The sequence below is a fragment of the Nicotiana sylvestris genome, chromosome 6 (assembly GCF_000393655.2).
Source record: "Nicotiana sylvestris chromosome 6, ASM39365v2, whole genome shotgun sequence".
Lineage (NCBI taxonomy): Eukaryota > Viridiplantae > Streptophyta > Magnoliopsida > Solanales > Solanaceae > Nicotiana > Nicotiana sylvestris.
Window position 1 is genome coordinate 145,179,760 of NC_091062.1, and position 72,089 is coordinate 145,251,848.

At 37.8% G+C, this 72,089-nt stretch overlaps 4 protein-coding genes across 7 annotated transcripts; 2 read left to right on the forward strand and 2 right to left on the reverse strand.

Annotated features, from left to right (window-relative positions):
- Nucleotides 1–29,268: 29,268 nt before the first annotated feature.
- LOC104246002 (chlorophyllase-2) lies at nt 29,269–31,423 on the forward strand. Its single transcript, XM_009801724.2, has 2 exons — nt 29,269–29,629; nt 30,569–31,423. Exons 1-2 carry the CDS (start codon nt 29,354–29,356, stop codon nt 31,250–31,252), a joined length of 960 nt encoding a protein of 319 aa, XP_009800026.1. The 5' UTR covers nt 29,269–29,353; the 3' UTR covers nt 31,253–31,423.
- A 325-nt stretch (nt 31,424–31,748) lies between these two features.
- On the reverse strand, nt 31,749–37,877 carry LOC104246000 (ribonucleases P/MRP protein subunit POP1). Of its 2 annotated transcripts, none has more exons than XM_009801722.2 (10): nt 37,230–37,877; nt 36,919–37,015; nt 36,520–36,627; nt 36,213–36,437; nt 35,875–35,993; nt 35,325–35,795; nt 33,871–33,979; nt 33,186–33,787; nt 32,316–32,483; nt 31,749–32,180 (listed from the first exon to the last, which is right to left on the reverse strand). In XM_009801722.2, exons 1-10 carry the CDS (start codon nt 37,667–37,669, stop codon nt 31,982–31,984), a joined length of 2,538 nt encoding a protein of 845 aa, XP_009800024.1. In that variant the 5' UTR covers nt 37,670–37,877; the 3' UTR covers nt 31,749–31,981. The 2 variants fall into 2 exon arrangements, with proteins under 2 accessions (XP_009800024.1, XP_009800025.1); XM_009801723.2 differs by having other exon boundaries at nt 36,915–37,015; nt 37,230–37,345.
- Nucleotides 37,878–38,057: 180 nt separating this feature from the next.
- Nucleotides 38,058–42,650, forward strand: LOC104245999 (uncharacterized). 3 transcript variants are annotated; one of them, XM_009801720.1, is made up of 5 exons: nt 38,058–38,140; nt 41,058–41,145; nt 41,256–41,373; nt 41,454–41,606; nt 42,272–42,650. In XM_009801720.1, the coding sequence occupies exons 2-5, from the start codon at nt 41,138–41,140 to the stop codon at nt 42,440–42,442; spliced, it is 450 nt and encodes a 149-aa protein (XP_009800022.1). In that variant the 5' UTR covers nt 38,058–38,140; nt 41,058–41,137; the 3' UTR covers nt 42,443–42,650. The 3 variants fall into 3 exon arrangements, with proteins under 3 accessions (XP_009800022.1, XP_009800023.1, XP_009800021.1); XM_009801721.2 differs by having other exon boundaries at nt 38,073–38,126; XM_009801719.2 differs by lacking the exon at nt 38,058–38,140 and adding an exon at nt 38,242–38,322.
- On the reverse strand, nt 39,485–40,756 carry LOC104245998 (transcription factor bHLH91-like). Its single transcript, XM_009801718.2, has one exon. The coding sequence runs from the start codon at nt 40,665–40,667 to the stop codon at nt 39,576–39,578; it is 1,092 nt and encodes a 363-aa protein (XP_009800020.1). The 5' UTR covers nt 40,668–40,756; the 3' UTR covers nt 39,485–39,575.
- Nucleotides 42,651–72,089: the final 29,439 nt, after the last annotated feature.

Here is a 72,089-nt window from a genome sequence, read left to right on the forward strand (position 1 = left end):
TCTTCCTACTTTTTAGTAGTGTGGAGTAGGTTGCGATCACATATCGAACAACCTTCAGAACTGCTACACAAGCAACTCCTTACTTTTTAGTGTATGGCGTAGAAGCAGTCCTGCCGTTGGAGGAACAAATTCCATCATTGTGGATAGCAATCCAAGAAGGACTCACGTCCGAAGAGAATGCTCAACTTCGCCTAGCAGAGTTAGAGGCACTGGATGAGAAAAGATTGGAAGCGCAACAAAAATTGGAACGCTATCAAGCTCGACTAGCTAGAGCCTTCAATAAGAAAGTGCAGCCACAATCATTCCAAGTGGGAGACTTAGTCCTAGCTGTTCGACAACCCATAATCCTCAACAAACGCATAGGCGACAAGTTTACCTTAAAATAGGATGGGCCATATGTTGTGAAAGAAACCTATTCAAGTGGCGCATACAAAATTGTCAATAAGAATGGTCTCAGAGTTGGTCCGATCAACGGAAAATTTCTGAAGCAGTACTTCCCATGAAAGTCACCTACGCTCCTCAACGTACAAGCCTAAACAGCAAGTCATGATGCTCCTTGATGCATGAGCTTAACCTGAACGTTGCTACACTTCTGGCCCGCATGAGTGTAAACTGTGTACGGCCAAAACAAAAGTCTGCTAGGTTGAAAACCTCGAAAGAGGCGGCCTAGGCAAAAGTCAAGACCAAAAAAAAACTCATCCCTCTGAACTACGTTAAGACTTGATCCTCTTCACCGAGGTATGTAGGCAGCTTAGAGTTTCAGTCTAAGTTTATTCACATGAGTTTTAAAAAAATAAAAGTTTGGCGTCATCGGATCATTATATTAATTCTTCCAAGTGTAGAGGCACATATCTATGCGGAAAAGAGATGATTTGCTTTGAAGTATAAAAGATGTTTTATTGCTTCAATAGTACAAAAGTTGATACATCAAAAATGTAGAGACAAAAGGAATTAGACGTTTTCCTATACAAAAGCCTAAGTCATGAAAATGATCGTAAACTAGGCTTTGTGGCCGACTCGTCCTGAATGCTTCTTCCAAGTCCATATGACGTCTCCACATTTTAATACACTATCCTCAATGCCTCGTATATAAGAAGTCATCTCTCTTGAAAAACCTTCAATCACCATGGGAGCCGCCATTGATAAACTTCATGACTGTCAACAAATCAAGTGCAACAGTTATGAAGGGGTGACTCCGCATCTTGTATGATATCTCAGACTGATATCTGGACTCATTGAACTTCTTCGCAAGTCTGCAAAAGAAATAAACAAAGAGATAAGATTCGTGATGATAGCTGAATCCATTATAAGGTTGTAGAATCAACTTCAAAAATATTTGTTAGGCTAACTAAGAATGAATGGAGCTTCATCTTCAACAAGATTATAGTTCTCGACGTCCGAATTTCATAGGATCAAACTGTTGGTGATTTTAACGCTCCTAGTTCAAGATACAGTTTTTCTGGCCGAAAGCACGCAAACCTGAAAGTTCCCTACGGTCAGTTTGACTTTCAATATTTTTCTGTTTCTAGCCCGAGAAGAGTTCCGGGATGGAATTTTTATGTTTGTAGCTCTAGGAGTTTTCTTTCCAACGGCACAAACGAATTTAATTCCGATACTCCTAGCTCAAGATACAATTGTTTTCGCTGAAGGTACGCAAATCTGAAAGTTCACTGCAGTTAAGTCGATGTCGCAAATTTTCTATTGATAGCTTGAAAGGAGTTCTTCCATGAAATTTATAGGTATTTCAGGTCTCTGAGTTTTCTTTCTAACGGGGCAAATGGATTGTAATTCCGACACTTGTAGCTCGAGATATGAATTTTTCCACCATAGAGCGCAGAGCTGAAAAGCAATTTCGCGGACATATGGGTCAAGTTCAGAAAGTTGCTGCGGACAATCTGCTAGGAATTCTTCTATGATATCATAAAGATTTCATTATCTATGAGTCTTCTTTCCAATGGCGTAGACGGCTCACGATTTGGACATTCCTAGCTTGAGATATATACATTTTGATGATAGCATAGAGTGCAGCAAAGTCAAAATGTCAGCTATGTATACCGGCTTCAAAAGTCGACTCTGGCTAATCCTCAAGGAATTTATCCGTGAATTCTTTAAAGGATGTAACTTTTCAAGTGTTAATTCTTTAAAATGAAGAAGCTTCAGATTTCATTGCTCCTACATCAAGGAATTAATAATTTTGCAAAGGTTCGCCAAGCACTCGCTCGCCAAGGATGAAATATGGTCGCTCGAGCTCCAAGCCTCTTTCTTGCCAAGTCGCAAGGCTGAGATGCACCATGTTCTTACTCGCATGTTGCAAAGTGGGGATATGGCTCGTCGATCAAGCTCTCTTAGGAATACTCTAAATGTCTCATGTCAAGCTGCAAGAAGGGATGTACCAAGTTGCTGTTGTACTCTCTTGAAAACCTGCAAAAATAAGAAAAGATTTGGGAGCCCTCGGTGCCAACAAGATGACGTTTTTGCAGATACGGTGCGAGTAGCACGACGAGTAGCTCGATTAATGGATATTGGTGCCATATCACGACGTTTCTACTTCTTCTGATACGATTCCAGTAGAACAATGTTTCGATTCGGTATGATGGACATCAAGGATTTTCCAAATCAGCATGGAAAGGGAAGTTAAAATTTGGGAGCCTCGCTAATCTCTGGCCTCGACCATGAGTTAGGTTGTTGAGTATCTGAAACCTGAAGTTCCACCAGCCACGCACAAGCAATAAAGACAACGGCACAAAGCTTTCACTCAGCAACAAGAATCGGTGTCAATGACACGACGCTTCAATGCGGATGGTTAGTATTGTGACGTGCACTTCTCCGTCAAATCTCGATGGATCGTACCCTCAATGAACCTACAAAAAAAGGAGTGGTGATCATCCACTTTTTCTCATGATGTATATGGGAGAACTCGCCATGTATATCATCTCCGAGACTGCAACAAAAGAAAAGGGGAAAAAGAAGTATGCTGCCCGAACAATCCTCTCGATTTCGGCGCTCGATTGATCAAAGATTTGTTGCGTATGGATCAAAAGGGCTGGAGCTTCGACGCTTATTGATATTGTATCTCACCGAGTCTTCTTACCAATGGTGTAAACAGCTCGTAGTTCGAACGCTCCTATCTTGAGATATGCATTTTTTTAGCAAGAGCATGTAAAGCTAAAAAAATCGAGCCAGCATGCAGATTCAGCAAATTATCTGGGAAAACCTAGGGATATCCTGACTGTGATTTCTACATATGTTGTAGCTCCAGGAGTCTAATTTTCAGTGCCACAAATGGCTTGTGATTTGGATGCTCCTATCTCGAGATAGGTTTTTTTCGCCGAGAGTGCGCAGAGCTGTAAGACCAACGGGTCAGACGCATATGCCAAGTTCAAAAATTAATTACAGACAATACAGAAGGGATTTGGCTCTTAATTACTGATATGCTGGATTTGTTTGAGTCTAGAATCAGTAGAATCAAGCGGTTTGCGATTTGGACTCTCTAATCTCAAGATATGAATCTTTTGTCGAGAGCACGCAAAGCTGAAGGAGCTTGTATGTCGAAATTCAGTCACCTAAATCCTAGAATACATCTGGGAAGATATAGGGTCAATCTGATTGTGATATTTACAGAAGTCGTAGTTCGGGGAGTCTAGTTTTTATAGCTGCAAACCTCTGATGATTCCGATATTCCTGCACCAAGATATGAATCTTTCTTTGAAGGCACGCAAAGTTGAGAAATTGAGCGCTGCAGAATTCGAAGCGAAGTTTTAGAAATACTTCTGAGACAGTACATAGCCAATTTGGATTCCAATTTTTGAGATGTTGCAGCACCCCGTGCTAGTGTCAAGGAAATCAAGTGGCCCATGTTTTCAATACTCCTACACCATGATGCGACTTTTTCTCCGAAGGTGCGCAAATCTGCGAGATCAGTAGGCAGATGAGTGCATCAACTTCAATGATTAGTTCCAGATAATCCAGAAGGAGTTTGGCTATGAATTTGTGATATGTAGTAGTCCTCCGAGTCTTAGTTCTAGTAGGATCAAGCGGCTCATGACTTGGATATTCCTACAACAAGATGCGCATTCTTTTGTGCAAGCGCGGAAAACTGGCAGTCCCGGACAGCTACTGCAACAAAGAAGAAAATCGTCAGTTTGAAACATTGTTTTGCAACCATGGCAAGTAATTACACACTCCCCTTCATGAGACTATGGATAGCAGTTATGAGAAGTGCATATCCCTCTTGTACAGTTATTGAAGCCGATGGTTTACAAAAGAGTAGGATAAAGAAACCATTGCAAACGTAGGAAACAAAGATGCCAAAAGTGATCAATAATTTTCTCAAGCTAGGACTCTTGCTCACGAAAAAAAATTGCAGGAAGTTTTGATCAATAATTCTAGGGGAACAACTCTATTTATAGCTTTTTCAAGGAGGTTGTATTTTCTTGACCTACAAGAATTTTTCTTTCAAGGAAAGAGTAATTTCTTGTTGATTTGCAAAGTAATAAAAATAAATCTGAGGCAATTATGAATCGGGAAAGTTAAAAGGAAAGTGATCTTGGTTCAAAAAGTGCAGGAGAATTCCTACCAAATTTGCTAGCCTTTACTTGGTCCTACATAAAATGGGGTTTGACATAATAAATTTAAGTTCATCCCTTCATTTTCATAAAAAGAAAGTCGCCTGAGTTTGTATTGGACTAAAATTACTTACGCGAAAACTGAGTTATTTTAGGAGTTTGGTAATACTATTGCTTAGCTTCACATTGATGGCTAATTCACATCGCAAGTTAGCAGTCAAAATGCAACGTGGTTATTATGGTATTTAGTTACTTACCGACGGAAATTGACGCAACTAAATTCTTCTCTGAAATGGAGAGAAAATCAAGATGGTTCACTTTGGTACATCTGACTTTTTGGTTAAGTGATTCATAAAAGGACATTGTCTTATGTGGTGCTTCAGGTCTTCTCTTTGATTTCGACAAGCCTACATCACGATAAGTCCTGAAGCAAGGGGCATCTGTAGACATATAAAATTTATTGGGTTTAATCCATACAAAATTTGAATTAAATTCAATTGGGTTAAATAATTAATTTGGGTTTTACAAGTTAAATTAGTCCATTTTATTAATATTTTCAGGTCCAAAGTCCATTTATCTTAAGACCCAGACTTATGTCATGTGACATGGCATATCCAGTCAAACTCCAGGCCAATAAGGTGACGCCACGTGTTAAATAATGTGGCAATCCAAGTAAAAAATCAAGAACAAACCACAAGTCACCAAGTGGCTAAAATGACATGGGCCAATCAGAATCAAGCAAGAGAATTCTTATGTAGCTGGACTGTCCATCCTCTACAACTATAAATAGAGGGGTTACATAACTTTTAGGGGACATTCAGAGTTGGAGAAGAACACTCCACAATTGGTGAAGGCATCCACAAACAGAGAGATCAATCAACAAGTGCTTAGTTTTTCGACAAAAGAGTGATCAACGGAGTTCTTCCCGGAGATCAACCCGTAACAACAAAGTGCTGCTCGATGTTTTTGGCGATTAAATACATCACAAGAAGGTCCGCATCATCCTACATTCGAAAAAGACACTTCTCAAGCCGAGAATTTTAGAAAGGAGAATCAAGGGATACATAGAATTGTACTCATAAATATTTATCAATAAAATCTCTTTTTCTTTATATTACTTTTGTTGCAGTTTATTTTTCGTCTTACGAAAATTTGTTGCAGACAAATAAGTATTCGCCCGAGTTTAAGTGTCTAAATGAAAAATGGTACCAACTTTAGGTATCTCCGTACGTATTCCGCCAATAAAAAAACTATAGTTCACGACCTGTTGTTTCGTTTTCCTCCCAGTAGCTACTATGAACAATCACCATTTTTAACGTTTTATATTGTTCTTGGTCATACTATCCTGTAGCCCTCTTCCAATATCCCCAGTTTCACGATACTCTAATTATTGATTATTATGCTAATTACTACGAATTAGAGATTATTATTTTTTTACATTTTCTTTTCTTCAATAATGGTCTTGATCATTTCTTCCAAATTTGGGTTGTAGTAAGGCACGTAACATGAAATGACAGACAGAGAGACTGGCCAATATTCAGTGAATGATTCTTTACACACATAACTAACATTTTTACCGGCCGGTATATGATAGATTATATACTGATTTTTCACAGCTATACATATATTATATGTATAATTTTTTTATATAATATACATCCGCGAATTACTTTTAATTTAAGCAATTGGGTGGAAGATTATTTAGGTTAATTCTTCTTGTTCTTCCTCTTCTTCTTCCTCCTAATTTTAGATGGAATTAATGGACCCGTAAATTAAATTACGAAAAGGGCTCGTCCTTTCTGTATGATCTAATGATCATTCAGATTTCGCAAATATAAGTTGTTAACTCTTATGAAATTCTTGTATTCGTAATCTAATCATGAGGATCATGGAAAAGAAAGACCCTACTAGAAATTCGGCAAAAACCGATCAACTTTGGTCGGTCAAAAAATCGACCAAAAACCAACTAAAGTTGGTCGATTTTTCAAAATATTTTAAGTTTTAATTTTTTTTACGAATCGACCAACTTTGGTCTGTTTTCTTTGGCGCAAAAATGCGGGAAACTATTTTTGAGTCCCGCGAAATTTATTTTTCAAGAAACCGACCAACTTTGGTCGGTTTTTGCAATTAAAATAAATAAAAATTAATATTATTTTTTAACAAAACTGACCAACTTTGGTCGGTTATTTTCGTGCGAAAATACAATTAAAGAGTATAAATAAAAAATAAGACAACCTTAAAACAAAATGCACCAATGGTTTAGTGGTAGAATAGCTCCTGCCACAGTGCATACCTCGGTTCGATTCCTAGATGGTGAATTTTTTGATTACATAATTAAAATACCGACCAACTTTTGTCCGTTTTTTTTTTGTGACCAACCTTGGCCCTTTTACCTTTGCGACCAACCTTGGTCGGTATACTAAAACGACCACCAAAATAGCAACCAAGCGTGTTTGGACGCGTTTTGGTCGGTAATTTGTCAAAACCGGTTTTTGTGGTCGCTAATTACCTGATTTCTAGCGGTGAGAGAAGAATCAAAGAGGTGGAAATATAGTAACAAAAGGTTCAATTTTTCATTATTTTGATATTACATTAATAATTTTTCTTTTCAATTAAAATGTATAAAAGCATCGCCAAAAATATTGCAGGAAAATTAGAAGTGAAATATATCATCACTTCCTTAATCATGTCCTAGGTACGTAGTGAATTCTCGTAGACGATGCTTTTGCATTCTCTTTTGACACTTTCTTCGGTCGCACCAAGTTTGATGCCATTTTCGTAACACTCCTTATATGCAAGATCATCTTCACTGTCTGCCACAACAACGTTTGTAGCAACAAACATTGTAACCATGGCGATGAAAAGCACAGCAATTACCTTGTTTGAAGCCATCTTTAAGTGAATAATAGTTTTTTTGTTTTTGAATTTGTTTGTGCGACAGAATTAAGTGATTATATTGTTTAAATGCAATGTATTAACGTAGTTGGATCGATGTTCATCAATATTTATAGACCTTGTGTCACGGCTAGTTAATTTTGAGGTTTGAATTAATTTTAGGAGGATTTGTGGAGAGGTGAACATATAAAAAGTTGGGAAATATTCATAGGTTTGTCCTTGATAAACGAAGGTTAACCGCCTAGTTAAGACATTGTATATTAACTGAATTTATTTAGACCATTCACGTTGTTGTATTATTTTATGTAACAAGTAAATGTCAAAACAACTCAATTTATTGAAATAACTTTTCACATCATTTAAATCTCAAGGAAGAAATCAAAATATTAGGGCAATTTTGAATTATGAGAACTAATTAATATCATGACACTTCTATTAACCGCGAGAAATTAGACGGCAGGTTATATTTACTACAGACCTTATTTTCTTCACTAAAGATAGTACTTGTAATTAGATTTCCAAATATCTTGTTATAGTCATTGTTAAACATTTTCTTCTTCCTTAAAAATTGTGGATCGAATAATCTAACTAAATGCACATAATTCGAAGGGTCATCACCGTAGTTCTTTCTTGTTCCGCGCTTTCGAGACCTTAAAAACCTCGCTTTTAGTTGTCTCGATTGGCGTGCACAGTTCGGGCGCGTAGCCGGAAAGTTTTTATGTTAGAATATGTGAATTATGTGAAACATTTGATGAATTTTGGTATTAATATGCATAATGTTGACTTCGGTCAACATTTTGGGTAAACGGACCCGGACCTGTGATTCGACGGTCCCGGAGGGTCCGTAGAAAAATATGGGACTTGGGCGTGTGCCCGGAATCAAATTCTGAGGTCCCAAGCCCGAGAAATGAATTTTTGAAAGAAATTGTTTTTCTGAAATTTGATATGAAAATTTGAAATGAAAAGGAGTTAGAAAATATAGGTATCGGGCTCGTATTTTGGTTCCGACGCCCGGTACAAGTCTTAAATATGTGTTAAGCACTATCTGTAAAGTTTGGCTAAAAACGGACGTCATATGACGTGTTTCGGACTAAAAATGGAGAATTTGAGTTATGAAAGTTGAAGAAAGAAAATCATGTGTTTGAGGCTTGATCCTATGTATATGATGTTATTTTGGCGATTTGATCGCACGAGTAAGTCCGTAAGATGTTTTTAAGGTTGTGTGCATGTTTGGTTTGGAGCCCCGAGGGCTCGGGTGAGTTTTGAATGGGGCCCGGGAGGTCTTGGACTTAAGAAAATGCAGGTTCAGGTGTTGCAGACACCAGCGCGGCCGCGGTCATTTCCGCGCGGCCGCGATGCCTTTCTGTGCGGTCCGCGTGGCTGAGTCTGAGGGCTAGGGTTTCAGGTCAACCAGCGCGGCCGCGCACCAAAACAGTGCGGTCCGCGCTGGAAGGGTTCAGAGAAGCCCCAATTTTTCTCCCACTCGGCGCGGCCGCAACACATTTTTGTGCGGTCCGCGCCAGGTCCTCAGAAAGGTATACAAGTTCGGAAAATCTCAGTCATTTTTCACTTTTCAAAAACCCAAAACCTAAGAGGCGATTTTCCAAACAACTTTTTTTCTCCAAAACGATTGGTAAGTGATTTCTAACTTAATTTCTTTATTCCTTAACATCTTTTAACATAATTTCAACTTCAAATCAAAGATTTTCATGGGAAAAATTGGGTGTTTTGGGTAGAACCTAGGTTTTCTACAAATTGAGAAGTTGGACCTCAATTTGGGGTCCGATTTAAAAACAAATCATCTATTGGGATTCATGGGGGAATGGGTAACCGGGTTTTGGTCAGAACCTCGAGTTTCGACCACGTGGGTCCGGGGGTATTTTTGACCTTTTTGGAAAAAACCTTGAAAAATCTATTTTCATGCATTGGGGATGATTCATTTAGTAATTATTAATGTGATTAAGTAACTTATGACTAGATTCGAGCGGATTGGTGGTGGAATCAAGAGGTAAAGCTATACTAGAAGCATGAGTTGAGTTTGGAGCATTCGAGGTAAGTGTTTGTTCTAACTTTGGCTTGAGGGAATAGGATTAGGATGATATTTGCTACTTGCTAATGTGGAGTACGGTGTATAGGCATGGTGACGGTTATCTATGCACCGGAGTCTAGCATGACTGTGAGTCTTGATTGCTTTTAATTCGAATAATGTGACACAAGCTCCTTGTTTATTTGATAAGTTTCATATAATGTGAACGGTTGAGGAAGAATGATTTAAAAGGAGAATGTGTTGTGAATACTCCCTTGTCGGGATGTGTAGACTGATATATATATATTCTCCCTTGTCGGGATATTTTGGGTTGTTAGCTGTACCCCTTGTCGGGTTAAAGGTATTGAGTTGTTATTCTCCCCTGAAGGGGTCTACTATATGAAATCAGATATTATGAACTATATTATGGGATCGTGTGGCACGTCTTCCACTTATATATGATATTATGGGATCGTGTGGCACGACGTCCAATTATATATGATATTATGGGATTGTGTGGCACGCCGTCCACTTATATATGATATTATGGGATCATGTGGCACGACGTCCACTTATAAATGATATTATGGGATCGTGTGGCACGTCGTCCACTTATATATGATATTATGGGATCGTGTGGCACGCCGTCCACTTATATATAATATTATGGGATCGTGTGGCACGCCGTCCACTTATATACTATACTATGGGATTGTGTGGCACGCCGTCCACTTATGTATGATATTATGGGATTGTGTGGCACGCCGTCCACTATGTATGTATATATATATATATATCATGGAAACCGGAGTTTCTTCTGTTTATTTCCGATATTTCATTTTTATCTGTTACTCCCCGATAGCATGTCCCCTCCCTGTTTTACTTTGTATTGTCTTGTTATTTATTTTCTTGCACTTGTTGTATATATATCTGTACAGGTTAATTGTGGTAGGTACTGTCTAGCCTCGTCACTACTTCGCCGGGGTTAGGCCAGGCACTTACCAGCACATGGGGTCGGTTGTGCTGATGCTACACTCTGTGCATTTTTGGTGCACAGATCAGGGAGCAGCTTACGGACCGCAGCAGTAGGACTTCTGGGAGCTATCTTCAGTTCAGGGACTCTCGAGGTAGCCTAGCTGGCGTTCACAGGTCGAAGTCCCTTTTCCATGTGTTTTTTTTGTTTGTTTATCTTGTATCAGACAAACATGATGTATTTTCCCTTCAGACATTGATTGTAGTATTCTGTAGTAGTCCGTGAGCTAGTGACACCAGACTCTGGGTAGCATTTTGGTTCAAACTTCCGCACTTTTGGTTTTCAGTTGCTTTAAATTTAAAGTCTTCCGCTTAGATTTTGTCTCGTTTATTATATTGTTTGGAAGAAAGCAGGAAAAATGTTTTATATATTTGGCTTGCTTAGCTCCGATAGTAGGTGCCATCACGACACCCGATGGTGGGAAATCCGGGTCGTGACAAGTTGGTATCAGAGCCCTAGGTTACTTAGGTCTCAAACCTCACGGACAGGCTCAGTAGAGTCTGAGGGATCGGTACGGAGACGTCTGTATTTATCCCGTAGAGGCTACTGATTTAGGAAAACTTTACCTTGTTCATTCTTGTCGTGCGATTCTGTTTCTCAAGTATTGATTGTCTTTCCACTCTGTTCTTTCGCAGATGGCGAGGACACGTGCTTCCTCTTCTACCGCGCAGTAGCCTGAGCCCCCAGCAGCAGCCCCTATTAGAGGCAGAGGGCGAGGCTGTGCCAGAGGCCGTGGCCGGGACAGAGCTCAATCCCGAGCAGTATTTCCGGCGACGGAGCCTCAGGTCGATTTTGAGGAGGATGTTCCGGCCCCAGCTGTTCTAGTGGGCCCAGCTCTGGTCCCAGAGGGTTTTATAGCCACTCCAGTGCTTCAGGATGCTTTGGTCCGACTGGTAGGCTTTATGGAGGGCATTTCTAGAGCGGGTTTGCTTCCCATAGCTCCAGCCACATCTCAGGCTAGGGGAGGAATTCAGACTCCCGATACTCGTACTCCAGAGCCGGTAGCTCCTCAGGCTCAGGTTCCAGCAGTTCAGCCAGCCATGGCAGTTCAGCCAGCTGTGGCAGCCCAGCCAGGTATTGCGGCTCAGTCCAGCGATGGTGCGGCTATGTCCGCGGATGCTTTGTGGAGGCTTGATCGTTTCACCAAGCTCTTCACAACCACATATAGTGGCACCCCATCAGAGGATGCTCAGGATTTCATATTCAGCTGTCATGAGGTTCTACGGACTATGGGCATTGTAGAGACCAACGGGGTCGACTTCGCCACTTTTCGCCTGGCAGGATCCGCCAAGACTTGGTGAAGGGATTTCTGTTTAGCCAGGCCAACAGGGTCGCCATCATTGACCTGGGATCAGTTTTCAGAGTTATTTCTGGGAAGTTTCTTCCAGTTACTCAGCGAGATGCTCTTCGCATGCAGTTTGAGCGTCTCCAGCAGGGTCCTATGACGGTCACCCAGTATGAGACCCGGTTCATTGATCTTGCTCGTCATGCCATTGTGATACTCCCCACCGATAGAGAGAGGGTGCGGAGGTTTATTGATGGGTTGGCCCAGCCGATCCGTGTTCAGATGGCCATGAGTGCCGGTAGTGAGATTTCATTTCAGGAGGCGGCAGATGGTGACCGCCGGATAGAGATGGCACTTGCTCAGGGAGGTGGTCATGGGTCTTATAAGAGGCCCCGTCATTCGGGTAGATTCAGTGGTACCTCGTCTGGAGGTAGGGATTCTTATGGTAGAGGCCATCCTTCGAGGCCCTTTCAGTCAGCTCTCCAGGCTTCTCATGGTACACCAAGTGGTCGTGGTTCTCAGCCACAGTATTCTGACCAGCAACTCTTCAGTTCACCATCAGCACCTATCAGTGCACCACCACTTCGTTATTCCCAGCAGCCGAGGGCTTGTTATACTTGCGGCGATGTGAGTCACATTGCCAGATATTGCCCTCGAGCTTCCAGTAGCTCGCAGCAGCAGGGTTCTCGCCCAATGATCCAGGCACCAGTTGCCCCACAGCCTGCCCAGCCAACTAGAGGCGGGGGTAGAGGACATAAAGGTGGAGGTAGAGGTCTTAGAGGTGGAGCTCAGACCGCTAGAGGTAAGGGTCAGCCAGCAGCAGATCGTCCCAGGGATATGATTCAAGGAGGTGGGCCCCAGCCCCGTTGTTATGCCTTGCCAGCCAGGCCAGAGGCTGAGTCATCAGATGTTGTGATTACAGGTACTATTCTGGTCTGTGATAGGGATGCTTCTGTGCTATTTGATCCCGGATCTACGAATTCATATGTGTCGTCCTATTTTGCACCCTATTTGGTTATGCCTAGTGAGGCCTTGAGTATTCCTGTATATGTGTCTACGCCAGTGGGGAATTCTATAGTGGTGGACCGGGTTCATCATTCATGTGTTGTGGTATTCAGGGGTCTTAAGACCCATGTTGACTTGTTGCTCTTGGATATGGTGGATTTCGACGTCATATTGGGGATGGATTGGTTATCCCCGTATCATGCGATCTTGGATTGTCATGCCAAGACCGTGACCTTAGCCTTACCGTGTTTACCCCGCTTAGAGTGGAGAGGGACTTCTGGTCATTGTACCCGCAGTGTTATCTCATATGTGAAAGCTCGGCGTATGGTCGAGAAGGGATGTTTGGCTTACTTGGCGTATGTTCGCGATTCTAGCGCGGGGGCCCCTTCTATTGATTTTGTGCCCGTTGTTCGGGAGTTTCCTGAGGTTTTCCCTTCAGACCTGTCGGGTATGCCGCCCGATAGGGATATCGACTTTTGTATTGATTTGGCTCCGGACACTCAACCCATTTCTATCCCGCCATATCGTATGGCCCCGCCGGAGTTGAAAGAGTTAAAGGAACAACTGCAGGATTTGCTTGAGAAAGGTTTCATTAGACCCAGTGTTTCGCCTTGGGGTGCGCCGGTGTTGTTTGTTAAGAAAAAAGATGGTTCGATGAGAATGTGCATCGATTACCGACAATTGAACAAGGTTACAATTAAGAATAAGTATCAACTGCCGAGGATCGACGATTTATTCGACCAGCTTCAGGGTGCGAGGGTGTTTTCAAAGATAGATTTGAGATCGGGCTACCACCAGCTGAGGATTAGGGCGTCTGATGTCCCTAAGACAGCATTTCGCACTCGGTATGGGCACTATGAGTTTTTGGTCATGTCATTTGGATTGACTAATGCCCCAGCAGCGTTCATGGAGTTGATGAACCGAGTGTTCAGACCTTATTTGGACTTGTTCGTGATAGTCTTCATTGACGATATTCTTATATACTCCCGCAGTCAGGAGGAGCATGAGCAGCACCTCAGAGTGGTCCTTCAGACCCTAAAGGATAGTCAGTTGTATGCTAAGTTCTCAAAGTGTGAGTTTTGGTTGAGTTCGGTCGCATTCCTGGGTCATGTCGTATCAGCAGCAGGTATTCAGGTAGACCCGAAGAAGATAGAGGCAGTCAAGAACTAGCCTCGACCAGCTTCAACTACGGATATTCAGAGTTTCCTGGGGTTAGCAGGTTACTACCGTCAGTTCGTGGAGGGGTTTTCATCCATTGCAGCCCCTATGACCAGATTGACCCAGAAGGGTGCCCAGTTCAGGTGGTCGGACGAGTGTGAGGCGAGCTTCCAGAAGCTCAAGATGGCTCTGACTACGGCACCGGTATTGGTTCTGCCCACAGGTTCAGGGCCATATACGGTCTATTGTGATGCGTCTCGTATTGGGCTTGGTGTAGTGTTGATGCAGGAAAGCAAGGTCATTGCTTATGCTTCGAGGCAGTTGAAGATCCACGAGAAGAATTATCCGGTTCATGATATCGAGTTGGCAGCCATTGTTCATGCCCTGAAGATCTGGAGGCATTACTTATATGGCGTGACGTGTGAGGTTTACACTGATCACAAGAGTCTTCAGTATTTGTTCAAGCAGAAAGAGTTGAATTTGATGCAGAGGAGGTGGTTAGAGTTGCTAAAGGATTATGATGTTACTATCTTATACCACCCGGGGAAGGCCAATGTGGTGGCCGATGCATTGAGCAGGAAGTCCGCCAGCATAGGTAGTCTTGCTTATATTCCAGTCAGCCAGAGATCGCTTGCTTTGGATGTTCAGGCCTTGGCCAATCGTCTTGTGAGGTTGGATATTTCTAATCCTAGCAGAGTGTTAGCTTGCACGGTTGCTCGTTCCTCACTATTAGAGCGTATCCGCGAGCGGCAGTTTGAGGACCCCCATTTGTGTGTCTTAAGAGACACGGTGCAGCGTGGAGGTGCCAAGAAAGTAACCTTAGATGATGATGGTGTATTGAGATTGCAGGGGCGAGTTTGTGTGCCCAATGTTGATGGGATTCGAGAGTTGATCTTAGCGGAGGCCCACAGTTCTCGGTATTCTATTCACCCGGGCGCCGCGAAGATGTATCAGGATCTGAGGCAGCACTATTGGTGCCGTAAGATGAAGAAAGACATCGTTGCGCACATGGCTCGGTGTTTGAATTGTTAGCAGGTTAAGTACGAGCATCAAAGACCCGGTGGTCTATTTCAGAGGATTGCACTTCCCGAGTGGAAGTGGGAGAGGATTACGATGGATTTCGTTACTGGACTCCCGATGACTCGGAAAACGTTTAATGCAGTTTGGGTCATTGTTGATAGGCTGACCAAGTCAGCGCATATTGTTCCTGTTGCAGCCACCTATTCGTCCGAAAGGTTAGCCGAGATTTATATCAGGGAGATTGTTTGCCTTCATGGGGTGCCGCTATCTATCATTTCGGATCGGGGTACGCAGTTTACCTCGCATTTCTGGAGAGCGGTTCAGCGAGAGTTGGGCACCCAGGTTGAGTTGAGTACAACATTTCATCCCCAGACGGACGGTCAGTCCGAGAGGACTATTCAGATTCTTGAGGACATGCTCCGAGCCTGTGTCATTGATTTTGGAGGCTCGTGGGACCAGTTTTTGCCTTTAGCAGAGTTCGCCTACAACAACAGCTACCAGTCCAGCATTCAGATGGCTCCGTATGAGGCGTTGTATGGTAGGCGATGTCGGTCTCCAGTTGGATGGTTTGAGCCGGGAGAGGCTCGATTATTGGGTACGGATCTGGTTCAGGAGGCCTTGGACAAGGTCAGGATTATTCAGGATAGACTTCGTACAGCTCAGTCCAGACAGAAGAGTTATGCAGACCGCAAGGTCAGAGATGTTGCTTTCATGGTCGGTGAGCGGGTATTGCTCCGTGTATCGCCTATGAAGGGCGTGATGAGATTTGGGAAGAAGGGCAAGCTCAGCCCTAGGTTCATCGGTCCATTTGAGATTCTTGATCGTGTGGGAGAGGTGACTTATAAACTTGCCTTGCCACCTAGCTTGTCAGTTGTGCATCCCGTGTTTCATGTATCTATGCTCCGGAAGTATCGCGAAGATCCATCGCACGTGTTGGATTTCAGCACTGTTCAATTGGACAAGGATCTGTCATATGAGGAGGAGCCGGTGGCTATTCTAGACCGGCAGGTTCGACAGTTGAGGTCGAAGAGTTTTCCTTCGGTGCGTGTTCAGTGGAGAGGTCAGCCTCCTGAGGCATCGACCTGGGAGTCCGAGTCCGATATGCGGAGCCGTTATCCTCATTTATTTCCCGACTCAGGTACTTCTTTCTTTTGTCCGTTTGAGGACGAACAGTTGTTTTAGAGGTGGAGAATGTGACGACCCGAAGGGTCATCACCATAGTTCTTCATTGTTCCGCGCTTTTGAGGCCTTGAAACCTCAATTTTAGTTGCCTCGATTGGCGTGCGCAGTTCGGGTGCGTAGCCGGAAAGTTTTTATGTTAGAATATGTGAATTATGTGAAACATTTGATGAATTTTAGTATTAATATGCATAATATTGACTTCGGTCAACATTTTGGGTAAACGGACCCGGACCTGTGATTCGACGGTCCCGGAGGGTCTGTAGAAAAATATGGGACTTGGGCGTGTGCCCGGAATCAAATTCTGAGGTCCCAAGCCCGAGAAATGAATTTTTGAAAGAAATTATTTTTCTGAAATTTGATATGAAAATTTGAAATGAAAAAGGGGTTAGAAAATATAGGTATCGGGCTCGTATTTTGGTTCCGACGCCCGGTACAAGTCTTAAATATGTGTTAAGCACTATCTGTAAAGTTTGGCTAAAAACGGACATCATATGACGTGTTTCGGACTAAAAATGGAGAATTTGAGTTATGAAAGTTGAAGAAAGAAAATCATGTGTTTGAGGCTTGATCCTATGTATATGATGTTATTTTGGCGATTTGATCGCACGAGTAAGTCTGTAAGATGTCTTTAAGGTTGTGTGCATGTTTGGTTTGGAGCCCCGAGGGCTCGGGTGAGTTTAGAATGGGGCCCGGGAGGTCTTGGACTTAAGAAAATGCAGGTTCAGGTGTTGCAGACACCAGCGCGGCAGCGGTCATTTCCGCGCGGTCCGCGCTGGAGCCGCGCGACCGCGATGCCTTTCTATGCGGTCTGCGTGGCTGAGTCTGAGGGCTAGGGTTTCAGGTCAACCAGCACGGCCGCACACCAAAATAGTGTGGTCCGCGCTGGAAGGGTTCAGAGAAGCCCAAATTTTTCTCCCACTCGGCGCAACCGCAACACATTTTTGTGCGGTCCGCGCCAGGTCCTCAGAAAGGTATACAAGTTCGGAAAATCTCAGTCATTTTTTTCACTTTTCAAAAACCCAAAACCTAAGAGGCGATTTTCCAAACAACTTTGTTTTCTCCAAAACGATTGGTAAGTGATTTCTAACTTAATTTCTTTATTCCTTAACATCTTTTACCATAATTTCAACTTCAAATCAAAGATTTTCATGGGAAAAATTGGGTGTTTTGGGTAGAACCTAGGTTTTCTACAAATTGAGAAGTTGGACCTCAATTTGGGATCCGATTTAAAAACAAATCATATATTGGGATTCATGGGGGAATGGGTAACCGGGTTTTGGTCCGAACCTCGAGTTTCGACCACGTGGGTCTGGGGGTATTTTTGACCTTTTTGGGAAAAACCTTGAAAAATCTATTTTCATGCATTGGGGATGATTCATTTAGTAATTATTAATGTGATTAAGTAACTTATGACTAGATTCGAGCGGATTGGTGGTGGAATCAAGAGGTAAAGCTATACTAGAAGCGTGAGTTGAGTTTGGAGCATTCGAGGTAAGTGTTTGTTCTAACTTTGGCTTGAGGGAATAGGATTAGGATGATATTTGCTACTTGCTAATGTGGAGTACGGTGTATAGGCATGGTGACGGTTATCTATGCACCGGAGTCTAGCATGACCGTGAGTCTTGATTGCTTTTAATTCGAATAATGTGACACAAGCTCCTTGTTTATTTGATAAGTTTCATATAATGTGAACGGTTGAGGAAGAATGATTTAAAAGGAGAATGTGTTGTGAATACTCCCTTGTCGGGATGTGTAGACTGATATATATATATATTCTCCCTTGTCGGTATATTTTGGGCTGTTAGCTGTACCCCTTGTCGGGTTAAAGGTATTGAGTTATTATTCTCCCCTGAAGGGGTCTACTATATGAAATCAGATATTATGAACTATATTATGGGATCGTGTGGCACACCGTCCACTTATATATGATATTATGGGATCGTGTGGCACGCCGTCCACTTATATATGATATTATGGGATCGTGTGGCACGCCGTCCACTTATATATGATATTATGGGATCGTGTGGCATGCCGTCCACTTATATATAATATTATGGGATCGTGTGGCACGCCGTCCACTTATGTATGATATTATGGAATCGTGTGGCACGCCGTCCACTATGTATATATATATATATATATATATCATGGAAACCGGAGTTTCTTCTGTTTATTTCCGAAATTTTATTTTTATCTGTTACTCCCCGATAGCATGTCCCCTCCCAGTTTTACTTTGTATTGTCTTGTTATTTGTTTTCTTGCACTTGTTGTATATATATCTGTACAGGTTAATTGTGGTAGGTACTGTCCAGCCTCGTCACTACTTCGCCGGGGTTAGGTCAGGCACTTACCAGCACATGTGGTCGGTTGTGTTGATGCTACACTCTGTGCATTTTTGTGCATAGATTAGGGAGCAGCTTACAGACCGCAGCAGTAGGACTTCTGGGAGCTATCTTCAGTCCAGGGACTCTCGAGGTAGTCTAGCTGGCGTCCATGTTTTTTTTTCTTTATCTTGTATCAGACAAACATGATGTATTTTCCCTTCAGACATTGGTTGTAGTATTCTGTAGTAGTCCATGAGCTAGTGACACCAGACTCTGGGTAGCATTTTGGTTCAAACTTCCGCACTTTTGGTTTTCAGTTGCTTTAAATTTAAAGTCTTCCGCTTAGATTTTGTCTCGTTTATTATATTGTTTGGAAGAAAGCAGGAAAAATGTTTTATATATTTGGCTTGCTTAGCTCCGATAGTAGGCGCCATCACGACACCCGATGGTGGGAAATCCGGGTCGTGACAGTTAAACATTTTCTTCTTCCTTAAAAATTGTGGATCGAATAATCTAACTAAATACACATAATTCGAAGATGTTGGAAAAAATTGTTTGCTTTTTCAAAAAAAAAAGATTTAAAACTATTACAGCAGGCGTCCATCTGATATATAACATGAAGAAAAAGTTAATCTCTAAGTTAAATGATATGGGAAGACATGGGATTTTGCCATCAGTTAGAAGTTAGAACTAATCAGGCTAAATTGCTAATACAGAAGGGGCGATTGTAATGTTGATCGACAGGTTCAATTGAACCCATAATTATCGATGCGGAGTACAAATTTATATGTAAAAATGTAATTAAAATTACAAAAAAGTATACACTACTAGAAATCCGGGGAAAAACAACCGCAAAAAGCGACCAGAGTTGGTCGCTATTGGGCTAAAAAGCGACTAAAAAGCGACCACAGGGGCCTGGTAGCTATATTGATGGTCCCTTTTATTTAGGGACCAAAGTTGGTCGCTAATTAGCGACCAACTTTGGTCTCTAAACTAAATGGACCAATTTTTCCGGATATTGACGATAGAGACCAACTTTGGTCGCTTTATTAATTTAATAATATAAATTTGGCAGCCAAAGTTGGTCTCAAAATATAAAATACGTTATTTATTTATTTATTATTAATCATTAAAAAGCGACCAACTTTGGTCTCTAATCCAAATATTATATTTTAAAATCTGGAAATTAGAGACCAATGTTGGTCGCTTTTTTATTCAATTATTTATTTATTTTATTAAACTAGCGACCAACTTTGGTCCCTAAATACATGAATTTAATTTATTTTTTAAATATTAGCGGCCAACTTTGGTCGCTATATCACCAGAATTTTTTTTTTTTTTAATGAAATAGCGACCAAGTTTGGTCGACTTTTGTAGAAATCTGGGTATATAGCGACCAACGTTGGTCGCTATTCTCCAGAAAATTATTTTTTTTAACATGAAAAGCGACCAAATAGAGACCAACTTTGGTCGCTTTTCTGTGTATTATTTTGGCAGAAACTGCCTGTTTTGGCAGCTACACCACCTGCCAGTCATACCAAAACCCTAACAAGCAACAACAACAACAATTCAAACAACAATTCCAATAACAATACCAAACAACAACCCAACAACAACAACAACAACACAAAAACAACATTAAAAGCTACATTAAAACCAAGAAAGTGTAAATTTCAATAGAACTACCAAACTAAGTTAACTCTTATTACAACCCAATGGAAAACAAATTGTATTTGTCTAGTTCAAATTGTCTAAAATTCATTCATTGTTTGGTACATCATTATCATCACCGTCTGATGAAGTTTCATCATCATCACGGTATTGAGAAGGGTCTACTTGTCGATGACGGGAAGAATGATCACCGGGAGGACGGGAGGAACGACCACTTGGAGGACGGGACGAACGAGCACGGGGAAGGGCAGCCTCTGGCGATGATGGCCGAGACCGGGGAATCGAAAAAGATCCAGCTAGGAGATTTTTGATCTGCTCTTGCATGCTCTGGCACTGAGCGACCACGCCAATATACTGAGCATCTCTAAGCTTTTCTCTTTCCTTGGACGCTTCTAGCTCGGATGTGAGCTTTGTCATAGTCTCCCGCATAGCGGAGATGCTCTCCCCATCAAGTTGCTCGGCTTGCGAGGAAGTCCATATTCCTTGCATTCCACACCTATAGCGATGGAATGTCTTAGTAGGAAGGGCGTATACCTTCCCACATTTTGGACCGCCTGCAGCCCGCGTCCATAGTCTTTCAACATCCTCGGCCGAAAGTTGGAATGGCACGCTCGACTCATTAGGTGGCTGGCTGCGTATGAATTCCTCAGCTTCAACTCTGAAGCGATCCTATAAGAAAAAGTAAATTGAATTAGTATTTCAAAATTTACATAAAAGTAAATGAAAATACTTAATGAAAAGTGAAAACTTACATGTACAGTCGAGGCACGTCCCTCGACCCACCTTTCTTGATCTGTCTCTTTCTTCTTCTTCACAATATGAGTCTCCCTGAATAGCTCATCTTGGTTCATCAGACGACCCAACTTCTTTTCCTGAAAACTCATAAATTTTAATTAATAAATAAAATAGATATACTTTGAAAATTAAAATAAATTAAGCAATTACGTACCATTCTTCTTTTTATTGTCCCCTGGCTGACCGCACCTCCAGTGTGCAATTATCCTCCCTTCTCAGATGCGCGAGCTTTATTTCCCTTTTCGCTCATCTGTAAGAACTCTGCAGTAAGCCATTGCCTTTGCAAATCATCCCAAAACTCCTGAAGCAACCAGCCAGGCTTCTGGTTCAGCTGTCTAGCTATGGAGAAAGAATGCGACAACCGCTTGCGAGCTTTGAGATTAAAATTTGCAGCCACGTCCGCGCTATACTGGTGTTCCCATACACATTTGCTCTGTATTTCAAAAGTTAAATATTATATGGAAATATCATAAATATAAATAATTATACTGCTTAAAAGAACATTTATACCTTAAATTCATTGAAAATTGCCTCCTTCAGTGAGAATGGGAATTCACGCCAAGACGCATAAGGGGCATCATAAAGCTTTCTGGTTGCTTTGGTGATTATCCTCGTAGTAATATTACTCGGGAGGAACCTGCAATTTAATAAATAAAACAAATTAATATTTTAGTAAAAACTGTACAAAAAAATAAACATAAAAATAACAAATAACTCTTACCCATCACCCTTAGGGACTATGATGTTCCTGCCATACTGATCATAATGCACCTCCTCATCAGTAGCAGTAGCAGCATCATCGTCCGAAACATGTGTATCAGAGGCATGTGTGGAATGAGTAGGGGGGGCCAGAGCTACTATCCCGCAAGCGAAGGCCTCCAATAGGTGGAGTCGCTGATGACGATAGATGTGATCCCTGTGACTGCGACATAGCTGCACGGATCGCAAGTGGCTGTGATACTGACTGCTGTGACCCAAGTGGCTGTGACCCGACTGGCTGTGACATTGATGACTGTGATCCATGTGGCTGTGACATGGATCGATGCGATCCATGTGATGTTGCTGGGCGGGATCCACGTGGTAGTGAGGCAGGTAGACTGTATGTCGGACGCACAGTCCGATGGCCCTGTGAAGAAACACCCGGGGTCTGCACGAAGGTGTAGGGCTGGTGATGCTGTGGCAACTCAGTATAGCCATGGGGTAGAGGCTGTGGCGTAGTGATAGGCAAATCAGAAGATGGTATCGAAGATTGATGAGTAGTATCTTCTACCCTCCTCTTTTGCTTCATAGCGTTTTCTCGACCCCGAGAATCACTACCTTTATTGTTACCTCGACCCTTGCCTGTCATCTGCATAATATAATACATATTTAGATTGAAACATATAAGGAAACTATCTATAAACGAGAGTTATCGAAGAAACCAACTTTTTAAAGCTCATCAACGTATTCTTCCTCGTTAGAGAATTCTTCTTCCTTGTCAGAGAATTCTTCTTCCTCACTAGTTTGAGCTTCATCAGTTGGTTCTTCTTCCTCGTTTTCTATAATTCTTACTTCATTTATATCAACTTCTTCCAATATGTGTTCAGGATGTTCCAAATCATTTTCTAAAAGTTCGTCCACTATTTGGTGAACACTGGAGATATCGTTTTGATATGCAACATCCAACACATTCTCGACTTCGAACCTACCTACAGGCTTAGTTTTGATTACAACCCACCAATCAGACTTATTCCGCCGAAATGGATAAGGAGCATAATAAACTTGCCTAACATTATGTGCAATTATGAAAGGATCATAGCGATCATACTCCCTCGTATTAACCTCAATTATGTTATATTGATTGTGTACTCTCGTACCTCTTGTTGGATTTGGGTCAAACCACTTGCATCTAAAGAGAATAATTTTCTTAAATGGCCTACCTGAATATTCTAGTTCTATTATTTCTTTGAGCACACCATAATAATCAATATCTCCAACTTGGTTGCCATCACCACCTTGAACCCACACCCCACTGTTGTTGCTTTTTTATTTTTAGAGCAACCCTCTATATGAAACTTATAACCATTCACAACGTACTTGGAATATGTTGTGACCTCAACCCCAGGTCCCCAAGATATATCTTTCAAAAATTGATTTACACCATTATTTGGATCATTTACCTACATATTGTTAACAAAATTCATAAGTTAGCATAACTTCCAAACATTGTTTACCTACATAGTGTTAGAATATTTTAAGGATATACTTACAAATTGTTTGAACCACCTATGAAATGCCGTATATACAGCATCTTGGCCAAATTGACCCACGAAGTGACTGTGACACATCAAATATTTTTAGTAGTTGCATTGAGATGTAATCACAGTAAATTTTATATTTTGATAACTATTAAATCAATACTTACTTGAGAAATGGTACTACTTCGGGACAATTTAGCAACACATGAAGTGTAGCTGACTTGAACTCTATATCACTCAAATTTCTCTTTCTACCATCCTTAGAACATCAGCCTGGTTGATTGAATATGGACATAGGCGGATATAATGGATCATTCGTAAGGTCGACCGTGTGCCTGTTGGGCCTATTCCTACCACATGGCACGTTTCTCTCAAAATAATAAGAACAAAAATGAGCAGTTTCTTTTGCAAGATAAGCTTCGCATATAGATCCTTCAATTCTATTCCTCTACTTAACAAATTATTTGCATTTGCCAATTGTCCTACATAATTTTAGGTTAGCCAAGAACATTCAAATAAAACAGAAAATTATATATGGACTATAATATTACCTCTCAAAGGGATACATCCATCTGCATTGAACAGGCCCTCCAAGTCGTGCCTCGTGTACAAGGTGGATTGGAAGGTGTTCCATCACATCAAAAAACCCACATGGAAATATCTTTTCCATCTTACCCGAAGTTACACGAATGTTCTGATCCATCCGGCGTAGGTTTTCTTCCCTTAATGTGGAAGAACACAAGTCTTTGAAAAACAAACTAATCTCAGTGATGGGTTTCCAGATTCTTTCAGGCAAACCAAAAAATGCAATAGGCACTAAGGTCTCCATGAAAACATGACAGTCATGACTTTTCAAATGGCTCAACTTCCCTACCTCCATATCAACTTTTTTCTCAAAATTTGACGCATAACCCTCAGGCATCTTCAATTTCGTTACCCAATCACAAATATGCCGTCTTTCCTCCAAAGTGAATGTGTAATTTGCTTTGGGCTTGAATAACTTACCATTGTTTGCTGTCTGCAAGTGTAATTCAGGCCACCTGCAATATTCTTGTAAGTCCATTCTAGCCTTCGGGTTATCCTTTGTCTTACCTTTAACATCCATCACTGTGTTGAACAAATTGTCAAAATAATTCTTCTCAATATGCATGACATCAAGGTTGTGACGGAGAAGATTATCCTTCCAATAAGGCAACTCCCAAAATATACTTTGTTTGGTCCAATTATGAGTAACACCGTATCCGGGGAATCTATGTGGTGGAACTTCAGTAACTTTACTGAAGTTCTGGACCCTCTCCCAAATTTCATCACCTGAAAGTATCGGAGGTGGATAATCATATTCCAGTTTATTCTTTTTGAAAGCATTTTTCATCCTTCTAAACTCATGACCCTCAGGCAAGAATTGACGATGACAATCAAACCATGATTGCTTTCGGCCATGTTTCAAAGTGAATGCTTTACTATTTTCCATGCAGTAAGGACAAGCTAGCTTCCCAGCAGTCATCCACCCAGACAACATTCCATATGCAGGAAAATCATTAAATTGTCCACATTAAATTAGCACGCAAATTGAAATTCTGTTTGGTTGATATGTCATATGTTTCAACACCATCGTACCATAATTGTTTTAGCTCATCAATCAAAGGTTGCAAATATACATCTATCAAACTTTTCGGATTACGTGGACCGGGGATAATACAATTTAAGAATATATATGGACTAGTCATGCACAACTCGGGTGGTATATTATAAGGTGTAAGAAAGACAGGCCAACATGAATACGGTGTCGTAGATACAGAAAAAGGCGTGAAGCCATCCGCACACAGGCCTAACCGAATGTTCCTTGATTCACTAGCAAAACATGGATATGTCCTATCAAAGTGCTTCCAAGCTTCTCCATCTGAAGGATGGCACATAACACCAGGTGGTCTTCTATTTTCAAAGTGTCATCTCATATGAGGAGCAGAACTCATCGACGCATATAACCTCTTTAGCCTAGGTATAAGAGGTAAATAATGCATCGCCTTGATAGCGACCATCTTCCCGCTGGAAAGCCTCTTGAAATGAGACTTTCCGCAAAATTTACAACTGCTTAAATTTGCATCATCTTTATAATATAACATGCAACCATCTTCACAACAATCAATTCTCATTGACGAAAGTCCTAACTTAGAAACTAATCTCTTTGCCTTATAGAAATCACCAGGTAATTCGATTTCCTCGTCAACTAGTTCACGCATAAGGTCAATGAAAGAATCCATGGCTGCTTGAGAAATATTCCAATCAGATTTGATACTTAGTAATCTAACTGCAACAGACAACTCAGAGTGCGGACGTCCTTCACGTAGTGGACGACTAGCTTCCTCTAACTGTTCATAAAAATGTCTTGCTTCATCATTAGGAGTTTGTTCAACATTTTCGTTGGGCTCACCCCCAAAGTGCATTCCAAAAGCATTCGCAACCATATCATGAATTCTGGAATCACTATTTCTATTCTCCCTCGACCTACTACTTTCACCAACAACCATGTTATGAAATATCCCATGGCTACCATCCATCTCTCCATGATTAGTCCACACAAAGTAATTCGCTATAAACCCTACCATATAAAGATGAACCTTAACTTCCTCCGATTTTCCAAACTTCATACAGTCGCACTTAACACAAGGGCACCTAATTACTCCTTCTTTTATGTATGGCGGAAGTGACATTGCATGTCTAATAAAGTCTTCAACCCCTTCTACAAAATCCTCCCGCAATCCCCGCCGATTAGGATAATTCCTATTGTACATCCAAGAACGATGTTCCATCTATTTAAATAAAGCAAGAACAAATTAAATTAGTTAATTCATAGCCTAATCTTTTTTTAGTTAACTAAAAGTCGAATTCATATCCTATTATTGTTGCTTCATAAAATGAAATTTAACCCCATATATAAATTAGTCTACCTAAATAGTTAATTTATTTGAACCCTAAAAGTATTAATAAGAACCCTAAAAATTGCAAATAATATATAACATGGAGAAATTGAACCCTAACATGGAGAAATGAAACCCTAACATGGAATTAACTTTGAACTAAACATATTTGAACAAATAATATATAACTTTGAACCCTAATATATTGGAATTGAACCCCTAAAATCACTGTTTTTCGGAAAAATAAAAGAAAGGAGAGAGAAACTAACCTTGGGAGTGGAGGTCGCCGGAATTTGCTGCTGCCGTCAGGGGTCGCCGGTGGCGGGGGCGTCGCTGCTGCTGGAAGTCGGAGGGGGAAGGGGTTTTGAGTGTTAGAGGAGAAAGATTTTAATTTGGGGAATAATTTTGAAAGAATGGACCTGAAACCCGTTTTGGCTCCTGTTAAAAAAAATAACGACCAAACATGGTCGCTATTTTGTTACCTAATACACTTATACTTAGTGCATAGTATAGCGTAAGTACATATATTATATATATAAGCTGTATTCGATACAGTATTACCTAATACACTTATACTTAGTGCATAGTATAGCGTAAGTACATATATTATATATATAAGCTGTATTCGATACAGTATTACCTAATACACTTATACTTAGTGCATAGTATAGCGTAAGTACATATATTATATATATAAGCTGTATTCGATACAGTATTACCTAATACACTTATACTTAGTGCATAGTATAGCGTAAGTACATATATTATATATATAAGCTGTATTCGATACAGTATTACCTAATACACTTATACTTAGTGCATAGTATAGCGTAAGTACATATATTATATATATAAGCTGTATTCGATACAGTATTACCTAATACACTTATACTTAGTGCATAGTATAGCGTAAGTACATATATTATATATATAAGCTGTATTCGATACAGTATTACCTAATACACTTATACTTAGTGCATAGTATAGCGTAAGTACATATATTATATATATAAGCTGTATTCGATACAGTATTACCTAATACACTTATACTTAGTGCATAGTATAGCGTAAGTACATATATTATATATATAAGCTGTATTCGATACAGTATTACCTAATACACTTATACTTAGTGCATAGTATAGCGTAAGTACATATATTATATATATAAGCTGTATTCGATACAGTATTACCTAATACACTTATACTTAGTGCATAGTATAGCGTAAGTACATATATTATATATATAAGCTGTATTCGATACAGTATTACCTAATACACTTATACTTAGTGCATAGTATAGCGTAAATACATATATTATATATATAAGCTATATTCGATATAGTATTACCTAATACACTTATACTTAGTGCATAGTATAGCGTAAGTACATATATTATATATATATATAAGCTGTATTCGATACAGTATTACCTAATACACTTATACTTAGTGCATAGTATAGCGTAAGTACATATATTATATATATATAAGCTGTATTCGATACAGTATTACCTAATACACTTATACTTAGTGCATAGTATATAGCGTAAGTACATATATTATATAGATATATAAGCTGTATTCAATACAGTATTACCTAATACACTTATACTTAGTGCATAATATAGCTTAAGTACATATATTATATATATAAGCTGTATTCGATACAATATTATCTAATACACTTATACTTAGTGCATAGTATAGCGTAAATATATATATATATATATATATATATATATATATATATATATATATATATATATATATTCGATATAGTATTGCTTAATACACTTATACTTAGTGCATAGTATATAGCGTAAGTACATATATTATATATGTAAGCTATATTCGATACAGTATTACCTAATACACTTATACTTAGTGCATAGTATAGCGTAAGTACATATATATATATATATATATAAGCTATATTCGATACAGTATTACCTAATACACTTATACTTAGTACATAGTATAGCGTAAGTACATATATTATATATATAAGCTATATTCGATATAGTATTACCTAATACACTTATACTTAGTGCATAGTATATAGCGTAAGTATATATATATATTATATATATAGACACACACGCCCGCTTCGTAGTACTATTCATCCCTTGTATTACAAAAGTGTTAACGACTTACATTTATATTATTTACATAGTAAATACAAAAGTGATTTCTAATTTTGACCATATAGAGACCAACTTTGGTCGCCAACTGTAAATGAATTTAATTTAGCGACCAAAGTTGGTCACTAAAAATACATGAATTTAATTTAGCGACCAAATTTGGTCACTAAATTTTAATCAGATTTATTTATATTTTATATAATATTTAAGTTAATAATAAAAATTATTAAACGTTAGAACTGGGTCCCACATTGGCGACCAACGTTGGTCTCTATTTCATTAAGCGACCAACGTTGGTCGCTAGCTTTTGAATTATATTTATTTATATTTTAAATTTTTTTAAATAAATATATATTTATTAAAATATTATAACTGGGTCCCATGTTAGCGACCAATGTTGGTCGCTACCAACTTATCCTTCAATTAGCGACCAACTTTGGTTGCAAGTTTTAAATTATATATATTTATATTTTATAAGTTTTATAAAATAATAATAAAATTATTAACAAATTTAATGTGGGTCCCACTTTAGCGACCAATATTGGTCGCTAATCTCAGTATATATTTGACCAAGCAAGTCTGACCAGTCCAGTCAACAATTTGACTAAATTTGCGGCCAAATAGAGACCAACTTTGGTCGCTAATATATTTCAAATATTTTTTTTATTATTTTCGGTAGTTTGGCGACCAACCTTGGTCGCTTTTCTTGACAGACCAAATTTGATCGCTAATTTTTGGTCGCTTTTTCCCGGATTTCTAGTAGTGATATATGAACCCATACTTTTAAAAATATAATGAATTTAATACGAAAACTTTGAAATACCATAGGATTTAAATCCTGGATACGTGGATGTCCATCTAGCCAAGGACAAAAATCTAGCAGACTTTAGTTTCCTGCTTTCCCATTGCCAAAATCCCAAACACTAGAAAACACACTAAGGTGGGTCTATGAAGACCACAAAAGTGAACTTTATCTTAACCAAAGGAAAAGAAGGAAAAAAGTATATATATATATATATATATATATATATACTCAGACATGGTGATAAGTTACAATATAATAGATTAAAGAGTTACAAAAAGATCTACTCAGACATGGTGATAAGTTACTCCTCCTCTGTTACTTGTTCTACTACTTCCACTACTGTTTTTGATGTAGGAAATTATAAGACTAAGTTTGTGAAAATTGAGCCACAAACATGTAGTAACAGTCATCCTTCTCCTCCAAAGGCTCTCTTGATTGCCACCCCATCATCAGCAGGAAGCTACCCTGTACTGATATTTCTTCATGGCTATCTTCTTTACAATTCTTTCTATTCTCAGCTTATTCAACATGTCTCTTCTCATGGCTTCATTGTTGTGGCTCCTCAGGTTTGTTCCTTTTTCACTTTATTGATAGTACTTAGCTTATTCTTGTTCTTGGTATCCTCTTCAAAACAATTGAAAGTCTGGTAAAGGAAATATTGATATAATATGAGGTTATTGGGAAGCAGAGATTTATTAGTGCATGCTATTTATAACTAGAATTAACAGTTTTTGGATTAGCAAATTAAGATCTAGGATAATGATTTATAAATCAACCAATCGTTACAGTATACTTAGTGAACAATTATTTTATTTTCACTGAGTTTAAGTGTCATAAAAGGGTAGCCCGGTGCACTAAGCTCCCGCTATGCGCGGGATCCGGGGAAGGGCCAAACCATAAGGCTCTATCGTACGCAGCCTTACCTTGCATTTCTTCAAGAGGCTGTTTCCACGGCTCAAACTCGTAACCTCCTTGTCACATGACAACAAGTTTATCAATTACGTCAAGGCTCCCCTTCATTGAGTTTAAGTGCTGTACGGTGACAGTATTAAAAATCTTTACTAATTCAGGCCATTAATAAGATAACTACTAGTAAATTTCTATGATAAGTATTACTTTGGTAACCGAGTACAGGTGATAACTAATCTGCTATCACACGTTAAACAACTGTATTGATAGTGTAAATTGTTGGATTTTGTCATCTGTTACTGCTATTGTTTCCTAAAATAATTAGTTGTTTAGTTTTAGGAGTAGTCTGCTAGAAGATTCAGAATTTTAATTATAGTAAGAGTTTAGTAATTTAGTTGTAGGAGGAGTCTACTACTTTATTTATTTAACTATTTAAAGCCCTATGATTAATAAAATTTTAGAGACAGTTTTTCAATCCTATTTTTCAACCTTGCTTGTATATTTTCTAAAATCCATAACATAAATTTCAGTGTATGTAACTTGAATCGATTTTCATTTGTGGTTCTCAAAGTGACATTACATTTGCCTTTTACTAGTTATATTTGGTGGAAGGAGCAGATGCAACTGAGGATATCAAATTCACTGCTGAAATCACAAATTGGTTAGCTGAAGCATTGCACCATTACCTTCCATCCGGAGTTGAGCCAAACTTGAAAAAACTTGGACTAGCAGGCCATAGCCGTGGAGGAAAAGTCGCATTCGCGCTAGCTCTTGGAAAAATTGCTAATATTTCTACTAACCTGAAATTTTCAGCATTGATCGGTGTTGATCCTGTTGATGGCATGGACAAAGGAAAACAAACTCCACCAGCGGTTCTCACCTATACTCGTCATTCCTTCAATCTTGATATGGCAGTTATGGTAATTGGCTCGGGTTTGGGAGAAGTAAAAAAGAACCCTCTCTTCCCAGCTTGTGCTCCCAATGGGGTAAACCATCGCGATTTTTACAGTGAATGTTGCAAGCCAGCTTGTTACTTTGTGGCAAAGGATTATGGACATAATGATATGTTAGATGATGAAACAAAAGGGATTAGAGGCAAGGCTACTTATTGTTTGTGCAAGAAAGGGAAATCTAGAGAACCAATGAGGAGATTTGTTGGAGGGATTCTGGTTGCGTTTTTGGAAGCTTATTTGGAAGGGAAATCAAGTGAGTTGATGGCTATTAGAGATGGGAATGTTACACTACCTGTAGAGCTACAAGATATTGATTTTCTTGTGTAAGTTATATGATTTAGAACTTAGAAGAGATGAAACAAGTTGAGCATCCAAGCAGAGTTATTCTGCATTAATGTGGTATCAGCTGTCTCGTTAAGAATTTGCTATTACAGATTGGACAGAATTTTCCAGTAGTGAACTATGGTTATGAATACATTAATTCTGATTACTCAATAACATTGGTACTGGTTAAGAATTTTGTGAAATATTCTTGTTAAAAAAAAAGTAAAAGAGAAAAGAAAAATTACAACAAATATCCAACAGATGAAACTGAATTAAAAGGACCACGAACAGAAAAAAAAATGCTTCTATGTGAACCTCTCCTTTTAAGTACCAGATATAGTGATTTTGATTGGATTTATGAGGTTAAACAGGAGACAATTGCTATTCTCTGTTCTTTGATTCATAGCATTGTTCTCTCAAGAAAAGAAGCAAATAACATTTGAAGAACAAATCCAGTTCTTTCCTGTTTATATTAACTAAATATAAAAAAAGTAAACTAACGAAATCAAGCATTGGTTTGCACAGGAAGAAAATAGCAAAAGAATATAACAAAGTTTCCCCTAGAATTTCAACTAGACTAAAGCTCTCTTCAATCTGTTGATATTGAACATTTGAATAAATATTGATGCAATCTTAAGGTAAATACATATCAGAGTTCACACATGAGATTGCAACGAGTTTTCTGCATAAATCTTGTTAGTAATCTTAATTAACCCTCATGGCCTCGTCTAATCACATGCACTCCAAATCATCTTCCCATTGTTCCAGGACGATAGAAGCAAGAGCAACTCTATACACCGTGGACCTTAAATTTCTAACCAGGACATAGATCTCCTTCCTTCTTTTCCTATCACCTACAGCCTTCCACTGTTCCTCTCTCAGGCGAGCAAGACAGACAGCTTCGCAAAGAGCCACTGCAACAGGCTTTTTGCTGCAGGATAAATTCAGATGAACTCAGTGCCAAAATGAAAGAACAGATCATAACTTTAGTAAAACTAAATTTTCCTCCAATTTAAATTTTTTTTTATCTGAGATAATACTACAGTTACATTGCAGCATTACTAACCTTCCTCGAACAAATCCTGTTGTAATAAAGCCAATCGGTAATCTACAAGATTCTTTAGCAGCAGGTTCTTCAGGTACTTGAAATTCCCATTTACCAGTTGCTTGCTGGGAGAAGCACGATCTCGCAAAGGACTCAGGTACTTGAAAATCTCCTTTGGAGATCTCTGATCTGCAGAATTGATAACTCAAAAGAGGTGCATTTGAGAATAAGAAACACTTAAGGCTCCCATTACTTTCTTTTTTTTTTGGGGGATCAAGTAATACTTCCTTTACTTCTATTTAACAGAAGATTCGCAAGCATCAATAAGATTGTAGGGAGTAATTTATTCATGTATTAGAAGTAGCATAATTAATATCATGTTTGGCAGTCTTTAGTTACTTTGTATAAAATTAGCACAACAGATGAAATGTTTGGTTGGCATTTTACGTTCCACATAAATAAAACACGTATAAGTTTTGAGTCAATTTACATATTATTTTATGCGGGGTAGAAGATGGAATAACTAATACAAGTATAACTAATTCCGGCAACCAATCCCTGCATTACTTATCTGCATAACTAATTCTTGCATAACTATGGCACAATTGTTGAAATGATTTTAAATACTCTGTCTCAAAAGTAGGCTCTAATATAGTGGACAGCGTTAGATAGAAGTTCACGTAGTCATCACATATGAGGTCAAGAATAATCTGCCAAAATGTTTATTCTCAAAACATTGTCATTTAGCAGTGAGCTTAGTCCTGCGTTTTCTATTGTGTAGCATATGAAATTCTCAAACTGCTGGATAAAAGCTCCATCAGCAACAAATAAGTATAAGTAAATAGACAGGGCAAGCAAATAACTGAATACAAAATGGATAACAATTGTCACCTGGTTGTCCACAACATTACATCATCGATGTGAGGTGCACAAACAACTGCTCCTTCTTCGAAAGAACCTTCTCTGTAGGCATGCAAAAGAACTCTGACCAAACACAATTTTTGGTCCTGATTTATCTGGTAAATGACCCCATCTGCATCCTCATTGAGTATCCGTTCGTCCTTCATAAATTTGCCGATGCACTTCTTACTGTGAAGCACTTTCGGAAATAAAAGTAGATGGCTACCTTTGATTTCATCCAAAAACTGAGTCAGCACATTACATGTCCTAGCAACAAATCCCTCGAATGGAGCACCACAACTACTCTCTTTTTCTGTTTTGCAACTTCTCAGGTATGGACTATTCATTGCTATATTTCTGATCATATCATCTGGTAAAAGTTGTTCATGTTGTACCCGACCATGAGCTGCCCCATTGAGTGCTTCTATAGCAAGGCGGAGACTGTCCCATGGAGATGGAACTGGAACTTTCCAAGTCCTTGTGTGAGGAGAACGGAGCTCTGACTTTTTATCATAAGCAGCTTCCTCCAAGGCCATGAAACAAGAATATGCACTGCAATCAGGGAATTCCCTTGGAAAGCATGGCAACCCAAGCTGCAAATAGGAAAAACATAAATTGGGATTTAAAAGTGATGTCAGACTCAAATTCAAAGCGAAAGCAGAACATCCATACTGACTTCACAAGATATCCAGTGCTTCTCTCGCAAACCAATCGCTTGAGCACCATTGGTCACAATAGCCATCCAAAAGACCTTGATCCAAGACAGTGGAAGAATAATAGACCATCTGAAGAGAGATTTAAAGGAACAGTTATGAGATATTCACTATTTAAGAACACGATTGCTTGATCGTTACAAATCAAGGAAATCCATATCAAAACATGAAGTGCAATTGCCTCATGTTCTTATACAAACAGATTTACGAGACTCAATGGTGAGTGAACTATGAATACCAGCAAAGGAGATATGACAAGATTGTTGCAGTAGGACCAGCAATAGCTTTTTAAGAAAGAAAAGCAAACTTTACTGAAATGAAGTTAAAAGAAAGTAAGGAAAAGGTATAACATGCATACCTAACAGTGAAATTTAAATAAATGTCCTTGATACTGAAAAGTTTGATAGAAAAATGAGTGCATGTTACATGAAATATAAAGATACAGCAGAATAACTATTACAGTATAAAGCTTTTGAGTTTCTATCCATCAAATCAAACTTAATTCGCATACATAATCACTCAAGTTAACACACGATCACAATAGTATTATGTGATTGATTTTGAGTCATAATAACGAGGTTTCTAGCAGCCCTATGACAGAAATAGTTATATGTAGCCTCATTTTGCTTCTCTACCCTAAAAAGATACCAAATTTTAACAATAAAAAAGATTACCAATTTTCCTAGAATTGCAAATATACTGTCTTTTAAGAGTTGATTTAATACGATATTTCATATTTGAGGTGACATTTTTATCCTTTACATATCTTACAATTATTCTTTAAACATGTTTCTTAAAACTCAAATATAACAACAATTTACTTTGGTTTTCCTTAATCTCCTTGAAAAATCTACCAAGACGAAAAAATGAGAGGGCACCACACCAACACCCACACCCACGCATAGGCGCGCGCGCGTGTGTATATATACACACACACTTATCTTCCAGAGAATTATTTTCATTTATTTTTTTATTCTCAAGGACAAAGTAAAACACACTTTTATTATGTTTGTTTTAACTCATAACATTATGTGATACACTTCCGAAAACTAACACAAACCAATAGGACAATTACTCATGCTATGAACACAGGAAGTGCAATAACCACATTTTTTTTCTTTTGTAATAAGATGGTGGAGCTTTAAGGTGGATGCATATAAGTATGTATCCTCAAAGGTTAAGCCTACCAACTAAACCAGAAGAGATGTGTCAGCAGAGCAATACGTGATATGAGAATTACTAAATCAACCTCACCACAAAAGTTGAAAATTTGGACATAGAAGAGGTGTTTGTGGCACGAGAGTTCGAGTTTCAGCACATGCAGTGTGTTTTTGTCATGAAAGTATATTGAGTAACCATGTGTAAATATAAATCAGACTTATTGTTCATTTCCAAACCTTAACGCCGGGAAATTCACCTTATAATGGAAGTTTTCTTGCTATCACTTCTCAGAAGCAGTAGAGGGCAGAACCTATTAAATTGCCTCTCAATAGAAGAGTGTTGTCTGCCTGTGCTCATATCACCAATGCGAAACAACTCCTTACGCTGACGGTGTTTCTCCATGCAAAGGATGTTCTCTTCTATTGGAGGATCTATGTCCTTTTTAGTATCCCACAGATCAATACACTCAGATAAGCCATGACTCCCTTCAGGTTCTAAGAACGAACACACAAGTAATTTCATATCTCTTTTTGGAGTTCCATTTCTTCCGCTCTCGTCTTTCTTATAAGATAGTATATCTTGAACCTTTGCTTCCGAAGCATTAGTAATATCTTTATCCAAAAATCGAGGATCATCAACAGAGAGAGAGAAGATTGCTGAAGATGGGATTTGATCATCATTCTCAATGTAGGATGCATACTTCAATACGGAAGTATTTACTGAAGAACTGCATCGCAACAACGATATTCAGTTAATATGCTCTTGATTCAGTTAAAAAAGAAAGGTTGTGTCTTCAATAGTATCACCAGGTCGAAGGATGTAACATCTTTTGAAGAAGCTGAGATGCCCTTGATCCCATCACTTCCAGTTTCCCGAGATGGTTCTCAAGGGAAACACAACTAACTCTAGTGCCAGCTGCATCCACCTGAAACTCAAGAAGCAATATTTCTCATCTACATAACAGAAACATGAAACAGGCAAGTAAACTACATGTTCTGTGAACAGTATGTGCATTTATAATCAAGAAAGTAATATGTGTACATCCATCATCATGTCACTACAACATGTAAAACCGAAGAAACTAATAAGGAGACTAGTACATATGAGCTATTAGAAATGGACACCATATGATTCTTTACTCAACCTGCCTTTCACAAGCATTTTGCAACGCATTACATCCTTCTCTAAAGGCAGCAGCATGTATCCAAACCCATAGCCGTCTTAAAGAAGAATGCCCATCAACTTTCTCTTGTTCATCACATATATTGGCATGATCAACCTTTGTATCGGTATTCCTACACTGCTGTGGTTGCCACATATAGGTTACAGGAGCAATTGTCTGAGAAAAGACAGCTCCTACATGATGGAGCTGCCAAAGAAACAGAAGTATCAAGCAAGCAAATTTTGGAGGCGATACCACTCTAAACGAAATACTAAGATGGACCACCCACCTCAGCACTACCGTAGATAGCACCAGAGAGTATGTCAGAACGAGCATCTTCACAATGTGAACATGGAGAAGGCACAAGCACAGTTTCTAGGATTGACAGCAACAAATCCTGGAAGAATATGTGAATGACCACATTATAAGCAGTAAGCACAATCTCTAGTTAGCAGAAGACCGCTATTTCCTTGCTACTGTTTCTTTTTTCTGGGCTCATGATTGCAAGGTTTGGGTAGATAATTGATAGAAAATAAACACAAATGTCTATTTATTTATTTTTTATAAGTAACACAAATGTTCATGTAATCAGATGCCATTGGTGTCAAAGTAATCCAGTGACCAAATGGAAATAAGTTAGAACAAGTATCAAGTAAAGCTTGGCAAGAAAGAGTAGGTAAATGCCTGCCTCTGGACCCTCCAACTGCACAGCTCTGCAATAACTTGCATCATGGACAAGTACTCCTCCTTTTAGATTCTTCAAAAGAGCTCTTGAGCCCCTCCCCCTGCATCATATAACAAAATATAAGATTGAAAGGACCTTCTTCCCACAATAGAAAGCCTACAATAGACAAATTGAAACCTTATATAATCAGCTAAACAAGTGTGTGTTTTCTTGTTTGATGACGAATGTTTTTTTTTTTCAATGCAACAGGATAAAATTAAGACTTTGTAGCTGCACTTTGAACATATCGCGAAAGAGCAGCAAGTTACCATTACCTGCCGTGCACACCAAGGGGCAGATAGAATCCCCAAAGTTTTGTCATTGTGAAACGCTTAGCATGCCACAAGTGAGTTCTAAGTCTCTTAGTCCCATCTCCTGAAGTTGAGAAACCATTCTGAGAATTCTTTGTAAGTTCAAGTTTCCTACGAACATGCCGTGGAAGTTTCTTCGTATCTTTCTCCAAATGGTCTAGGTTAGTTACATTATCCTCTCCTGATTTCTGCTTCTTTCTAACTCTACTCTTTGCCAATCTGTTGTCATGTCCAGTTGTTCGCCTTCTCTTACTTCTTTGAGATTTAAAATCATTACTTAATCGTTCTTTTACAATTGAGTGAAGAGACTCAAGTTCAGAAGCTCGAGACTCGGCAAATTTGTGCACATTAATGGTGCGAGGCGGACCTGCTGCAGGTCGAGGTTTTCCTCTATCTGAATTCATCAAGTGAGGACAAAATTAACTGACAGCAATGTAGGTAGATTGAATTCACAAATCGCTCATGTCTTCAATAGTAAAATTAGGGAAAAAGACAACAAACAAAAAAAATCAAACGATATAAAAAATAAGGAAAGAAAGAAAAAGAGGGGAGGAGAGTGGGAAGCGTTTTACAGGTCTAGATTAAAACATCTTAAATTACTATTTTCAATACGGCAACTAGCTTCTCTTAAAGGGAAAAAGAAAAGAGAGAAAAGGGTGAAGGCGTTCTTAAACCCCTTTTAAGCTTTTATATGTGAAAAGACATAATTATTCTCTGTTATTACCTTATCTCTTTTAAATCTGAGGGTAATTTAGTCTTTTAGGTAAAAGGGCAAAATACAGAAGACGACGGTCTCTTTTTGCCTTCGAAAGCAGAAGACGATTTTGGGGCGCAGACTCTTTTGCACGAGAACTCCAACTGGTATCCACACTTTGGTAATTTTCTTTTGATTCTTTTCACTATCTTCTGTACTAATTTTATGCTGCAATCCTCCTACTTCAGTACAAAAATTAGTTCAGACATATCTATTGTGCTTTGTGCATAAGCAAACAAAGCTTTGAAGTTCTTTCCTCTATTCTATGGTCCTCTCTTGTAAAAATCTCTAAAGATATGTTTGGTAATTTTTTGTTTTATTTCCTTGGTTGCTCTTCGTGAAGTCCAGAGATAAATTTCTTTTAAATTTTTTGAGTGTTTCTGCATTTTGGAGCGTTTAATTTTTCATCTAATCCCCGTCGGATGTTATTGTATTGAGTATATTCTAGGTGTTCAGTATTGGAAAGGTGTCTTTAATTGACATTTTCTTCTACACTTTGATTGTTCTCGTCTTCATCCTTGCCCATGCATCATACTTTTAGCATACGGGTTCTATATTACTTCATTGAATTAGTGGATAGTTAGAGGCCATTCATGTTCCAGCGTGTGCTATAGCCTATAGAGAGATTAATCTTGCCTTTGTGTGCCACACATTTTTGTCATGTTTTGATGTATCAAAATTATCAAATAGCTTGGAGTAATTCACATTGTGTCGAAGAAGCTTTACCAAAATTAGGATAAAGACATCTAGCTTCACGATATCTAGAGTGGATACTTTTAGCACTTACCTAATAGTTAGTCTAATACCCACGCAATTATAGGAGCATGGCACAAGTGCAAAAACTGAATTCTAATTGCCATGACAGCATCATAAAATACCAATGGACCTTTTCATAAAAATATTATAACCTAGGAGAACACTTGTAATATGCTACAGTATTACCTTTCATTACAAATGTTCTCCCACCCACCCACCCCCATTGCAAAAGAAGAAAAGAAGGAGAGTAGGATAACATGGAAGACTTTGTGTTCTCATTTTTTAAGTACTCTGGCTAAACCAAAGCTCATTCCAAGAAGCCCGAGCCACTAAGCTCTGAAGCTGTGTTAGCATACAACTAATTAGACTTGCCTAAAATGTTCTTTTTGAAACGTTAAAATATATGTGAAATACAAGCAGAAATTGTATTTTATATTTTGTGTCCAAAAGATAACAGAATTCCATGGAGATGTGATATTGTAAGTGTAGGAGTTTGTATTTTGTATTACGGTTACACTAACTAACGAAATCCTCAGAGATAAACCGAGCACATTATGTTGCCAAAGCATATTATGTCTTATTAGAAATTAAGAAGTGTTAAACATTGAGTTAGCCAGTAATTATTTCTGAATTCCTGATCAGTTCATTCCTTGGATTCAACAAAGTTATTCCTCCTAAGGAACACTAACACTATCATCCACTGGCCGATCAGCGCGCCAATTTGTGTAACCTGAAACTCCTGGATCATTATTAATGATGTCTCTAAGTCCCTCTAGAAATCATATGAAAGAGCTGACTAATTAACAGCTATTAGTTGGTGCAATTGCTGCATACTGTATGTCCACAACCTCAATAAGCTTCTTGGCTATTGCACTTGCATACACTGTAGATCCTTCACAAATCTTGGAGTTGAACAGAAAACTGTAGTAATCACCAATAAGTCCCCCAGCAACATGGTGAAGATCCAGTTGAAGGTCATCAAGAACCTTAGATGCAAAAAGAAGGCAATTGATTCTCTTTTGCTGAACAAGTTTGATAGTAACTTCATCGTCTACAACGTGAACATCAACTTCAGTATTCTTGGACCTCCTCTGCAGCCATGAACTCCTTAATGAATTTCCATTGTAAGATTGGTCCACTTCATCCATTTGCTTTGAATCATTACCATCCATTGAATTACCACCTTCTTCTGTCTTTTGCCTCTTAATCCTATCTCTACTACATCTCTTCTTCTCCACCATAAGTTCTAAATCATGCACTTCCCTTTTTAGCTCATTGATGTACTCAATAGCATCCTTCACAATTGATGCTCTATCATTCTTGCTAGGATTTGGTACCATACTCCTCAAAGCTTTGTACTTGTCAGTCAAATGCACCCTCCTCTGTCTCTCAGTAGCAAAATGTTTTGTATCTTTACCAATATCCCTATTTTTAGCAATACCATTCATGTCAGCAGAAAACTCAAAAATCCCATTGTCAAAAGGCCTTTCTTCTCCATCTTGATACAAAGCACCACTTAACTGATTTCTCTCCTCCAACCCATTAAAGAAAGAAGTAGTACTTCTTAAGTTTCTCAAGCCATAGCCATGTGGCAAAGAGTGGAATAATTCTCTCAGTAAAGGGGGTTGTGGGGGTAGATTTAATGGAAGTAAAGAAGGATCATAGACTGCACTTGAATTTGAATTTGATGCACCATCTGCTGTTGCTGGAATATTAATGTCACCTAGTAAGCCTAGTGAAGTTAATAAATTTGAAGCTTGATTTGTATTAGTATTTGTAAAGGAAATTGATGATCTAGGCAAAGGAAACATGTTGAGAAGATCAGGGGTTGGGAGATTATATGGAGCTTCAGGCAGTGAATTGATGACCATTTTGTATGTCATGAGCAACATGTTGAAAGTTATTATTATCTTCTTGATTTTGGTATGGAGGAAAGCTCATTTCACCCCAATTTGATTGATCACAAGATATTCCTTGATTATTGTGTTCATGTACCAATTCTTGCATGCTGTTGTTGTTATGAGTAGTATTGTGACACTGTTCCATCTCAAGATTCAGTTGCTGCTGAAGTTGCATTTCTAAGGCTGCTGCAGCCACAACTGCAGCATCTTGTTGATATGTGTTTTCTTCTATGGCAAAAACATTTTCATGTTGCACACTAGACTTGCCTAAAATGTTGACTAACAATGACTCAGGAAGAGAAAAACTAAATAAAGCACTTTTTTCCCTGGGAAAAAAAAAAAGGAAAAGCAAAGCTTACGCTTGCTTTTTTGAAATTACAGATACATCCCATTGGCAACGGCTGCTTGTTTGTGAATTGAAGAGTAGTAGTTTGAGCGGTGAAGAGTTCTGGATTCTGGTGATGAAGATGTATGAACACTTTATGATTTTTGTTTCTGATTGAAGCCCATTGCTTCAGTGAGCTTTTAAGTTCACGGTCTTTGTTGTTGGGTCAATTTCTCATACAATATCTTTTGCAGACTTGAAGCAAATGCAGGTGCTCTCACAAACTTTGAAGTGCTTGACTTTCTATGCTCGAGAGGTGCAGGAAGAGATCCTACACGGGTCATAGTTCCTGTTGCACCGTCAGAGTTCAAGGTTGGAAGTTACATTATCCAACTTCTTGTTTGAGAGTATTTCATTAGGCCTGGCAATGGCTGATGTTTGTGATCTTCTAGGTGTATGATTATTTAGAGCAAACTGCTGCTTGCAATCAGACAAGACAAGCAATTGGTGAATTTTTGGAAAAATGTAAAAGTATCAAGCTCGCGAAAGCTGAGATCCTTAACATCATCAATATTAGGCCATCTTCGCTTGTTGAACTTTACCCGGTAATGTTTGGAAAGATGATGCTCTTGGTATATTGACTATTTAAACTTGCAGCATTGTAACTTGTCGACATCTGTGAGCTGTTGTATTATTGTTGCACACCTCAGGTTTTCCATACTTTTAAGCAATGGAAAATATAGATAAATGACCGTTCCCCAATCGAGAGGAAGCAGGAAAGAAGATGTAGTTTACCTCCTTGGTGCACTCATCTAATTTGAGCAAATAAAAAATGGTGCATTCGTCATGGTTTAGTCGTTTACAATGGTAAGCCCCAAGAGTGTGACCTTGTTATTGAGGTGATTGTTGGGATCCTTGGGTACGCTAAAGGAAATTGGTTTACTTGATTAGATTTTGAAGGGTAAGGATGAGACCATGTATCCTCACGAGCTTCCATGGTTGGTGTACAATTGAGTGCGTGGTGTTAATGTGTTGCATTCGGATAACTCCCGCCTTTAGGTGTCATTAGATAGCCAGTTGCCACTTGCCAACCATATGTTGAATACATGCTGATTAACTGTATGAACGTCTCTTCCAACTTCATAATTTATATAAAACTCTAGCATGCTTTCCGAACCAAATCATGTCATTGAGGTCACCCTTTCATTTACATGTTATATTGATTTTGCTTGAGGTTCTGATATATATTTTCTTTTCTTAACATATGCAGATAATAGAGGAATATGACAACCGTTTTGGGGAAGCTACAGAAACAATGGAAGAGTTTGTGGAAACTGTGCAGCTGTTGCCACCTCCTCCAAACCAAATGCAGTCTGAACAAGGAACTGCTGCAGACGAAACAGAAGTTCCAGATGGAGAAAAGATAGAGGTTGCCGAATAGACTCTGTAGGTCATACAAGAAACCTTTTGGTGAAAGTTTTTTGTTTCTTCGCGAAAGCACTGCATATACTAGTTTACATAGATATGGTGTTCTAGTCTTACAAGTACTGAAATTACAAGTTTGGCTTGAGTTTTTAGTTATAGATGCTTCTTACATTTCTTGAACAGAAACGGAAGGTCTGAATGCTGATTTCTTTCATTCGTGCCCATTTCCACTTCCCTATTTTGATTATTGTTGTCAATCTTGATATTGGCTTCATACGGCTGGTAGGCTTGTGTTAAATTATATAACGCTAATGAAAATAGAAACTGAGAGACCAATGAGGAAATGATTTGTATTAGTGAGGAAGTTGTTGCTCCTTCACCTCGTAATATGTTCAAGTTAAAAGGATTCAATCCAGCTTCGGATGCTTGCCTATACTTCTTGTCTCGAGCATCTCGGATCCATACATCGAAGGGGTAACGAACATTTTAGTCTAAATTCGACATCAATTGGTCATGCAATTTGGGATCCTCATTTTTGTTTACCGGCCGCGGAAGCTTTTACTTGAGGAGGTGCTCTTGGCCCAGAGAATTTTGCTTATTCTGGTATTTATCAGTGGTGATATACAACCGGTTCCAATTTTTGCCTCTTCTTCTCCCTCTGAATCAAACCTTTCCTTGTCATAATGGTTGAATTTATATTAGTATCCATGATACAATCCGAATCCAAGATGTAGAAATAGAAGAAGGTGCACCCCTCTACGTCAAAAGAAATGAGATTATTCCGTGGACGTGGTTATTGGCAAGAACTTATTGAATGCATCGTTTAGGCTCATTGTAAATTAGGAGTCGCTCCTGCCACTTAGTCGAGAGCCTTGAGCATTATACAAGGACGTGCTATAGGAGTAACTCATTAACTTCTGGGTGGAATTGCCACAATATGGATATCAAATGATTAATGATGACCCGAATCCGCATATTTTCTACAAAAATATCGCAGAATTTTAGGACCTAAAGATGTTGATCTTGATGAAGAATTCCACAGTACTTGACATTACTCTAATTCGATCAACTTAACAACTCCCGATGATTTCAATCCATTAGATTATTCAAATTTTAAATTGTGATGTGATGTTTCTTTATCAAGCGAACTTATCAATTACTGTAGTAAAGTTTTACTATTTTTCTTTCAATACTTCTAGTTAATGTAATATACCAAGTGAAAATGAATATTTTTAACTTTATGTCACATCAAATGTACGACATATAAATAAAACTTACTCCCTGTGTTCCAATTTATGTGAACCTGTTTGACTGGACACAAAGTTTAAGAAAAAATGAAGATTTTTGAAATTTGTGGTCCTAAACAAGTCTAAAAGGGGCCCAGAGTATTTATGTGGTTATAAAAGCTTCTCATTAAGGGTATAATTGTAACTTTTAAGCTAAATTATTACCAAATTTAGAAAGGAGTCATTCTTTTTATCAAGTTGCCTGATTCCAGACCACTGTTTATTCAAGGCAAATAAAAGATGTGAGAAATTATTTTTTCGTCTAAAAAAATGTGAAAAATCAATTGCACCCTCAACTTTAAACTGTATTATCTCCCTCCTATTTTAATACCCTCTAAAGTAACCTGCAATGCCTACAGATATAGATGAATCGAACGGGACCATATCGAAAATGTGGTTTTTTTTGACTCAAAATACTGAAATAAGTGTTAAGAAAAAAAGTTATCAAACTATATATAACGCCACAAAAAGTGGCGCTATATTAATTAAAGGCTGACACATCTTACATAGCGTCACTATTAATGGCGCTATACCCCTTATTACCTGACCCCACCAATAATTTCTGGGTTCAATAATTCAAAGTGTATAAAGCCACTTTTTGCGGCGCTATATACAAAAAAAAAAACCTCTCCGGCTAGCCATTTCCTATATAAACATCGTAGAATCGCATATCTTCATTCAAAATTTTTTTTTAACTCTTGTTGGTTTCTATTGTTGTTAAATTCTCTAGCATTTTTTCATTATGTCTGAAGAACGTAGAATAAGAGTATCATTATATTGGGGGTGGGGGGTTGAGATTGTGATGGAGAATAACTCTGTGGGCTACAGTTTATCTGCTAAGTGTAATGTTAAATTGCCACTTTCAATGGAGTACGAAACATTGATATCGTTGTTATGCAAAAAAAATGCGTGTGAGAAAACGTTCAGTAATACTCAAAGTAACCGGAAGATATCCGTATTTCGTTACGCCGCAAGGGGTTGCTTTTTACTCAGAGTTTAACATCGATGATGATGACACTTTGAGTGATTTCCTGAGGACTCCGGACGAATGCCGAGAATTTCTTGTAATCACAATATTGGAGATGTACGTGAAGGTCGAAGACGTTCCAAAAAACGAGGTTGTGCATAGTAGAGATAACCCCCAGTCATCGGGTGGTTATTCTGGATCAGTTTTTACCGGACATGTTCCGGATGAAAGATTTTTTCTTGATTTAAATTTATCACCGTCGGCGAATGAGCAGCGAGAAAATAATTTATACCCTACTTTCCATAATTCACAAGAAGAGTGGTAAACTTCCATTTTCATTTGTGTTAATTATGTATATTTTTGGCGTATTGAATTAATTTTAACGCTCATTTATTTAATAGGGGGTACCGGCCGGATATGAATTTTACAAGTGGCCCATCCGGTAGTCATCACCTAACTGAAAACGTCCATCATGGAATGTCATCACATTACGACTTGTAAGTGAAATGATATAGCCATATATAAAGCATTTATTAATTTAGTAGCTTATATTTTTGTTGAAATGTGCAGTGAAAACGAGCAAGTTGAACTACCCGTACTCACTCAATTGCCCGAAAATGACGTATTACATCAGGATCTGGCAGATGAACAGAGTGAGGAAGAGAACAGCGATTACGATAACAATGTCGATGAATCGGGAGACGAGACACCATTTGCTCGTGAGGATGGTGATGAAGATGACGAGGAGGAAGGACCCGATTTGAAGAGAGCCCCCCATAGACGAAAAGTGTACCAGTCTAAAGTGCCGTTTCATTCAAGGGAGATTCCTTATATTGATAACTTGCCAGCCGTGCCGGATGTGGAAGCTCTCACAAGGGATTTTGATGAAATCCGGACAGCAATGTGGGATGAGTCTAGACCAACGGTGCTTGCAAAGGGGATGCTTTTTCCTGATAAAGCACGCGTAAGCAGGGCTTGTAAAATGCACAATGTTAAAGAGTGTCGTGAGATGCAGGTATCGGAGTCAAGTCCGACGGTATACAAGGCTATTTGCCGCAGGTGGTTTTGGCCATGTAATTGGATGTTGCGTGCGTCGAAGAAGAAAACAGGTATGTGGAAAGTGGGTAAATACATTCCCACCCACACATGCGAAATGGACACTTTCAACGGGAATCACTTCAACTTGGATATTGACTTGATATCTCTTGTACTTATTCCGCACATCGAAGCGTCCATAAGGTATAAAATCAAAGAGTGCATTACAGCAGTCTACCAGGAATATGGCCACACAATTACTAAAAGAAAGGCATATCTTGGGCGCAAAAGAGCGTTTGAAATAGTCTATGGTAACTGGGATAAGTCATTTGCAGATCTGCCTAGCTACATGGCTGCACTGCAGCACTTTAACCCCCAAAATTTCTCGAACTACATTGACCTGATTCCTGTTTAGCCCAGGATATGTAGGAAACCTTTGAAGCAAAGGTTCGGTCAAATCTTTTTCAAAAAATGCTTCAACGGAGTACTCGGATGGGCAAAAATCGCTCGCTTTATCTTTGCACGAAAACCCTTCGTGTCTCCGGGCAAAGAGGGGCAGCTGTAAGCACGTGATTTTTGCCCTATATGAGAATTACTCCCAAAAAATTCAAAAATAAAATGATTTTTCTTTGGTGTGCAATTTTGTGATATTTTGAAGAATTATTTGTATTTGTCTGTGCGTGTTTATTCGCTAAATTAATAAAAAATACAAAAATATGTCGCATTTTGCATGTAGGATTTAATTCTACAATTGTTAGTAATTAAAATTGTTTTACAAAAATTAAAAATTACAAAAATAGGCATCGTTTGCATTTTTAGCATTTAATGTCCAAATATACAATTTTATGCTTAATTAATACTTAATTGTGTGTTAATTGTTATTGGGAGTTAATTTGCGCCTTTATAACTTAATTTAGTTCTTAATAATAGTTTAAGTATTTTTATAATTTAGTTTTAGAAAAAAAATAAAAGAAGAAAAGAGAGCGAAAATATAAAGAAAGTCGGAATTAGGCCTCTTCTTCAATTTCAAGCCACAGGCCCAAAAATGGCCCAATCTTCCCTACGACCCAGTCCATTTCGAACTGGGTCGACCCAGTCCATAACCCAAAAAACCCAATACCCCTATCTTGCATTTCAAAGATACAAAACAAAACAAAAAAAAAAACCCTAAAAATGACCTAAGTCATCCGCCCCCCCTCTTCTTCTTTTCTTCTTCTTCTCCTTCTCCAAATAGTGAGCTGCCATGGCTACCCAGCAGCCACCCCCCTTCGTCGAACACCACCCAAGCACCGTCCAAACACCACCAAATGACACAACCTCCTTCGCGTTCAAACGACCCCAACCCTATCCGCCATTGATGAAGCTCGGCGAGCTCAAGCTCGTTGAGCTCGACGTCTATGTTGTTGTTGTTTCTGTCTCAACCAAACAACCAAACGAACACAGCCTCGACGAGTCAGCTGCTGTTCGAAGCTCCCATCGCCGCTGCTCGTCACGACCAAGCTCGCGCGCTGCCATCGGAAGCAATCCATTCCGCCATGGACGTCGTCGACAGTTGCTGCTGCTCGCTGCTTTGGACTGTTGCTGCTTCACGTCGTCTCCTTCACTGCTGTGTACTGCCATCGACGACCCCAGGAGTCTTCCGTTTGGTTGCTCACCATTGCACTGTTGTTGACGACGCAAGGCAGTCCGGTTAAAGTCCGGCAAAAGTTCGAGGGTTTTTCGTCAAGTGAAGATCCTATACGTCGTGAGTTCATCGTCAAGTTCGTTGTTTGTTTGGTCGTTGTTCGTCTTTCGATCCGGTTAGTAGTTTTTGAGTTTTATTTTGTCCGTATTTTGTTTTGATATTTTTCGAATTTAAAATCGGCGAATGTTTGTTTTATTCATGTCTATGGTTAGATATTTGATTTTTGGTTTTGTTCATGTTCATGTTGTTTGTTAAATTAATTTTCAGATTTCAAAATAGAAGTTTAATTAGTTGTTTTCATGTTTATTTCATGTTTGTATTATTGTTTAAGTATGTATTTGTTAGTTTGATGTTTGTTAGATTCAAATTGAAATTTAATCAACTATTTCTTCAATTTGTTTCATGTGTTTATGTATTGTTAGAAATTGTTAATATTGATAAGTTCAAGTTTAAGTTCATAATTGTTTCTTCGTCGATCTTGTTATTTGTTTAAAGAATTTAGTTGTATTAAAGGAATATATTGTTTTAATCGTTTAATCCGTCATGTTTGTTGTCTTAAAATAGATTCATTCATGTTCATACTTTGTTTGGATGATCTTGAATCCGAATTTTGTATAGTTTGATTTCTTGTTTACCATTTATGATTATTGCTTGAATTGTTCTCATAATCTTGTTTAAAGTTTAATATAAGAATTGTTTGTTGTAATGTTGTTAGAGTTGATTTTAAGTTCAATATGATTGAATTTAGAAATCTTGTTGTTGTTGTTGAATCCGAAAATAGGATTGTTTGTTGCTAAAATATTGTTCAATCAAGTTTTAGTTGTTCTTTGTTGTTCAATTCGTGTTCATGTGATTTGTTGTTGAAATGTTGTTAAAATCGTGTTCATGTGATATTGTTGTTATGATGTTCATCCATGTTCATATTGTTGTTTGAACATTGTTAGAAATTGATCATATTGTCTATATTTTGGTTAAGTTTGATTAATTGATGTGTTATAGCTGATGGGTAGTTTGGTAAATTTGTAGTACGTTCAGGGGTAGTTTGGTAATTTCAGTAAGGTCGGAGGGGGTAGTTTAGGAATTGTACATTTTGAAATTGTTTATTTGAAGCATGGGGGACAAAATGAAATGGGGTGGGTTGTGATATGATTATTTAATATAAAGGGGGGACAAGATTTAAATTAAAGGGGAATCTTGCATTATTTTAAATAAAGCATGGGGGACAAAATATAATGGGGTGGTGTGATATGTTTATTTAATGTAATGGGGATGAGTGGAAAGATAATGGGTTGGGTAGAGAAAAAGTATTGATTTAATTGATTAAAAGATTTATGGGATGGGATTATATATAGGGGAAGTCTTGAAGACAAAGGGGAAGGGAGAATACATATAGAGAGAAAAAAAACGGACAGAGAATAGAAGAGAGAAAAATTCCGAAAAATATTAAGCTTTCAAAATAAAAATAAAAGCTAAAAAAAAATACTGCTTTCTTTCTTTGTGTGAAATTAGTATTAATGGTTGTTGTTACATTTAAAGCTTAAAGCTTTTGTTTTTGGGATTACTACTCCACCGGTCTGTTACTGGGTTGTTACTGTTGCTGAGCAGTTGTTGCTATTGCACTGTTATTACTGTTGCTGATTTTCATCTTCATTTTCTTTTGTTTCCAATATCAGGTACATATCTTTTAAACTCATGTTGTGAAGAGCTTCAACATGGCAAGTAAATGAAGTTTGGAATTATAAGGATGTCTTCTACTCATTTAAATTTTATTAGTTTAAATTTCAGTTTTGTTTTAGTTGGTTAATATAGTATTAAATCAATTAGTAGATTAGTTCTCTTTCTTAATAACTAATGGCTTAGTTATTTTAGGAACGCGATCAACTCATTTCTTTTAATATATGAAATAATGTCAATGATTTTTTTTACAAAATATAGAGTTAAGTTTGCAAATAGTCGCATAGGCAGAGAATAAGAATTGGTTTATTTATCTCAAACTCAATCTCTGTAAACAAATTAACCAAACAATTATAACTTTGGACTAAAAACAAGTATATGAGAAGGATATGGGATTTACAAGTACGAATTGCAACATTTTATGTCAAGGATATGTAGAAATAGAATTCGCATTAAATGTAACAATAAAAGTTCTGCAGAAACTATTAATTTGTTTATCAAATTAATTCTTTTTCCAGTTTTATATGCGATTCAATTTTTGGATATCCACGATAAAAATGGTAGTATTTTTAGTTACATGTTGTTTGTTTCTTTTTCATATCATTAATTCTTTAAAATTTGAATAGTTTTGAGGTATATAATTCATACGCGTAAAATAAGACTTGTAGCAACGCCTAATAAATTTTGAATTCTTTGTCAAGAAATTTGGTGGCATCCCAATCGGTAATTCTCCACGATTCTTACATTTAAAAATAGATAGATGCAATAAACATTTATGGAAAATCTATACTACTATTAAGAATCTTTTGCGTGATTAGGGATGCGTTCGCGTAACCTGATTATATTTCTAAAAGCAATTCGGATTATGCGTTCGCGCAACTTCGAAAGAACATTTAATAAAAAGGGGGCTCTTCGGAGAATATCAATATTAATTTCATATAACTCGAGATGTGCGGTTCAATATTTAATTATACAAGAGCGACGAACGTTCATAATTTTATTTTAGCACAATTTCGAACTTAAGTCCTTTTTTTATATAATAAAAATTTTCGAAAAAATAAATAAATAAATAATAATTATTATATTGTGTATACGTACGCGTGACACGATTTTCACGTTAAAAAATATTAATATATAAAACGAATACACGTACGCGTGATTCGATTCGAAGAAGGGTCTTTAATTATAAACAATTTAAATAGAAGCGGTAACAATAAAATCATGCAATAAAAATGTATTTAATAAATCAAAATAATCAAGCCAAATATAACAGTTGAGCGACCGTGCTAGAACCACGGAACTCGGGAATGCCTAACACCTTCTCCCGGGTTAACAGAATTCCTTATCCGGATTTCTGGTTCGCAGAATAATAAACAGAGTCATATTCTCCTCGATTCAGGGATTAAAACCGGTGACTTGGGACGCCTTAAAATTCCCAGGTGGCGACTCTGAAACAAACAAACAAATCCCGTTTCGACTGTCCTTTAATTGGAGAAAACTCCCCACGCGCCCCGCGGGCGCGGAAAAAGGAGGTGCGACAGCTCTGGCGACTCTGCTGGGGAACGAACCCAGAACCACTGGTTCAGGGTTCAAGAATTCGAGCTTAAAATAATTGTTATAGTTGGCTTTATTTATTATCTGATTTTTTTACATGATATATGCCCAATGTGCTAAATGACACTTTTACCGCTTTAATATTATTTGAATTATGAATATATACAACTGCTACGAAACCCCCTTCTTTCTGAGTCTTCTAAATTTATGGTGCACACGTGCGCGTGGCCCACCTTTCTGTTAAAGTCATACCAAATAAGACGAAGTTGGGACAAGTAACTAGGCCGGGTAGACTTTCGTGCTCCCGGTACGTTGCCCCCGCTTCGGCTCAAACTGTCCGTTTGGGTAAGCCAGGGCTAGATCAATATGCCTCAGGTTTTTTCACTTAGAATAACTCAGCTTCATGCCGGATCCCTAGTAGGAGCGATTGTTTGCATCACGTGCATTTGACTTTGGAGACTCAACACAGGGGTTGGGTCTGTCTAGGACAGGTGTACCAAAAAAATGACCATCCTGATGCATCTTACTTGCTGCTACTTGCGCATTTATTTGATCCGGATTTGTGTGTTGACTGACTTTTGAATATCATGAATAATATTTTAAAATTGAAAGAAAAAAAGAAATAGCGGTTAGGGAATTGACTGTTTATTTTTGAAAAAAAAAAAAGCCAATGCCCAAATACTGTCAAAACTCTGCCGAAATTTTGAGAAAATGAAAAAAAAATATTTTATTAGTTTGTTTTATTAAAACCAAAGAAAAAATAGAAAGAAAAAAAAATCGTTGTTCTGTCTTATTTTTCAAAAAAAAAAATAAGAATAAAAATAAAAAAATATATATATATATATAAAGGAAAATAGTTTGTCTTCCCCTGAAAATGACAATGAAAAAGAGTCTTACTTTTAAAATAGTTTTTATTTTATTCGTTTCTGAAAAATTGAAAATAATAAAATAAAAAGAGTCGCGTTGAAAGTGGTTTTATTATTTGTTGCAAATATATATATATATATAAAAATCCAAAAAGTTTTCCTTTATTTCCAAAAAATGTATATATATCTTTATTTGTTGCAAAAATATTTGTCGTGCCCAAAAAGTTTGGAAAAGTTTTTTTTAGACTCCCAATTTTCAAAAAAAAAAAAATCCAAAAATATTTTCCATTATTGACTTCTTTAGAAAGTTTTTTTTAATTATTAAAAAATATATATATTCGAAAATATTTTGATTCTTCTTTCAAAATTGAAAAGAAAATTCAAAATTCAAAAAATATTTTTTAGAAGCATTTCTTTTATCAAAAGTAAAATTCCAAAAATATTTTTTTCTTTAGAATAAAAAAAAAGACAAATGGAAATTCGAAAAAAAAAAACTTCCTTTTACTTTTGAAATTCTCAAAGTTCAAATCAAAAGAAAAGGAATTTTTACGAGTTTTTCTTTCAAAAAGAAATCAATCAAAAAAAATATATATACTTCCTTTGAGCAGTTCTTTCACAGTTCCAATAAAAAAAATATTAGTTCATTTACTTATTCACGAGGTCCGAACTACGCAAGGTCTGATTCATGCGGGGTCATGATACGTAGGCAATCTCTATAAGATTCGACCACCACAATAAAATATATATAAGAAAATAAAATAAAATAAAAGTGAATAAAATTTTCAAGAAAGTTGGGACGACACAAGCAGTTGAGCAAATGCATAATAGAAAGGGGATATTTGTCTAGGAGCATTGCATCTCAACGTGTAATTATATATGTGTTAAATTCTCAAAAACTAACAAGTTTGTTCATTTCCAGAATTCAAGCAGTTAGTTTCTCTAAAGAGTATACTGGCATATTATCATTATCACACGAGATCAAAAGGACCAATACCCGAAAGTATGTCTATCCCAGAGGTTGACACAGGTATTGAGCTAGAGGAGATGGATGTCGGGAAAATGAAAGAAGAGATGTTTAAACTCAAGCAGCAAATGGCTGAGATGTACCAAGCCTGGTCTACAGGACAGTTACCCCCATCTTACCCAACTAACCCTGCTCCATCAATGACCCAAACTCAGGATAATATTACCACTGAATTATCCCCAAATTTCCCCATTTACCAACACTACCGAGGAACCACCTCTCAGACACCGCAGTCTCCACCTCCGAAACCAGTTTCATACTTTCCTCCACCTGTGACTCCTGTTTTCGTAGCACCTCCCCCGGCTACATTCCACAAATCTCCTAGTGAGCCTACATTCCAGGCCCAGGATAACCAATATTACCCCCCGGAGCCCACCCTCAAGGCCTCCGAAATCTATTCAACTACTCCTCGTTTTGACCTCCCAACTGAAAGTGATAAGCCAGCCAAAAATACTGAACAAGAAGAGATGTTCAGGAAGGTCAAAAGTCTAGAACAATCATTCCGAGACATGCGAGGGTTAGGTGGGCAAGTCAGTGTAGCATACAAGGATTTGTGCTTGTTCCCAAATATACAATTACCAGTTGGCTTCAAGATGCCTAAATTTGATCTATACAATGGGCACGGCGACCCAGTAGCCCACTTAAGGGGTTTCTGCAGCAAGATGCGAGGAGCTGGGGGAAAGGACGAATTATTGATGGCTTACTTCAGTCAAAGTTTAGGCGGATCAGCTTTGGAGTGGTATACACGCCAGGACCATGGGAGATGGTACACCTGGGATGACCTGGCACAGGCATTCGCATACCATTTCCAATACAATCTGGAAATCATCCCAGATCGACTATCTTTGACAAAATTTGAGAAGAAACACAATGAAAGTTTCAGAGAGTACGGCTTCCGGTGGAGAGAACAAGCAGCAAGAGTGGATCCTCCTATGAAGGAGAGTGAAATGGTAGACTACTTCCTCCAAGCCTTGGAACCAACTTACTATGCCCATTTGGTTTCAGCGGTTGGGAAATCATTCAACGAAGTAGTAAAGATGGGAGGTATGGTGGAAGAAGGCCTCAAGACAAATAAAATCATGAGCTATTCAGCGATTAAGGCGACTACTCAAGCTATTCAAGGCGGGGTAGGAGGAATCGGAAGAAAGAAGAGGGAGGAAAGCAGCGGTAGTTGATTCAGGAATTTGGTCGGGACCCAGAGGTTCACCGCCTTACTATAATCAACAACGACCTCGCCAATCAACTTACCACCACAATTTATCCCAACACTACTATCACCCTTCAGAGCCCCATTCTTCTATTAATCAAGCCCAAACATACACTCAGCCTCCGGTTCGCTCGCAATGGCACGTACCGGCTCCCCAGAACACACATACACAACTGCAAAACACCTATTCACCACCAAGAGCCTACAAGAACCCTCCAGGGGCAGGTTTCCGGGGAAATAGGCTTTCAGAAATGAAAAAATACAAAGAACATTCACTGAGTTGGGGGAAACCTATACTGCTGTGTTCCACAAATTAAGGCAGTTAGGCTTGTTAAGTCCTGTTGAGCCCAGATTGCCAAATCCCTTTCCCAAAAATATGGACCACTCGGTAAGCTGTGAGTATTGTTCGGGGGCTCCCGGACATGATACCGAGAAATGTTGGAAGTTGAAACATGCAGTACAAAATCTTATTGACACCAACAAGATTGAGGTTCAGACACCAGAGGCACCCCACATCAATCAGAACCCGTTGCCGGCACACCTTGAAACCCACATGATTGAGCTAATGCACGAAGGAGGGAAGCTAAACAAACCCTCACAAACAGTGATGATGATCCGTGTCAGTTTAAAAGAAATGTTAACCAGTGGGAAAACGGTGGTATAGTTGGAAAAGGTGGATGACAAGCCAGTTATGGTGTTGGGAAAAGGGTCCAATGAGGCAGATGTACAGTTTGTGGGGTTGAAAGCAAAAATCAACAATTGAATGGCTACTCCTCTTCCTATACGAAGGGAGTCTTGGTAGTGGGCTCTGATTTTCTTTTTTGTTGTCTGGATTATTCCAGGGTTGTAATCCAAATCTTTCTTGTGCTCGCCAAAGTGTGAAACCTTGCTATCCCGTATTTTAATAAAGTGAAAGTTTTTTTTCCCTCATTCCTTATATTGTTTTAATTTTTCTTCTTATTTTTCTCTTCTGAATAGTTCTCTTTCTACTGGTTCTAATGACATGGCATGCACGACGGATCTTCAGCCTAGTCTAAAAAAAATCAATCTGATTTCGAACTTATAGTACAAGATTGTGATGATAAGTCGGAATACGATAAGGATGAAGCCTTCGAAGAAATTAACAAAGAGTTGAGCCAATTTGAAAAAAAAAAAAGCCCAACTCAAATGACACGAAAGTCGTCAATCTAGGGGATGCGGATGACATCAGGGAAGCTAAGATAAGCATCCACATGGAACCAAACATCAGGGAAGAACTAATCAAAGCACTTACTGAATTCAAAACATTTTGCATGGTCATACGGCGACATGCCGGACTTAAGCACCAATCTAGTGGTTCAAAAATTGCCCACTGACCCGGCATTACCCCCCGCCCAGCAAATTTGAGGAAGTTCAAAACCAACGTGAGTGGGAAGATTAAGGAAGAAGTGACCAAACAGCTGAATACTAAGGTTATTCGGGCCGCTCGATATCCTGATTGGTGGGCTAATGGGGTGCCAATGAAAAAATAAAATAAAAAAAAAGAAGAAGAAGAAGACGGAAAATCCGAGGTGTGTGTTGATTATCGCAATCTAAACAGAGCAAGCCCGATGACGCTTTATGATCAACAGATATCGAAGGGAAATGCGTCAACATGGCTATCAATTCTGACGCAGTTAAGATATATTATGATTTCTTGTAATTATAATTGTTGTTTGTTTGTACTTAGCATTTATCAGAGAATGAAATGACGGAGGCAATTCTTTCTTCTATCCAAACACTTTGACCTTTGCTTCCCCTTTTGAGCCTTATTTACTCTTTCATACCCCTCTTTTGGAATCAGTAATGAAAACGAAAAAAAGTAATGATAATAAGAACAAAGAAAAGTCAAAAAAAATAAAACAAAGGAATGGGAACTACGTTTGACCTGATTCCTCAAAGAAGGATACGTAGGCGCCTCACGGCTCGGTCATAGTGTAACATAGTGTGCATAAGGTAATATATTGTGACAAAATAAAAATCCCCAAGCAAGAAAAACTGGGGCAGAAGTTGGCGCTTGTAATTTTGGCAAGAAAGTTTGATTCCAAGAGTTGTACTATTTTACCCCTAAAAATTATTTTTGAACTTTTGATACCCCCTTCTCCTTTCAGCCATACACAAAAATCCCTATTGATGTCCAAAAAAGACCTCCCGATCAGTATCTGAGAAGTGCTAAGTCAATGCAAATGGAAGTCGGGAATAACACTCTGATCCCCAGCAAAGAAGAAGATCATAAGCTGGAACTGAATTGATAGCCGAAAGAATCCCCAACAGAGAGAGTCATATCGGCAACACTCCAATTCCCAGCTGAAAAATAAAATAAAATGAGAGAGTCTTATCGGTGAAAACCTTCACAGGCACCATAAGGCGACAGGAGTTGAGAGAAATGAGAGAGTCTTATTAGTGAAAACCCCTCGAAGGGCACTATGAGGCGACAAAACAAGATTGGCGGGAAGGATCCGCAAAGAGTTGAGTGCCTGTTTATCCCCAGCAACATGAGGCCGTCTGGAAGGTTGATTGATACAAATAGACTGGGTTGATTAATCCGGAATGCGCGACATGATCGTTGGAATCGGTTATATCATTCAGATAAGTTCTTTTCTTTCCTTTTCCCTAGCATTTGTTCAGAAAGACTTCTTCTTTTTTCTATTTTTTGAAATCATCACTTTTTCATTTCTTGGTTTAAAAGACTTACCTTCCCAGCAGTTTGTTTTTGAAAAGGATTTTCAGAGCTTACTACCAGTTGCCAAAATGATGCAAAGCAAAATGCGAATAGGACACGCCAAAGATAAGGCGATAAAGAGAAAAGAAGTTGGTCGCAAGACCAAATGATGAAAGGGGCCTAGATCCCAATAGGACCAAATTTCCAGGGGAAGTTGGAGAAAAACAGGAAAACAACAGTTGAGAAAATTGTGGACCTAATTCCAAGAGGGCCCCCGACAGATCATCGAGATATAGGAGCATCCCCGACAGATTTTCGACCAAGTTCCAAGAGGGTCAGACAACATAGAGTGGGGAAGGGAGAAAGGGAAAAAACCATCCCAGAAGGAGTATCATAACTAACCACCGGGTTTTTAAACTAACAAATTTTGTTTGGTTTGAAACAGGTAAAGGGAATGGCAGTGAAGACCATAAGGGAAAATGCAAACTGGGGCAGAAAATTTTCTTTTCAGTTAGAAAATTTTCTGGAAATCAGGTACCCATTTGGGGAAGAATAAAGATAGCACCAAGGAAGTGGTCTTTGAACCAGGGTTGCCACCAACATAATAAGTTTCCAATGGAGGAAGTTGATCCCCAGCATACAGAACAAAGAGATGACATTTGTGCTCAGAAAAGCAAAGAGCCATTATCATCCCCAGCAGCTTTCAAAAGAATGAAGCATCGATTTGAAGGGATAAAATTCTCCAGCAGCGTTATCCTCAACAACGTTATCCCAAGAAAATAACACTTTTATCCCCAGCAGTGTTGAAAAAAAAAACCAAAAACAAATTTGAAGGAGGGGAAGAAAGGAGACTCCCACAGTGGTACTATCCCCAGCAAGCAAGAACAAAGCAGAGCGGAGGATAAAAAAAAATTGAAGAAGAAATCAGGCGCCCACCTGGAGAACAAGGGAAAACAGTTGAATTATCAGAAGTCAGGCGTCCACCTGGAGAACAAGGAAGGACAGTTGAAATAGCAATCAGGCATCCACCTGGAGAACAAGGAAGAAGAGTTGAAATATCAAAAGTCAGGCGTCCACCTGGAGAACAAAGAAAAGCACCAAAACTAGGGTAGAAAATTTTCTGCCATTGTAGAAAATTTTCTCGGAGGAACGAGGAAATTAATTCAAGTTTTAAGAGATAGCAAGACAACAAGATTTGGAGAAAAACAGTCGGAGGTAAGACAATTCCAAGATGTTGAAAATGGGATCATCCGCCCTCGAATAGGATATTTGGGTTCATCCGCCCTCGAATAGGATATTATGGGTTCATCCGCCCTCGAATAGGATATTTTGGGTTCATCCGCCCTCGAATAGGATATTTTGGGTTCATCCGCCCTCGAATAGGATATTTTGGGTTCATCCGCCCTCGAACAGGATATTTTGGGTTCATCCGCCCTCGAATAGGATATTTTGGGTTCATCCGCCCTCGAATAGGATATTTTGGGTTCATCCGCCCTCGAATAGGATATTTTGGGTTCATCCGCCCTCGAATAGGATATATGGGTTCATCCGCCCTCGAATAGGATATTTTGGGTTCATCCGCCCTCGAATAGGATATTTTGGGTTCATCCGCCCTCGAATAGGATATTTTGGGTTCATCCGCCCTCGAATAGGATTTTATTTTTAAAAGTTGTTGAAATCTTGCCAACCTAAAGAAAGGAATGTCGATGTATTGGTTGAAGACAGGAGCCCGCCTGAAGAGAGGAATGGCATTCATTTTTAAAGTTGTTGTTGAAGTTGGGAGCCCGCCCATAGAACAGAGGCATACATTTCAGTCTTTAATTTTCAAGCATCGAACTTGGGAGCCCGCCCAGATAACAGAGGCATACATTTCAAGTCTTTAATTTTCAAGTATTGAAGTTGGGAGCCCGCCCAGATAACAGAGGCATACATTTCAAGATCAAGTCAGAGGACAATAAAACAGAGGGTTACAATAGGAATCCCCAGCAGGAAACAATAAAATTCCCCGGCACCGGGAAACAGAAGGTTGCAACAAGAGGTCACAGCACAAACTCAAGTGCATGTGTCAAAAAGAAGAAAATCACCGGAAAAAATGCAAGCAAACAAGAAAGCAAGGCAACAAGAAAAATTGCAGTATAGCTTAGCTTCTTGTTTTCTTTTAAGCACGTTGTAACAAGGAGATCGGTAAGCAGTAGTAATAGCATGCAACAACAGTAACAGTGCAGTCCAACGGTAGTCCCAGCTACCAAAGTTTCCGAACTACATTGACCTGATTCCTGTTTAGCCCAGGATATGTAGGAAACCTTTGAAGCAAAGGTTCGGTCAAATATTTTTCAAAAAAATGCTTCAACGGAGTACTCGGATGGGCAAAAATCGCTCGCTTTATCTTTGCACGAAAACCCTTCGTGTCTTCGGGCAAAGAGGGGCAGCTGTAAGCACGTGATTTTTGCCCAATATGAGAATTACTCCCAAAAAATTCAAAAATAAAGTAATTTTTCTTGGTGTGCAATTTTGTGATATTTTGAATAATTATTTGTATTTGTCTGTGCGTGTTTATTCGCTAAATTAATAAAAAATACAAAAATATGTCGCATTTTGCATGTAGGATTTAATTCTACAATTGTTAGTAATTAAAATTGTTTTACAAAAATTAAAAATTACAAAAATAGGCATCGTTTGCATTTTTAGCATTTAATGTCCAAATATACAATTTTATGCTTAATTAATACTTAATTGTGTGTTAATTGTTATTGGGAGTTAATTTGCGCCTTTATAACTTAATTTAGTTCTTAATAATAGTTTAAGTATTTTTATAATTTAGTTTTAGAAAAAAATAAAAGAAGAAAAGAGAGCGAAAATATAAAGAAAGTCGGAATTAGGCCTCTTCTTCAATTTAAAGCCACAGGCCCAAACATGGCCCAATCTTCCCTACGACCCAGTCCATTTCGAACTGGGTCGACCCAGTCCATAACCCAAAAGACCCAATACCCCTATCTTGCATTTCAAAGATACAAAACAAAACAAAAAAAAAAACCCTAAAAATGACCTAAGTCATCCGCCCCCCCATTCTTCTTCTTCTTCTTTTCTTCTTCTTCTCCTTCTCCAAATAGTGAGCTGCCATGGCTACCCAGCAGCCACCCCCCTTCGTCGAACACCACCCAAGCACCGTCCAAACACCACCAAATGACACAACCTCCTTCGCGTTCAAACGACCCCAACCCTATCCGCCATTGATGAAGCTCGGCGAGCTCAAGCTCGTTGAGCTCGACGTCTATGTTGTTGTTGTTTCTGTCTCAACCAAACAACCAAACGAACACAGCCTCGACGAGTCAGCTGCTGTTCGAAGCTCCCATCGCCGCTGCTCGTCACGACCAAGCTCGCGCGCTGCCATCGGAAGCAATCCATTCCGCCATGGACGTCGTCGACAGTTGCTGCTGCTCGCTGCTTTGGACTGTTGCTGCTTCACGTCGTCTCCTTCACTGCTGTGTACTGCCATCGACGACCCCAGGAGTCTTCCGTTTGGTTGCTCACCATTGCACTGTTGTTGACGACGCAAGGCAGTCCGGTTAAAGTCCGGCAAAAGTTCGAGGGTTTTTCGTCAAGTGAAGATCCTATACGTCGTGAGTTCATCGTCAAGTTCGTTGTTTGTTTGGTCGTTGTTCGTCTTTCGATCCGGTTAGTAGTTTTTGAGTTTTATTTTGTCCGTATTTTGTTTTGATATTTTTCGAATTTAAAATCGGCGAATGTTTGTTTTATTCATGTCTATGGTTAGATATTTGATTTTTGGTTTTGTTCATGTTCATGTTGTTTGTTAAATTAATTTTCAGATTTCAAAATAGAAGTTTAATTAGTTGTTTTCATGTTTATTTCATGTTTGTATTATTGTTTAAGTATGTATTTGTTAGTTTGATGTTTGTTAGATTCAAATTGAAATTTAATCAACTATTTCTTCAATTTGTTTCATGTGTTTATGTATTGTTAGAAATTGTTAATATTGATAAGTTCAAGTTTAAGTTCATAATTGTTTCTTCGTCGATCTTGTTATTTGTTTAAAGAATTTAGTTGTATTAAAGGAATATATTGTTTTAATCGTTTAATCCGTCATGTTTGTTGTCTTAAAATAGATTCATTCATGTTCATACTTTGTTTGGATGATCTTGAATCCGAATTTTGTATAGTTTGATTTCTTGTTTACCATTTATGATTATTGCTTGAATTGTTCTCATAATCTTGTTTAAAGTTTAATATAAGAATTGTTTGTTGTAATGTTGTTAGAGTTGATTTTAAGTTCAATATGATTGAATTTAGAAATCTTGTTGTTGTTGTTGAATCCGAAAATAGGATTGTTTGTTGCTAAAATATTGTTCAATCAAGTTTTAGTTGTTCTTTGTTGTTCAATTCGTGTTCATGTGATTTGTTGTTGAAATGTTGTTAAAATCGTGTTCATGTGATATTGTTGTTATGATGTTCATCCATGTTCATATTGTTGTTTGAACATTGTTAGAAATTGATCATATTGTCTATATTTTGGTTAAGTTTGATTAATTGATGTGTTATAGCTGATGGGTAGTTTGGTAAATTTGTAGTACGTTCAGGGGTAGTTTGGTAATTTCAGTAAGGTCGGAGGGGGTAGTTTAGGAATTGTACATTTTGAAATTGTTTATTTGAAGCATGGGGGACAAAATGAAATGGGGTGGGTTGTGATATGATTATTTAATATAAAGGGGGGACAAGATTTAAATTAAAGGGGAATCTTGCATTATTTTAAATAAAGCATGGGGGACAAAATATAATGGGGTGGTGTGATATGTTTATTTAATGTAATGGGGATGAGTGGAAAGATAATGGGTTGGGTAGAGAAAAAGTATTGATTTAATTGATTAAAAGATTTATGGGATGAGATTATATATAGGGGAAGTCTTGAAGACAAAGGGGAAGGGAGAATACATATAGAGAGAAAAAAAACGGACAGAGAATAGAAGAGAGAAAAATTCCGAAAAATATTAAGCTTTCAAAATAAAAATAAAAGCTAAAAAAAAATACTGCTTTCTTTCTTTGTGTGAAATTAGTATTAATGGTTGTTGTTACATTTAAAGCTTAAAGCTTTTGTTTTTGGGATTACTACTCCACCGGTCTGTTACTGGGTTGTTACTGTTGCTGAGCAGTTGTTGCTATTGCACTGTTATTACTGTTGCTGATTTTCATCTTCATTTTCTTTTGTTTCCAATATCAGGTACATATCTTTTAAACTCATGTTGTGAAGAGCTTCAACATGGCAAGTAAATGAAGTTTGGAATTATAAGGATGTCTTCTACTCATTTAAATTTTATTAGTTTAAATTTCAGTTTTGTTTTAGTTGGTTAATATAGTATTAAATCAATTAGTAGATTAGTTCTCTTTCTTAATAACTAATGGCTTAGTTATTTTAGGAACGCGATCAACTCATTTCTTTTAATATATGAAATAATGTCAATGATTTTTTTTACAAAATATAGAGTTAAGTTTGCAAATAGTCGCATAGGCAGAGAATAAGAATTGGTTTATTTATCTCAAACTCAATCTCTGTAAACAAATTAACCAAACAATTATAACTTTGGACTAAAAACAAGTATATGAGAAGGATATGGGATTTACAAGTACGAATTGCAACATTTTATGTCAAGGATATGTAGAAATAGAATTCGCATTAAATGTAACAATAAAAGTTCTGCAGAAACTATTAATTTGTTTATCAAATTAATTCTTTTTCCAGTTTTATATGCGATTCAATTTTTGGATATCCACGATAAAAATGGTAGTATTTTTAGTTACATGTTGTTTGTTTCTTTTTCATATCATTAATTCTTTAAAATTTGAATAGTTTTGAGGTATATAATTCATACGCGTAAAATAAGACTTGTAGCAACGCCTAATAAATTTTGAATTCTTTGTCAAGAAATTTGGTGGCATCCCAATCGGTAATTCTCCACGATTCTTACATTTAAAAATAGATAGATGCAATAAACATTTATGGAAAATCTATACTACTATTAAGAATCTTTTGCGTGATTAGGGATGCGTTCGCGTAACCTGATTATATTTCTAAAAGCAATTCGGATTATGCGTTCGCGCAACTTCGAAAGAACATTTAATAAAAAGGGGGCTCTTCGGAGAATATCAATATTAATTTCATATAACTCGAGATGTGCGGTTCAATATTTAATTATACAAGAGCGACGAACGTTCATAATTTTATTTTAGCACAATTTCGAACTTAAGTCCTTTTTTTTATATAATAAAAATTTTCGAAAAAATAAATAAATAAATAATAATTATTATATTGTGTATACGTACGCGTGACACGATTTTCACGTTAAAAAATATTAATATATAAAACGAATACACGTACGCGTGATTCGATTCGAAGAAGGGTCTTTAATTATAAACAATTTAAATAGAAGCGGTAACAATAAAATCATGCAATAAAAATGTATTTAATAAATCAAAATAATCAAGCCAAATATAACAGTTGAGCGACCGTGCTAGAACCACGGAACTCGGGAATGCCTAACACCTTCTCCCGGGTTAACAGAATTCCTTATCCGGATTTCTGGTTCGCAGAATAATAAACAGAGTCATATTCTCCTCGATTCAGGGATTAAAACCGGTGACTTGGGACGCCTTAAAATTCCCAGGTGGCGACTCTGAAACAAACAAACAAATCCCGTTTCGACTGTCCTTTAATTGGAGAAAACTCCCCACGCGCCCCGCGGGCGCGGAAAAAGTTGGTGCGACAGTGCCAATGAAAGCACAGAGATGCGGACAATGTTTTTGAACTACCTGAAAGAGCACGTTGTCAAACAGCGTTCAGGTATTTGTCTAATATCTGATCGGCATGGGGGTATATTAAGTTCTGTGGAGAACCTTCCTGCATGGCAAGAACCTTATGCATACCATCGTTACTGTGTGAGGCACTTGAAGGCCAATTTCCAGAAGGCACATCCCAAAAAGGATCTACATGATTTGATGTGGATGGCAGCAACAGACCACCAACAGCATAAATTCCGGAGGCATATGGATTCTATCAGGCAAGAAGACGAGGCAGCATATCGTTGGTTAATGCGACATGACCCTGAAAAGTGGACGTTGCATGCAGATGGTGGCAGACGCTGGGGAATTCTTACTACAAATGTGTCAGAGTCCTTCAACGGGTTATTAAAGTCGGCAAGAGGATTGCCTGTCACAGCCATGGTGCGTATGTCGTTCAAGCAGATGGCGGAGAGGTTTGTGCAACGGTCTGCAGCTGCAACGGAATTGATGGAAAGGGGTGTTGAATTTATGCCAGTGCCTATGAAGAGATTAGAGAAATACAGACGGCGAGCACATTGGTATTCCTTTTTGCAATATGATAACGAACGAGGTATTTTTGAAATTCGCACCGCTATCCTGCATAATCGGGGTAATAATGTACATACTGTAAATGAATCTACAAAGTTATGCTCATGTGGAAAATGGTCAATCTACCACATGCCTTGCTCACATGCCATCAAGTGTTTTCAACGTGTTGGTTATGCGGAGACCAACTATATTGATCAACAATATAGTGTTTCCAAATACCTAAACACATATAGTGGTCAGTTGCAGCCAGTGGGTGCTGAACATTACTGGCCCCCAGAACCATTTAAAATGGTGTGTAACAAGTCCTATTTGCGTAAAAGACAGGTGTAGAAGAGAACGCGTATACGGAACCAAATGGATGTTAGTGATACCGTATATGCGTGCAAATGTGGTATATGCTCGCAAACAAGACACGACCGTAGAAAATGTCCTTTGGGTGGCAACAGTAATCAAGCTCAGGGCGGGTGTTCTTCTACTGTACCTAACTACCCATGAGTTCATGTTGTAATAATTAGTTGTTATGTATACGATTTAAGTATTTATGAAATAAAATTTCCTTGTTTGTTAATTATGATTTATACTTTCCCATTTTACCTATTTAAATAATAATTTAATATAATTATCGGTATATTTATTATGTGTGTGTTTTCTTGTCGACATCATGATATTTAATACGCAAAATATAGCGCCATTATATATGGCGCTATGTGTGTGTTGTCTTGTCTTGTCAACATCATGATATGGCGCCATTAGATATGGCGCTATATGTGTGTTGTTTCGCCTATAAATAATGGGCTCATTGTAGTTATTTTGTGTGATCAAAATTTTCCCCAGAAATATTTCATTAAAAGTAAGTAAGTTTTTTTTTATTATAAGCAAATATTTCACAAATGGCTCAACCTGGTCGTCCACCAATTTGCTTCTTTGGAAAACCATGCATGATGGATTGTGGGTGGGAAGGTGCTAACGCTGGACGCCGCTATTGGTGCTGTATGAACACGCTGTACAAGCAACCCGACGAACCTACTTGTGAATTTGATGAATGGGCTGAGGAACCATGTTATCAGGAAAGCTACAAGAAGAGATTACAGGATTTTCATAATATATGGTTATACCAGCAGAGAATAAAAAAGGAGGGAGATAGAATTATTACAGAAATGAGGGAGAAACTGAAGGAGGTGGAAGATAAAAAATGGAGAGCAGAATGGAATTGTGAAGCACACAAGGAACGCAATGAAAAATATAAACGGGAACTTGCGGAGGTGAAGGCGAGAGTGAAAGAGTTAGAAGAAGAAAAAGAACAAATAGAAGAACGATTTAAGTGGTTGGAGCGAAGAATAAATGGCAACTAGGACTAAACATTGGCGTGTATGTGTTTAGTATCATTTTCATATTTCATGTATTTTTATTATGTTGGCCTCTTATGTTTGTGTTTGTGTTGTAGTAATGTTTTCCTTATTTGTTGTACTAAATTTTATTTTAATTTAAGTGGAAGTTAAGTTTAAGTTGTTGTGTTACTATACCAAATACTATAAAACGAAATGAGAACTAAAAAAGTAATTGTCATATTCGATTAAATATTGTTGTCAATGTATACAAAAATATTATTTACACAAAAAAAACATAAAAATGGAAGACCGAATCAATGTTTCCCGCATCCGGTGTGTCTCAAAGTAGCCGTTGGCCTGAGGCGCATCCCCTGCTGCCCGGGTACGCTATCAGGATCATCATCATCAAGTCGTCTCCTTATGGCCGGATGCGACATGGGATGACATGTATCAGTGGTGCTATCAGGTCCAGTAGAAGGCTACATGATAATATCAAACTTAGTATAGAAAACTACATAACAATTCACAAAAATTTATATTGTCTTACCGTAATCGTGTCTGGATCCTGAATGTAGTCATCTGTTGCAGCATCGCATGAAGCCTAAAAAAGTAAATTAATAAAGTTAAAGAAAATAAATAAGTTATAGTAAAAACAGTAATAAAATTAATACTAATAAACTCATACCTGCGCATGTGATGAGCTGCCATAACTCAGTCGGCGCCCACTTTCAAAATCTCGGACCGGTCGAGACTCATCAGTGGTAGACGGGCCAGGGAAATATCTACCCAACTCCACTCCTTGAAAATCCGAGCCCATGATCAAGAATTGACCCGATGGGGTCACCTGCGACGTCCCTGGAGTGTCATAAATGCCAAGGCTGTAAGACGGCATGTCGGTCTCATGCATGCCACCTCCCATATCAGCAGCAACATCATCAGCAGGAGCCTCAAACCCCCCTTGATGGGGACCTCCTCTCCACCCACGACCACGTCGTCCGGCACCAGCAGGTCGTCGGGGAGCAGCAGCAGCTCGTCGGCCACCACCTCGTGGCATACCACGACCTTGCTGGTGATGCAGAAAACGGAGGCTCACTAGGTTCCCCGAAGTGTTCGGGAACAAGACCCCCCAAATAGAAGGAGCAACAACAGCCTCGTATATTGCTCCACATCCGCCTCCGCTGAGTCGTCGGTGATAGTATCGTGGATCTGCACCAAGTGGTCTCTAATGGGGACCAACTGCATACGACTGCTCCCAATTGCTACATCTGGGTCCTCGGACCTGAAGCCCGTGAGCCTGTGCAGCATATCCATATATGAATCCCGATTAAAATATCTCATATTCCTAGACAGTAAAACTGGCAAGCCATCAATGGACAGGCCATATAAAATCTCGACGCCCTGGAGTGTGATGGTGGCTTCGCCGATGGGCAGATGGAAAGTGTGCGTCTCCGGTCGCCACCGCTCAATTAACGCCGTGATCAAAGCATAGTCGAGCTGTATCCGGCCAATGCTAATGATCCTATATAATCTCATCTCCTCCAGGTGATGGACTACACGGGGATGTAGAACGCGGGAATGAGTCAAAAACTCCCACAATAAATCCACTCTCCTGCCCCGAAAAGTCTGCGTAAGCAACTCCCCCCCATATATGCTCGGATCTATGCTGGGGCTGTAGGGGTAGTAGCTCCGACGTCCGAGGGCCGGGATGTATAGGTGCATCCATGTCGTCAACTGTAAATTCATAATTTTTAATAACTATCATTAATAATTATGTGTTTTTTTATAATTTAAATTCATATTTTTTAACAACTTAATTGTAAAAATTATATATATACTTATGGGTTCCGGGCTAGATTTTCTGAGGCCCAGTGGTACCAAACTATCATTAATAATTTTATCTTTTTTTATAATTTATATTCATATTTTTTAATAACTTAATTGTAAAAATTATATATATATAATTTTTATAATTATGGGTTTCGTGCTAGATTTTCTGAGGCCCAGTGGTACCAAACTGTCACTAATAATTTTATGTTTTTTTTATAATTTTTATTCATATTTTTTAATAATTCATATTTTTTAACAACTTAATTGTAAAAATTATATATATACTTATGAGTTTCGTGCTAGATTTTCTGAGGCCCAGTGGTACCAAACTATCATTAATAATTTTATGTTTTTTTTTATAATTTTTATAATTATGGGTTTCGTGCTAGATTTTCTGAGGCCCAGTGGTACCAAACTATCATTAATAATTTTATGTTTTTTTTTATAATTTTTATTCATATTTTTTAATAAATTAATTGTAAAAATTATATATATATATATATATATATATATAATTTTATATATATACCTATTGGTTCCGGGCTAGATATTTAGAGGCTCAGTGGCACAATATAAGATAATTAAACAAAATGAATTATAAGCTAAAATACTACACAATACTACGCTACAAGACTCTAAATTTTACTACACTAAAAGGGTCTACGTTTTACTACGCTAAAAAGGTCTACATTTTACTACGCTAAAAAATAATCTAAACTAAACGGCATAAAAACACATAAATATACATGAGGATATTAACAAACACATTTTTTAGACTAATTTACATATTTTTATACAACACTAAAATTAAATCCGGATAAAATTTAACATGCTAGTTTCGGAAAAAATAAACACAAACCGAAATAGAACACATACAATTCAAGTAATATGCATTGTTATAAAAGTTTTAACTTAAAATAAATCGAAATACCTCGATTTAGAATTTTCGGAATGTAAATAGATCGAAATTTTGACTCCGGAAGAGTGAATCCACAATAACACGAAGTGGGACCACCAATCTTCAACTTTTATGTGCCGGGGGACCCATTTTTTTTTTTTTTAAAAAAAATGGGGCAGAATCGGGGGGGACCGGGGTAAAATAATGGAGATGAAACGAAGAAGAAGAAGACGGAGGGATTTTTAATAAGGCGTATAACGCCATTAATAGTGGTGCTATGTCAGTTTTTAATTAATATAGCGCCACAAAAAGTGGTGCTATACAGTAACGGTGCAGTTACCGTTACTGTATAGCACCACTTTTTGTGGCGTTATATATAGTTTAGTAATCTTTTTTTTAACACTTATTTTCGTATTTTAAGTCAAAAAAATCACATTTGGTCTTACCCTCTGAATCGAACATCACCTCAAGTCATTTCCCTTCTTTTTCTTTTTGCTTTCTCTAAAAGTTATTAATTCTGTATATTAAAATAATGCAACAGCATTTCAGAAAAGATGTACTTATAGTGTGTGAAATGGGAATGGGCAGACCGCAGACTGACTACACCTTTGGCTCTTTATTTAGACGCGTCTGTCCCTTGCGACTCAACGTATTTGACCAAATCTTTTTGTTAAGGCTAATTAATACAATAAGCAAATGATTTGTAGAACAAAATCTAATAAATAGAATTTCCTTCATTTGCTTGACGTTTACCTGTTAGTAATATAGTCCTGAACCGAAATGTTATCTATTTGGACTCAAAATATTTAAATAAGTGAAAAAAAAACTTAATGACCAAAATATGTAAAACGCGGTTATGAACCACGTTTTACCTTACCTTAACGGTCGTTTGCGACTATAAAACATGGTTTCAAGCCGCGTTCTCCACCGCAACAAGAGTATATGAACATGTCCCTCTCTCTTTCATCAGGGGCGGCCTGACAAATTTTGTGGCCTAAAGCCAAACTTTACGAGGGGCCTTAATTTTTAATTTTTTATTATTTGTTTGAAGTCTATTTTTTTTTTATCTTTTCTTAGATACAAAATTGTTAATAATTTTTTTATAATCAATAACTCCTAATAAGTATTAATCAATTGACAATATAGCTAATCCGTTTAACCTTTCTTGTGAAATTGTTGATCTTAGGTATGATTTTATCAGTTTTAATTTTGTAAACTTCTTTCCGCTGAAGCAACGGTAACATGAGTTATTAACATTTTTCCATAAGCAATTTAGGCATTTGGAAAAGAATTAAACCCTTTTATTTTAAGGAAAATGCATAAGTACCCTCCTGTCCTATACCCGGATTCCCAACTACACACTTTTTCTTTGCGGGAATCCTATTACCTCCCTAAACTTATTTTAAATGTAATTATTTTCACCCTTAACGTTGACAACCAAACTCTTGGTAACTGGTGAGCTACACGCGCCTCCACATGTATTTTTAGTACTTTTTTTATTCTTTCTTCTTTTTCTTATCCTTTTTTCTTATTTCTTATTATTCTCATATTTTTTTTGGTTATTTCATTCTTTTTCCTTTTGTTTTGGTCACCGGCGGCATAAATTAGTGGTCGTCGGAATTTCACAAACACTATTTTTTCCGGCGATTTTTTTTTCCGACAGCAGATTTTTATCCCGATCTAAGTGTGTTTTGTTATATATATATTTTTTTTTTCTTGAAAGTATAATTTATGTGTGGGAGGAAGAACAAAAAAAATAAAACCGAATATAAGCTGAGAAAATTTTTTCCAGTTAAAATTTCAATACATCATGTTTTTTCCGGCGTGGGAAGGTTTTTCGATGATGAATTCCCCCCCCCCCCCAAAATCTGAGTGTATTTTGCTTTGCTTATGAATATATCTTTTTGAGAGTTTAATTTGTGTGTGAAAAGAAAAAATAGAAGAAAAGCGGTTAGACAAAGTCGCCGGTGAATGAATATCCGCCGGAATTAGAGAAGAAACAAAAAAAAGTAAAAGAAAAAAGACAAAGAAAAAGGAAAAGGAAAAGGGGAAAAAAAAAGCAAGAAAAAATGGTAAAAAAGAATAAAAAATAATCTGAAAAATCATTTTTTTTCTTGCTTCTCACTCTCCTTTGGGAGAGTGAAATACACATATTCTTCCACGTCAGCGTTAAGGGTGCAAATAATTCCATTTAAAATAAGTTTAGGGGAGTAATAGAATTCCCGCAAAGAAAAAGTGTGTAGTTGAGAATCCGGATATAGGTCAGGGGGTACTTATGCATTTTTCCTTTATTCTATTAAGCTACTATCTTTTAATTGTACTATTTTTCTCAATACTTTTAATTCAGAAAATAAATCTAAACCATTAAATAAGAATTGATTATTATGCTTTAAGGAACATTCAAGATTAAGGCAATATTTTCAAATTTTCAAATATAGTGATCTTAGTGTTTACCACCAAATAGAAAGCCAAAAATATTTTCATATGCTTCGAATTGTTCAAATCTATTTTGAAGTGAAAAAATAGCGTTGTCTATTATGTATAAAAGTAATCAACTCTAAATGACTCTTCGAAAGATTTTGAGATTCATTATTAACATTCGCATCAAATTATTACTTCCTGTATATCACACATTTCTTACAAAATTCGGGCTCGATATTCATTTCAAGTGCAATTTCCTTGGTAGAAATCATAGCAGTTGCAAATCATTCTTATCTATATTTGTCAAAGAAAGAAATTAGACCTTTTCACTTTGCAAAACTTTTTTTTAAACTTATACATAGTTTATAAGGTGTTAAAAAAAATGAGGCCCCCACAAATATGGGGCCTAAAGCGGTTGCTTTACTTGCTTTACTTGCTTTATATATGTGTGTGTGTGTCAAAAATGGTAAATTCTAAACCATTACTTAATAATATAATATAAGCTACATTTGTCACTGTCAAAGAAAAGGACAAATGAAAGACAGGGACGATATATATATATATAATAAAAAAATATTAAATATTTTTAAATCTATAATTTTAAAAGTATAGTGGATCCTATAATTTAAAGTCTAAATCCTTCAAATTTAAATTCTTAATTCATCTTATTCTTATAGCAATATACTTGTTCGTCTATTAATAACAAGAATAACAATATATCCGGTATATTTCTATTAATATACTTGTACGTCTATTAAAAATAATACTTAAAATCTTCGGTGCAAGAATACATATCTATTTTTCTGCACGCGTAAAAGAATATATCATAACAATGTTAAGAATTAGTTTGTCTTTTTGTTAGTAGAAATTATTGTTTCAAATAAGATGAAGAGGATTATGGGAATTTGGGATATGGCGGGGAGGCAAGTGTGTCAGAGTAGGGTACTTACTATAGTAGTAGGTTTTTACAAAAATGGGAGTGGGACTCAAGTATTTAATGGGAGGAAAAATGAAATTGTGGAAAACGCGGTTTGAAAACACAGTATTAAAGCGCGTTGTACCTTAGCGTCCCAAACGGCCGTTAAGGTAAAATGTTGTTCATAATTGTGTTTTGCATATTTTGGTCATTAAGTTTTTTTTCCCACCTACTTAAATATTTTGAGTTCAAAAAGACAATATTTCGGTTCCAATCTCGATAGTAATATTCATGCACAACACGACAGCACCTCTATAAAGTACATAAATTTATCATTAGGAAAATTCTTTTTGAGAAAGATATTAAATTGCTACAGTTATTTGACATATTTGATGATTTGATCCGTTCAAATTAAAACATGATTCTAGGACGTCAAGTATTTTAATAACAATAACAACAACACATCCAGTATAATCTTATAAGTGGAGTTTGATAATAGTAGTGTGTGCGTATGCTTTATCCTACCTTGTGAAGGTAGAGCGGTTGTTTCTGATAGATTTTCGGCTCAACAAATCACAACAGTTTTGAAAAAGAAATACAATAATGGATCGTAGAAGCCATAAAAAAAAGTAGTGACACAACAAGATAATAAAGTTACCAAAGCAAAAGAAACAACAGATAGTAATAAAAATTTAAGAATAAGAAAATTATGGGAATAATATCAATACTACTTATATGCAAAAGAAATTGTTCGATTACCTACTAACCTTCCACCATCCTATCTAGAGGCGGACCCAGGATTTAGAGGTTTTGGGTGCTAAAAATTTTGAACATAGTCATATTACAATTTATATTGTCTAAATAGGATATAAATTTAATCGATTTGGTCTATTTGGATTTCGGTTCGGATTATTCATCT

What these genes read in the sequence shown, in the direction of transcription:
- LOC104245998 (XM_009801718.2), bottom strand. Translation starts at nt 40,667, where the DNA reads ATGTTGCTCATGACATACAAAATGGTCATCAATTCACTGCCTGAAGCT.
- LOC104246000 (XM_009801722.2), bottom strand. Translation starts at nt 37,669, where the DNA reads ATGAATTCAGATAGAGGAAAACCTCGACCTGCAGCAGGTCCGCCTCGC. An exon ending in CCCCTTGGTGTGCACGGCAG is followed by an intron (nt 37,016 to 37,229) that starts GTAATGGTAACT and finishes TATATGATGCAG; the next exon opens with GGGGAGGGGCTCAAGAGCTC. An exon ending in AGCACTGGATATCTTGTGAA is followed by an intron (nt 33,788 to 33,870) that starts GTCAGTATGGAT and finishes TCCTATTTGCAG; the next exon opens with CTTGGGTTGCCATGCTTTCC.
- LOC104245999 (XM_009801719.2), top strand. An exon ending in TGGATTCTGGTGATGAAGAT is followed by an intron (nt 41,146 to 41,255) that starts GTATGAACACTT and finishes TATCTTTTGCAG; the next exon opens with ACTTGAAGCAAATGCAGGTG. An exon ending in TTGCACCGTCAGAGTTCAAG is followed by an intron (nt 41,374 to 41,453) that starts GTTGGAAGTTAC and finishes GTGATCTTCTAG; the next exon opens with GTGTATGATTATTTAGAGCA.
- LOC104246002 (XM_009801724.2), top strand. Translation starts at nt 29,354, where the DNA reads ATGGTGATAAGTTACTCCTCCTCTGTTACTTGTTCTACTACTTCCACT. An exon ending in TCATTGTTGTGGCTCCTCAG is followed by an intron (nt 29,630 to 30,568) that starts GTTTGTTCCTTT and finishes GCCTTTTACTAG; the next exon opens with TTATATTTGGTGGAAGGAGC.